Genomic DNA, 72,089 nt, shown 5'->3' with positions numbered 1-72,089 from the left:
CCTCTGATCCTTGAAATACAGGTTTTGATTACAAGACTTTGTTACTTTTATTTATTTTTATTTAATTTTTTCACTTTGGGTTAAGATGAAAGTGGTAGGAAAGATATCATTAAGAAAAACTTAAGCATCTCCATCATATATTATTTCAGAATCCAGTGGCCATGTAATTAGCCAAGACTTATTCTATTACCATCAAATTTACCACCTTTAACTTGTATTAATGCACCAATATATCAAGGATCTGTGATTTCTTAAAGGTGGGAATTCCCTCAACTTGTCTGTGAGTACAACCTATCTATAACACAATAGATAAGTCCCAGGCAATTTGTTGAGGCCAAAAAAGTAGCTTGTCCATAATTTTATGACAGTAATTGTCAGACCCCAAATTTGAATTGAGTTCTTTCTGGCTCCAAGTTTAGCATTCCATTTATACTTTTCATATCATTCATGGCATACCAAGTCTCTACTCTTGATAATAATGGGAAAAGCATGTGCAGAAAGAAAGGGACTGGTGATTCGTAGGATTTGGGAATGGCTAGATTGGGAGAAAATATGATAAAAGGTAGGAGAGAAAGACAGTTTCTATTCCAGAAGAAAGTAAGTATTTGTTACTGGTCTGAGGTGACTAGGGAATTATAGTTGCTAGTCAATAGTGCCATTTAGTTAGAGTACACAGTTCCACCAATATCCTACTTGAAAAAACCCTCACCTCTGACTCTTGGATGCTGATAATACAGACAACCAGGGTCACAAAGGTGAGCTTCACAGCTCCCCTTTATCTTTGCTGTAACATAAAGGGAGCCTCATCAAACTGATAAAAAGTATAAAAAATTGGTCAATCCCTGCTGCTGATGTGCCCAGTTAACCTGTACTCATTCTTTTTTCTACCTTGTACAACCTGGCTAAGACCTTCTAATAGTTGGGTACCATATCAATCCAACTGGAAGCAAGGTAAACTCAAATTGACTCAGATTTGATCCAGAATTTCTTTGATCATAACAGTTCCAGCTAGAATTGTGGCTGGCATACAACATTAAGGCTGAATGAATAATAAGTTCTTTTTTTAAAAAAATATTTATTTAAGGCAGTGGGATTAAGAGTGACTTGCCCAAGGTCACACAGCTAGGCAATTATTAGGAGTCTGAGGTTACATTTGAACTCAGGTCCTCCTGACTCCAGGACCAGTGCTCTATTCAATGCCCCACCTAATTGCCCCCAAATAGTGAGTTCTTAAGGCCACATATGAAATTTCTTCCTGACTTCAACACAAGCCTTCTATCATTCATATCACGTTGTCCCTCAGGAGTCAAAGAGCAAAAGTTATAGGAAGACAGATTTTAATTCAGTATAAATAAAAATTCTTAAAAATTCAGAGTTGTCCAAAAATAGGAGAAGCTGCTTTATGAGATGCTGAGTCCCCCTTTCTACAAGATGTTCAAGTAGGGATAGATACTCAACAGGAATAGTGTAGAGGGAGTTCATTCTTACCTTAGACCAAAATAAAAATAGACCTTTGAGATTAAATTCTAAAAACCCTGGCAGGTATGTGGTATAGTAGATAGCTATTGGATTTAGAAATAGGAATATGTAAAGACAAATCTTGCCTTCAACTCTTGGTAGTACCATGACTCTGGGCAAGTTACGTTAATCTCTTGGTTTCTCTTTCCTCCTCCTGCAAAACTGAAATAATAATAATAATAATAATAATAATAATAATAATAATATCTAACTTGATAACAGGAGGATCAAATGAAATGATACATGAAAGCACTTTCCAAATCTTAATGTGCTGTATAAATTTTAGCTGATATTATTATGTTTCTATGGACTAGACTAAATGAGTAGAATCTTTATTATTGCTAGAAGAAAACTATAGAGATTTTATTTTATTTTTTGTATTTACAGAGCATTATTAACAGCATATTTGTATTTACAAAGGTTAAATTACATGTTTAATTTAGACAAGTAAAGCTAAAAAGAGCATTTTTCATGAAAATTATTTACTGAAAATAGCTATTTGAAAAGCAGATAAAATTTCTCCACAGACAACCAGTAATAGTTATAAATTCAACTATATTATCTTAAGATACTATAAATTCTGAAGTAAGTTTATTCACAGCTCATTCCAACATAGCAAAATACTATTATAAAAAAATTTAAGAACAACATATTCTTAAGAATGAACATGGCATTTTAGGAAGCTAATGGACCTAAAAATGATGCTGTTCAAAACATGCATGAAAAAGAATCCTTTCTACCATATCTCTAACCTCTGCTTAAAGACTTTCAATGAGGGGAAATGCCCTACACACTTGAGGCATCTCATTCCATTTTGAAATAGATTTTTAAAATATGTACTCTTTGAAGGCAGAAACTTTTTTTCTTTTTTTGCATCCCTTTAGGCTTAATACCATTCTTAAAGCACAGTAGATATTTAATAAATGTTTGTTGACTTGATTTGGCCAATTATTAGGAAATTTTTCTTTATTATCAAGCCTAAATCTATTCATTATAATATTCGGCTATTGTCTCTATTTCTTCTCTATGGTAACTAGTAGAACAACCTCAGTCCCTCTCACTGTTTCTGTTAAACCTTCTCATATCCAAGCTAAACATATTCAATGCCCTCAATTGATTCTCCTGTGGTCATTTTCAGATTTTTGTTGTACTAGTTGCCCACTTCTGGGCATTTTCCAGATTGTCTATATCTGTCCTAAAGTATGAAGCTCTGACCTACTTCAATTATAAGCTTGACTAAGACAAATCACAGCACATCTAATACTTCTCACATTCTGGGCACTATGCCCAATTTAACACAGTCTAGGAGCATTAAAATATTTACTTTTATGGTAACTGTGTCAAAAGTAAGTACTTAACACCTAATAAAAATTCAACAAATGAAGATTATGAATCAACAAACTCTGAGGAGTGTTTTTTTTAATTTTTCCTACTGAAGACAAGGACAGATCTATAGGATGCCAAGAGTGGGCCCCTATAAGTTACTGAGTACTGAGACTCTAGAAATGGGGGGGAGGGGGAATTGGCAGAGTAGGTCATAGAGTCATACCCCTAACACTACCCTTGCCAATAAATCTCAGAAATTCCTTCTACCAGTTCAGATCAGCAGTTCCTCGAAATTTGTACTCTTAAAGGGTGGTGGTCTGGGGGCAACAAGAGATTGTAGCCAATCAGGAATTAGATAGTATTGTAGCAGAGGCATGGCTAGAACACAGGTCTTGTTGATTCTATGACTATTCCTCTATAATTTACTACTATCCCAAAAATAAGATCTTAAAATGATAATATTTGTGTTGATCAGTTGATGAGACCTGGATGTATATACAGATCCTATTTTGTTTCAAGAATCTAAACAATTATCTAAACAATTTAGTGAGACTAGGATTTTGTTGTCACTAATATTTTTTAAAACAAGTGGAAGAGTAGATGGAATTTAGACATCTTTGATTATATATAGGCACCTGAATTTCATTTGCTGAAACAGAATTTATATTATATTTAATTTTTCCTAAGCAATTAAATTGCTCCTTATCTAAGACCATATCAGATAACTCATTGTCAATTTTATACATTTTGAGAAATGACTTTAAAAAGTATGGGCTACTTTTGAAAATAAATTGCTGTTTTTCTATCAAAAATACTGATAAGAAATAAGTTTAGCTGAGAAAAGCCAAGAAAGTACAATATTGCTTTTAAAAATATTTAGGAAAGAAAAAAACAGTTTTTCATCTGCCAAAAATCTGCTGAACATGCTGAACAGATTTTAAAATATCTCTGTCTCCTTATATTACCCAAATAAATGTGGTACCCAATATGGGAAAAAGAAGAAATAGAATGAGAAATAAGGAAAATAAATTGAGGGAGAATGACAAGCTCATTAAAATGTACAGAAGGACCCTCCATTTCCCTAGAGGAAGCTGTTATCATGAAATAATCACCATGATGAACATGGAAAACAGCAGACTGTGGAAGCTGCCTCATGTGGCCCCCTAGTACTTGGCGATTATATCCTGGAAACCTGACCCTGTTAATGCATTGCTGCTTTGTTGCTTAATGGAGTTCACAGAAAAAACGCATCTCTCAAATGAGTTTCCTCCCCTATTAAATGTTCAGACTGGCAGTCTTTGACAGGGTATGCACAGGGCCATTTCTCCTAATAAAGGACGGCTGCGGAACCCCTGGGGGGTGGGGAGAGAAGCTGTAAGCAATCAAGCAAATCCTCAACTGAGGAACTATATTTATTCTCTTCCTCATTTTTGTCATTTAGTCAAGAAGGCAGGATAGGGGAAACTATGAGAATTTGGTAGCAATAAGAGATAAAAAGGAGGGCAGACTCATTTTTCTCAATAATCATTCCATTTGGATCACTGAGGCCAAGTGGAAAACTGGATTATTGCCTAGGGGCTCCTCCAATTAGAAATCTAGGCAACATGGGAGATCTTAAATAACATATCTTCTCAATGTTCAATTATGTCATTTTGGTTCAACTGACTTTAATATGTATCATTCATTCTGAGGAAATAAATATACATATATATATTATATATATATAAATAATATATATGTATATATATATATAAGACAAGTGTCTGGGATGATCAGATAATGATTTAGAGCTAGTAAGAATCTCAGAGGCTATCTAGTCCAACTACCTCATTTTGCAGATGAAGAAACTGAAACCCAGAGGATTAAATGACTGACCCTAAGTAGTGCATCTAGAAAAAAAGCAGTACTGGAATTCAAAGCCTCCTGGTCCTCTGAGGTCAAATATAGGAATCTTTCCAATGGACATAACCACCTCAATATATCTTTTCAAAGTGGGACATCACTAACCCATTTTACAGATAAGAAAACTAAGACCAAGAACAATTAAGTGATTTGCCCAAAATACAAGTCCAAACCAAGTGATTTGTTAAGATTTGAACCCATATTCCCTAAATGCAAATGCAGTGCTTTCTCTGCTACACTATTCTTCTACTGCAGTATTTGATTGAAAACATGTCTTTCCTTTATATTTTTGCTCTACACAACAAGCAGAAAATCAATAGACAAAGGAAAATAAAACAAAGCAAATGTCTTGCCTCTGAGAGTGACCTCTGGAAATCTCTCAGAGCAGAATTTTATAGAATATTAAAGCCTTAGCACCTTTCAGGGCTAATAATTACCAGATTCAATTCAACTCAAAACAATTTATTAAGCACCTAATGTATATAGAACATACTTAACTAGATATTAAGAATAATAAAAAACATTTAAATGACATGTAGTCTGCCCCTTCAGGGAAATGAGGTTCTAGTGATAATATAAAATACTATACTTTATATGTGCAACTAAGAGGTACAGTGAATAGAATATTATACTTGGAGTCAGGAAAGCCTGAGTTTAGTTCTGGACTCAGACACTTACCAGCTATGTGACTCTGGGAAAGTCACTTAATCCCTGTGTTCCTCAGTTTCCTTGTTTGTAAAAATGAAAATAATAAGGGTACCTCCCTCCCAAGAATCAAATGAGATAATATGGCAAGGCACTTTGCAGATCTTATATTACTCTCTGTGTCTCTCTGTCTCTCTCTCTCTCTCTCTGTCTCTCTCTCTCTCTGTCTCTCTCTCTCTCTCTCTCTCTGTCTGTCTGTCTCTCTCTCTGTCTCTCTCTCTTTGTCTCTCTCTCTATCTCTCTCTCCAGATAAATAGATAGATAGATAGATATAGAGATAAGTTATTTGTCATTTGAAATGAGCTTTAAAATTAATTGGGAATGCAATGAAGAAAGATGGGAATTAGAGACATTTCAAGGACAAGGAGCAATAAAACCTAAAGTTATAGAGACTGAAAATCTCAGAATACTTGAGGATAGTGAGGAGGTAGCTCCAGTTTTCCAGGAATGTAGACTATGTGAAATATCATAGTATCATATCAAGCTGGAAAATATAAAAAGGCATTATAAAATAGAGGGCAATGAATGTCAGTCAAAGAAATTTTAGCTTGACCCAAGCGACAAAGAACTGCTCAAAATTTTAAAGCACAGAAATACTATGACATCACTTTCATATTTCCCTTAGCTCCCCTCAAAATACTGAAGGAAAGTCAGTAAAGGCTTTCATATTGCTTGTAACTCTATTGTATAAAAATATTTTAATCCTCTCCCCAGCTAGAACACTAAATGAAAAGATTATATAACAGTGCTAATCATTTATATTATTAACAAAATAGAAGAGAAACCTTTGCAAAGTACAACTTCCATTAAAAGAACAGACTCCAAATTGAAAATCAGGAATCCTGACTTCAAATCCTAACTCTCACTCTAATCAGCCCTCTGACCATGAGCAGATCACTATCTTAATCTTAGTTCCTTCACACTTAAAATGAAGATAATAGCATTTGCACTACCTACGTGACAGCATTTTTTGGAAGGAAAGAATTTATTTGGTCATAGAATCATAGATCTAGACCTAAAAAGGACTTCATGGGCAACCTAGTTTACTGAGAACAGAAGAGATTAAATAATTTGTCCATGGTCACACAAGTATTTGAGCATCAATATCAGAATTTGAATCCAATTCCTCTGATTAAAGCATCAGTTGATTAAAGCATGGGTTCTTAACCTAGTGGCCATCCTTTCAAAAAAATTATATTGTACTTCAATGCAATTTCCTTTCTCTATAATCCTATGTATTTCATTTTATTCATTTAAAGACAGTATTCTGAGGGGGTCCATTGGCTTCACTCAACAGACAAAGGACTCCATGATAGAAAAATAGGTTAAGAACCTCTACTCCAGTAACAACTTTGTAATCTTTAAAGTGCTACATGGGTATAAATTATAATTTCCTAATATTAAAAATTCTTATTTTCTCACACTATAATGCACTGATTAATTTCCAGTCAGAATGTGTTGGTTGCTCCTTTTTGTGTAGATCTTGCTTGGGTTCTTAAATGTTCACCAAAAAAATAGATCTTAAATTTATATAAAATTGTAGTAGATCTTTTTAAATAGAACCACATTTTGTTTCTAGGCACGTCTTGGAACCTTAAAGACAACTCAGCATTTATCCTTCGGTTAGTCACTCAACCAAATCTCCCATGACAGTTGTTGGGTTGTTTTTGTCTTTGTTTTTTGCTTTTTGCAAGGCAATGGGGTTAAGTGACTTGCCCAAGGTCACACAGTAAGTAACTATGAAGTGGCTGCGGTCAGATTTGAACTCATGTCCACCTGACTCCAGGACCAGTGCTCTATCCTCTGTAATACCTAACTTCCCATAATACTTTCAAACTTGAAAGTTCCAAAATTCTCAAGCATTAGCAAATATTTTTGACTGTACTTTGAGCAATCTGACTAAAAAGAAGCCTAGTCTTCAACAAACACAAAAATATGTGATTTCTCACAAATTTCTGTTTGCTAAAAATAAACCTGCTTCCTTCCACTTTTGCTGCAGAGAGAGTATAGACAGATGAGTTTGGCAGAATAAGGCCAGGGATGCTGGTGAGAATAGCAAATGTCAAAAAATGTTTATATCAAAGCCACATCCTTCTAAATCATTTCTGCTATTTTTCTGTCCAGCTTTGGCCAGACAAGATCATTTCAAGTTACCTGAAGAATCTTGGCATGAGCTACAAATGGGCCCTAGAGTCTAAAATCCTTTTTTCTCATATCATTACACTAATCCAATATCTGACAATTATAAACTATCTTCCCATTTTGCATGCTTGGATGTTCACCCTTAAAGACAGCAATTATTCAAAAGAGCTAGTTGTAGAAACCTGTTTCTCAGCCCATCTGGATGACAGGACACCCCATTGACTCTGAAGAAGCCATCAGACAAAGCTTTTTATACTTCATGTTGAACAAATTATCTTTCATTAGTGGCAGATTGAGGACTCTCCCTGTCAATCCTCACTGTGGCAAAGTGCTATTTTCATTTCATTTCACACAACATCTTAAATGTCATGAGAGATAGTGTGCCTTACAAATCAAAAAGGGATAAAACCAAGAGGAAATAAATGGTTACTAAGTACATCACATCCAGTTCAAAGTCAGGACATGGTCCCCTAAAGCATTAAACAATAATTTGGACTTCATGTCTCAGAAATATGGATGGAAGGAGTTTTCTTTTTTGGTTTATGGGGTAATAAGGGTCAATATTTCAAGGACATTCAGTCATAGTCACCTCAGGTTAACTATAGAGTTAATGAATAGCATTCAAACCACTGACTAGACTATCCTATAAAACAGATAATAGATGTCCATGCCTTCTCCTCTTCCCCTGTCACCAACTTATTACCCCCCACCATTCCAAACCCCTACTTTATGCAAATCCATTCCACTTTCAGGAAAGTGAAATTGCACAAAAAAGTCCAAGTAACCTCCCAAGATTAGGCAACTGAATGGTCAGAGATGTACTTAGCTTGAGGAGAATCATATTGAAGTTAGAAAAGGTTGCTAAACAATCTGATCTAAAGTGAGCAAATTCTCAGTCATCTCTGAATTTTCTAACCCTGAATAAGTAAGATAAAGTTTCTACTTGAATGATAGAATTCTTTGGGAGTCAGAAATATTCATGAGTCATTTTAAATATCTCTATCTACAAGTCCCATCTTCCCTTCTGGGTGAACCTGATTAATCAAATTTTCTTGAATTAATTCACCAGGGAGAAAAAAAAAGAATTTTGCTAATATCAGGTCCAGATCATAAGAGTTCCCAGGATTTAACACTCAAAGAAACAATAAAGATTCCCTAACCTTCTTTTAAAAAATCAAGAAAGTCTCAGAGAGATTAACTTGCCTAAAGTCAGATGTATCTTGCCCCTTATAATCAAGAAAAATTTATATGTAATATATATATATATCTGAATATTCAACATAAACTCACTCCTTCTATAATCAACTATTCTCCCTTCAGCATGAATGACAATTCATTCTTTTTTTCTTTTTTTTTGACAATTCATTCTTGCTAGAAAGTTCTAATAGAGACTCATAATCTCTTTTTTGTAACTTTAATCCATTAAGTCTTATTTTGTCTTTTGGAATAACACAGAACCAGGAATTTCCACATGATAGTCAGTTATCATGTTTATTTTTTGAAGTCAGTTATCATGTTTACCTTTAAACAGCTCTTTTGTTAAAAACTTTAAAATATCTTTGTTCATTCAGTCTAGAGAAGTTGACTAGTTCCTGCAATAAGAAATTTTGTTAGCTCTCTCCTTGGGAAGTATTCACAGTCCCAGTGGTCAAGCCTCTGCACCTTCAACTATATCCTAGAATTCTTCACACACACACACACACACACACACACACACACACACACACACACACCCGGATGCGCACGCGTGTGTATATATTTGCTTGTTTGTCTTGATGCCACATGCCTTTAATATGTTCTCTTGAATGCAGTTTTCATTTATTCTAAAAACCAAAGAATAGTAGCATGGTTAATTTTAAATGTTTTTAATTAATGTCCTTTGTTTTTTCATCAACATAGTTTTCCCAATATTCTTCCCAGGGAGTCATCTCATATAAAAAATAGTACTTTTCAAGGTCAAGAAAAGGAATAAGAAAATGAAAAAATCAGTGCAATTAATCAGGTTGTTACATGGATAAATGAAAAGAACGTTGACCTAACCATCAGAATACTCAGTTAAAAAGTCATCACCAGTAATACTAACAGATGATCATGGAAACCAACCAACCTGAGAATTTACAGTTGGCGTTGTTTCCCTGACTTCCACCTCAGGTAGTAATGAGGATAATAAATAAATATTTAGCCTGGGGATAAGACACAAGGTAGAATATAGTAGTCTTCAAATATTTTAAGAGCTATCTCAAGGGAAAGATTTGAGACTTTTTCTGCTTGTCCCTGTGGACAGAACTAGGATCAGAGGACAGAAGCTGAAAAGAGGAAAATTTAGGCTTTATATAAGGCAAGAACTTCCTTAAAAAACTATAATTCAAAAGTGCAATATGATACTTTGGAAGGTAGTTGTTTTCTCCTTATTGGCAGTTTTCAAGAAATCTCAATGATCACATGTGAAATGTTGTATGAATATAGGACACAATTATTTATTTAGTGGTTATTATGTGCCAAGTGGTTTATAAATATCATCTCACTTGATTCTCACAACTCTGGGAGATAGGCACTATTATTATCCCCATTTTACAGTTGAGGAAACTGAAGCAAAGAGGTTAAATGACTTACCTAGAATCACACAACTAATAGGTCCAGAACTCTCTCCACACTGTGCCACCTTAACTGATGTTACCACCTTAACTGATGTAGAGGGGGATTCCTATTCAGGTGTATAAAATTAAATGCCTATGAAATCTCTTTTAAGTCTTAAATTCTGTAAAATACAGCATATTTCTGGTGGTGTCAAAGTGCTATTCTGTTAGGGTAAATGGGCACATCCATATCCCCTGAGACTAACAATTTAAGTACTGCCATCCATAGAGGAGGAGACAGGAATAAAAGATCACCTGCTTTCTGAGGGATCCATAGAGGTCATAAATTTTTTCTGGAGTTGGATAGGGTACTTAATTATCAAAGACTGAATGAGACTTTGCAGAGCCAAGAATTCTGAAGAATAGGATCAGGCTGGTGACTAGCTGTGCTATCTAATAGTTACCTCTATTTCTTTTCCTCACATTCTTTTTCTTAACTATTTGGATTATGGTCTCATCATTCAACTAAAACTTCAATCTACAAAGGTTCATGATCTCTTTTTTAAAAAAATATTTATGATATTTTTCCAACTACATGCACAGATAATCTTTTAGATTTAACTTTTTTTTTTACAAACTTTTGAGTTTCACATTTTTCTACTGCCCTTCCTTTCTCCTCTGCCCCAGTAGTGATCAGTCTAATATAGGTTATATGTGTACCATCTGGCTTAATATATTCCTATAATAATCATGTGGTGAAAGAAGAATCAGAACTAAGGGGGGGAATCAAGAAAAAATATAAAAAGTTTTAAAAATTGATATGTATGATAATTGATAATATGCTAAGCTCTGCATTCAGACTCCATAATTTTGTTTTGTTTGTTCTTTTTTCCTTTGGATGTGGATATCATTTTCCATAAAAGGTCTCTCAAAAGGATTGTCCTTGATCACTGAACTGTGGAGAGTTGTTTCTGTCATAGTTGATCATTTCACAGTTTCGCATTTCACATGTTGCTGTCACTGTGTATAATGTTCTGCTTCTTCTCATTTCACTCAGGACTGGTTCTTGGAAGTCTTTCCAGGCTTTTCTGAGGTCTCTCTACTCATGATTTCTTGCAGAAAAATAGTACTCCATCTCATTCATATACTATAATTTTTTCAACTTTCCCCACTTGATGGACATCTCCTCAATTTCCAGTTCTTTGCCACTACAAAAAAAGCTGCCATAAATACTTTTGAATTTGTGAGTCTTTTCCCCTTTTTTATGATTTCTTTGAGGTATAGACCTAGTAATAGTATTGCTGATTCAAAGGGTATGCACAGTGTTATAGCCCTTTTTGCAAAGCTACAGATTACGCTCAGAATGGTTGGATCAGTTCACCACTCCACCAACAGTGCATTAGTGTTCCAGTTTTCCTGCATCCTCTTCAATACTTACTTTTTAGTCATTTTAGCCAATCTGATAGGTATGAGGTAGTACCTCAGAGTTGTTTTAATTTGCTTTTCTCTAATCAATAATGATATGAAGCATTTTTATATGACTATAGAAAGTCTTAATTTCTCTATCCTTTTCATATCATCTCACCATTTATCACTTGGGGAATGACATATTATAAATTTGACTCAGCTCTATATATTTTATAAATTAATCCTCTACTAGAAACACTAGCTGAGTATATTGTTTCCCAGTTTTCTGCATTCCTTTTAATCTTGGTGGTGCAAACCCTTTTTAATTTAATGTAGTTGAAATTGTCCATTACATACCTAATCTATTCCACTGATCCATTTCTCTATTTTTTTTTTGCTTTGTTTTGTTTGTTTTGGGTTTTCTTTTTTTGCAAAGCAGTGGGGTTAAGGGACTTGCCCAAGGTCACATATCTAGGTAAGTATTAAGGGTCTGAGTCGTATTTGAACTCAGGTCCTGGATGCCACAGTCAGTGCTCTACTGCATCACCTAGCTGCCTCTACTTCTCTATTTCTTAGCCAGTATTAGATAGTTATGATGATGGCCGCTTTATAACATAGTTTTAGATCTGGTATAGCTAGACCACCTTCCTTTGACTACTTTTTCATTAATTCCTTTGATATTCTTGACATTTTATTACTTTTTTCTAGCTCTGTAAAATAATATTTTGGTAGTTTGATTGGTATGGAACTGAATAAGTAAATTATTTTAGTTAGTATTATCATTTTTAGTATATTAGCTCAGCCTACCCATGAGCAATTGACATTTTCCTAATTGTTTAGATCTGATTTTATGTGAAAAGTGTTTTGTAATTGTGTTCATAGAGTTTTTAGTTTTGTCTTGGGAGGGATTCCCAAGCCATTCATCTCTTAATTGTCAAATCAAGTAACTTTTTCTCAATCCTTATTCACTTTGACCTCCTTGCTGAACTTTGACATTGCCAATTACTCTCTTCTCCTTGATTGTCTCTTCTTTCTAGATTTTAGGGAAACTACCTTCTTCTTTTTCCCTCCTACATATCTAATCACTTCTTTTCAGTCTCCTTTGCTAAATATTGATCCAGGTGGTGCCTATTAAAGCTGAATATTCCATAGACATCTGTCCTGAGTTCTCTTCTCTTTTTTCCTTTATACTGTTTAAGTCTTTTGACCTAAGCAGTTTCCATGGATTCAGTTATCATCTCTTTAATGATCATTCTCAAATCTCATTCAACCCTAACTGCTGATCTTCAGTCTCACATCTCCAAAAGTCTACTAAACATCCTGAAGTGTCTTGTGGATATCTTAAACTCAGCATGTCTAAAACTAAATTCATTATATTTTCCCTCAAACACTTCCCTTTTCTAAACTTCCCTGCTACTGTCAAGGGCATGATCTTCCTCCTATCTCCACAAGCTCACAACCTCGATGTTATCCTTAACTCCTCACTATCTCTCATTCCTCTTACCTGATCTGTTGCCAACATGTCCATTTCACACATTTTCAGCATATCTTGCATATACCCTCTTCTCTCCTCATCTCCTTAAACCTGGACCATTTGCAATAATTTACTGCTTGGTCTTGTTGACAAAATTTCTCATTACTCCACCAGTCTCTCTGTCATCTAACTGCAAAAATGATTTTCCAAATATTCAGAGCCAGTGATCATTTACACACACACACACACACACACACACACAGAGAGAGAGAGAGAGAGAGAGAGAGAGAGAGAGAAATATACACACCTCCTATGGCTCATCTTCAAGATCAAATATAAAAATCCTTTATTTGGCATTCAAGTCCTTTATGATCCACTTATTTCTACTTTTCAGGTCTTCTTATATCTTACATTTCCTGAATGAAACTGTTCAATGACATTGGCCTCCTTGCTATTCCTTGAACAAGAAACTACATCTCCCAATTCTAGATAGTTTCACTAACTGTCCCTAAGATCTGAATGCTTTTTCCCCCTTCTCATCTCTGCCTCCTAAATTTCCTTCTTTCAAGTTCCTATTAAAATCTCACCTTCTATAGGAAGCCTTTCCTGATCTCTTTTAATTCAAGCCTTCTCTCTTTTGTTATTTCCCCTTTATCCTGTATTTCACTTGTCTGCGCATAGTTATTCACATGTTGATTCCCCTGAATTAAATTGTGGGATCCTTAAAGATGGGGATCATTTTTTTACTTTCTTTTTATACCCAGCACTTAGCATAGTGACTGGTACATAGTAGAGACTTAAAGTTAATGCTTGACTGACAATAAGTATAGCTGACCCTATCTGTATTCCTTTATCCTTTCACCCATTTCTAAAAGGCATAAATGCACTGAAAACCTAGCAATTAGTTATACTTGACTTTCTTAATCTTAATTTACCAATGGGTTGCTCTCCTTTAGATTTCTCCATTATGTCTATGTCCTCCTCCTCCTACACACACACACACACACACACACACACACACAGAGAGAGAGAGAGAGAGAGAGAGAGAGAGAGAGAGAGAGAGAGAGAAACACAAAATTCCATTTTGTATATTGCCTTCTTTCCTTGAAAGTTGAGGCTAACTTTTTGTGCATAGCACAGTGTCTGGCATATATTAGGTACTTAATAAATGCTTATTGATTGATAGTTATTGCAAATCTATTTAATATTGCAGAGTTCCTTAGGTAAGCATATTAATATTACATTTCCCCTTTGAGATAATGAGGACAAAATAGAAAACTGGAATAGATAGATTTGGGGAATTCCCAAAGAAACTCAGAAGTGCAAAACTGTAAATAAATTTATCTAGTTTACTTTCCCCTTCATAACTAGTTACCTATTCCCTCATGGAAGAAGAGGAATTGTCTTGGAGGTGGAGGGAGGGTAGCTGAGGAGAGGAGGTCTAAAGGAGGAGTATAAAGGAAAGAAAATTTTTGAGCATGGAAGAGGCTAGGAGAGTGAGGCAACTATTAGTAGTGGCTTCATATAGTTGGAGACCAAAAGCTTTGAAAGAGGGAAAGAGGGAATGATAGAGAATTCTTCTGATTTTTATATGGCAGTTCAGGAGAAAATAATTTTAAATAGTTTTAATAGAGTAACAACAGCAAATGAAATACCTAGGATTAATGAAATAATTTTCTGCAAATGAAAATGATGAGGGTTATTTTGATTTTTTTTAACTTTATTTAAGGTAATAGGGTTAAATGTCTTGCCCAAGATCCCAAGCTAGGGAATTATTAAGTGTCTGAAAATGAATTTGAACTCAAGTCCTCCTGACTCCAGGGCTGGTGCTCTAGTCACTATGCCACTTAGCTGCTCCAGTTATTTTCAATTTGATACATAACTTAATATACATTTTACATGACAATTTAGCACCTGTGCTCCTTTTTGTTTTAATTGATATTTTATTTTTCCAAATTCATGTTATGGAAGTTTTTTCATCTTTCATCCACATGTGTATTTTTAAGTTACAAAATTTCCTTCCACCCTCCCCTTCCATCCCCCTCCCCTCAGTGGTGAACAGTCAGGTTAACAATGTACATACATATTTTTGATAATTATGTTTACAGATTAGTCATTTTCAGTATGAGGAATTAGGATTAAGGGAAAGAGATATATAAGAGATCGCTTTTATAGTGTTCATCATATTCTGAAGGGTTTGGGATTATTTTTTTTCTTTTGTTTTGTTTTTCTTCCTCTGGATAGTGATAACTTTGTCCAGAGAGGACCTAAAATAGTTGGCCTAGTTCTTTGAATTGCTTCTTCCAGCAAACTTTGTCTCTTGCTTCTGCTCTCTTCACTCAGCATCAGATCCTGTAACTTATTCAATGCTTCTCTAGAGTACAACCATTTATGGTTTCTTACAGAACAATAATATATTTTGCAAGGCAAATGGGGTTAAGTGGCTTGCCCAAGGCCACACAGCTAGGTAATTATTAAGTATCTGAGGCTGGATTTGAACTCAGGTCCTCTTGACTCTAGGGCTTATGCTCTATCCACTGTGCCACCTAGCCTCCCCAATATTGAATAGTATTTACATACTGTAACTTGTTTAGCCATTCTCCAATTGATGGGCATCCTCTCAATTTCTAATTCTTTGCCACTACAAAAAAGAGTTACTATGAATATTTTGGAACATGAGGGATTTTTCCCATTTTTTATAATTTCTTCTAGATATAGACATAGAATTGCAATTGCTGGTTCAAACAGAATGAACAATTTTATTACTCTTTAGTCATAGTTCCATATTGCTCTGCAGAATGGTTGGACCTATTCACAATCTATCAATGTACCAGTTCTCCCACAACCTCTCCAACATTGATCATTTTCCCTTTTTCTCATCTTAGCCAATCTGATAGGTGTGAGGTGATACCTTGTTACTGTTTTAATTTGAATTGTTTTAATTTGAATTTCTCTAATCAATAATTATTTGAAGCATTTTTCATTTGATTATAAAAAGCTTTAATTTCTTCATTTGAAAACTGTCTATTCATATCCTTTGGCCATTTATCAATTGGGGAATGTGATGTAATTCTCTATATATTTTAGAAATGAGACATTTATCAGAACTCCTAGTTGTGAAAATTGTTTCCCAGCTTTCTGCTTTCCTTCTAATTTTGGCAGCTTTGATTTTTATTAGTGCAAAACCTTTTTAATTTAATGTAGTCAAAATCATTCATTTTGCAGTTTATAATGTACTCTAATTCTTGTTTGGTCATAAATTTGTTCCCTTTCCACAGATCTAATAGATATATTTCTTGGTCTATTAATTTAGCTATTGTGTCACCCTTTATGTCTAAATCCATTTCGACTTTATTTTGGTATTAGGATGTGGGATGTGGGCCCTAAACCTAGTTTTTGCCACACTATTTTTCAATTTTCCCAATAATTTTTGCCAATAGTGAGTTCTTTTCCCAGAAGATGATGCCTTTGGGTCTGTCAAACAGCAGATTTCTGTAGTCATTTACTGTGGTTTCATTTGAACCTGTCCTAATCTACTGATCCTTTCTTAACCAATACCAGGCAGTTTTGATGACTGCTGCTTTATAGTTTAGCTTTAGATCTGGTAAAACTAGGCCACCTTCCTTAACATTTTTTTCCATCAGTTCCCTGGCTATTCTTGATCTTTTGTTGCTCCAGATGAATTTTTTTTACTATTTTTTCTAGTTTAATAAAACAGTTATTTGGTAATTTGCTTGGTATGGTATTGTAATTTAATTTGAGTAGACTTGTCATTTTTATATAGTAGCTCAACCTATGAATAACTGACATTTTTCCAATTATTTAAATCTGACTTTATTTGGGGGAGAAGTATTTTATAATTGTGTTCACACAGTTTCTTGGTTTGTCTTGGGGTGGAGGGTTAGATTCCCAAGTATTTAAGGCTATTCATAGTTACTTTAAATGGGATTTCCCTTTCTTTCTCTTGTTCTTGGAGTTTGTTGTTCATATATAGAAATGCTGATGATTTATGCGGGTTTATTTTATATCCTGTTACTTTGCTGAATTTGTGAATTGTTTCAAGGAATTTTTTAGATGATTTTCTCAGGTTCTCTAAATATACCATTATATCACCTGCAAAGAGTGAAAGTTTTGCTTCCTCAGTGCCAATTCTGATTCCTTCAGTTTCTTTTTTTTCCTCTCTTATTGCTGATGCTAGCATTTCTAATACTATATTGAATAGTAATGGTGAGGAGTAGCTAGGTATGCAGTGGATTGAGCACCAGCCCTGGAGTCAGGAGTACCTGAGTTCAAATCTGTCCTCAGACACTTAATAATTACCTAGCTGTGTGGTTTTGGGCAAGCCACTTAACCCCATTTGCCTTGCAAAAACCTAAAAAAAATAGTAATAATGGTGATAATAAACATCCTTGTCTCATCTCTGATTTTATTGGAAGTGCTGTGTGTTTATCCCCATTACATATAATATTTGTTGATGATTTTAGATGATACTATTTATTATTTCAAAGAAAACTCCATTTATTCCTAAACTTTCTAGTGTTTTTAATAGGAATGATGTTGTATTTTATCAAAGGCTTTTTCAATCTCTATTGAGATAGTCATATGATTCTCTTATATGTTCAATTATGTTGAATGTTTTTCTAACAGTGAATGATGCCTGTCTACCTGGTATAAATCCTACCTGATCATGGTATATTATCCTAGTAATGCCATGTGGTAGACTCATTGCTAAAATTTTATTTAAGATTTTTGCACCAACATTCATTAGGGAGATTGGTCTATGATTTTCTTTGTCTAATTTGTTTCCTCCTGGTTTAGTTATCAACAGCATGTTGGTGTCATAAAAGGAGTTTGGCAGAACTCCTTCCTCTACTATTTTTTAAAATAGTTTATGTAGAATAGGAATTAATTGTTCCTTAAATGTTTGGTAGCATTCACTTGTAAATCCATCTGGACCTCCACCTGGAGAATTTTTCTTAGGGAGTTTATTGATGGTTTCTTCAATTTCTTTTTCTGAAATGGGGTTATTTAAGTAATGTATTTCCTCTTCTGTTAATCTGGGCAGTTTGTATTTTTGTAAATATTCATCCATTTGACTCAGGTTATATAATTTATGGCATACAGTTCAGGAAAGCACCTCCAAATTATCTCTGTAATTTGCTCCTCCTTGGTGGTTAGTTCATCCTTTTAATTTTTGATACTGGTAATTTACTCATCTTCTTTCTCTTTTTATATCAGATTAACCAAAGGTTTATCTATTTTATTGACTTTTTTCATAAAACCAACTGGTTTTCTTGCTTTCAGTTTTGCTAATCTCTTCCTTGATTTTCAGAATCTCTAATTTGGTATTTAATTGGGGATCTTTAAATTGTTCTTTTTTTTCTAGCTTTTTTAGTTGAATTCATTTTAGTTGCATCTATTTCATTCATTTGGCATTTAGAGATATAAAGTTTCCCCTCAAAATTTCCTTTGGCTACATTCCATGATTTATGATATCTCATTAATATCATTTTCTTGGATACAATTATTGATTATTTCTATTATTTGCTGTTTGATCCACCCATTATTTAAGATTAATTAATTTAATTTCCAATTAGTTTTTGGTTTATCTTTCCATGACCCTTTATTACATGTAGTTTTTATTGCTTCATGGTCCCAGAACTGTATATTTATTACTTCTGCCTTTTTGCATTTGATGATAAGATTTTTGTTCCCTAGTAAATGATAAGTTTTGGTATAGGTGCCATATACTTCCAACAAAAAGGTATATTATTTTATAAACCAATTAAGTTTTCTCCAGAATTCTAACATATCTAAGTTTTCTAAGACTTCATTCATTTTCTTAACTTCCTTTTTGTTTATTTTGTGGTTAGATTTATCTAATTCTGAGAAAGGGAAGTTGAGGCCCCCCATTATTAAAGTTTTGCTGTTTATGTCTCCTTGTAATTCACTCAGTTTTTACTCTAGAAATTTGGATTCTATACACTAGGTACATTTAGTAACAATGATACAGATTAATTACCAATGGTGCCTTTTAAGAAGATGTAGTTTCCTTTCTTATACCTTTTAATGAGATCAATTTTTGCTTTTACTTTATCTGAGATCAGGATCGCTTTCCCCTGATTTTTTTTACTTCAACTGAGGCATAAAATATTTTGTTCCATCCTTTCATCTTTACACTGTGGCTTTTGCTCTGTTTCAGATTATTTCTTTTAAAGAACATATTGTAGGATTCTGATTTTTAATCCATTCTGCTATCCACTTCCGTTTTATGGGACAGTTCATCCCACTCACATTTACAGTTCAGATTACTCATTCTGTATTTCTCTCCATGCTATCTTTCTCCATTTATATTTTTCTATTTCATTTCCTCTTATTCCCTCACCAAAATTTTACTCCCTTTCCCATTTAACTTTTCTTTTAAAAATTAACCTTCAGTTTATTTTCACTTATATCTTTGCCTTCCCTTTTATCAGTCCCTTTTTCCTTTATCTTTCCCTTTCCCCTCCCCCCCTTCCCTGTAGTTTAGGATAGATTTTTAAACCCAAGTGGGAATGTATCTTATTCCCTCTCTGGACCAAATCTATTGAATAGAACTTAACTCTGTGTTCACATTTTCCCTTCTTTCCATCTAAAATTATAAATCTTTGTACCTCTTCACCTGATGTTAGTTATTGCTCATGTACTATTAATCAGGTATCATCAATCACAGTTTGATTATTTGATTGCTTGATAAGCTCATATTGTTATCAAAGTATCATCAGAGATGGATTGCTTAATTGCTTGTTGAGCAGCATTGTCTCAAATTACATAAAATTATAATTATAATCATTTTTTTACATTAACCCTTTTTCAAGTACCCTCTAAGGACAATACTCCTCAGGAGCCAAAGTATCCAAAGTTAAATCATTTCTTGAACTATTTGCACCCCCTCCCCCAAATCTATTTTCTCTCACACTTCAATTAGCTACAAGAATCTTAAAGGGATCGAAGTACTAAAAGGTTCTGGAGGCCTCACTTGAGAACTTTACAAATGATTGTAAATTTTGAAACACAATGACCCAGTTTCTGATAGCTTCATCAGTCAAAGTGCTAAACCTTGTCAGCACAGCAGGATTAAAGTGGATCAAAGGATAATGAGAGACTTAAGTTCAAAGTTAACACCTCTGCTTTTCATCCAAGCTTTTTGTCTCAAACATAGTGTGTCATCTTGGAACTCTTCAATGGAGTGACAAGAACTATACCCAATTATACTCATATCCTTTAAATCCAATCTTTTCAATTATATTTGACCTTTAATTATCCTAAGAGAAATAAAGTTCTCAAGAATTAGAGGTGTTATATCTTCCCTTTTAGAGTTGTATGCAATTTGATGGTCTTGACCAACATTTGTTTTGCTTTGTTTTGTTTTGTTTTTCCTTTCCCTTTTCATTTACCTTCTTATGCAACTCTCCAGTCATTTATTTGATGATTGAATTCTCTGTTCAGTTCTGGTCTTTGTGTCAAGAAATTCTGAAAGTCCTCTTTTTTTGTCGAACATCGGTCTTTTTCCCTGACAATATATGCTGAATTGCATGGTAGTAAATTCTGGATTGTAATCCCAGGTCCTTTGCCCGCTGATATATGATATTTCAAGTCTGCCAGTACTTCAGTGTTGAGGCTGATAGGTCCTATGTGAATCTGATTTTTTCTTTTATATTTGATTTTTTTCTTTTTTGTTGCTTGCAGTATTTTCTCCTTTATTTGAGAGTTCTGGAATTTAGCTATAACAGCCTTTGGAGACTTTATTCTGGGGGGTATCTTTCTGGATAGGTTCTGTGTATTCTTTTGGTGTTTCTATTGTTTTCTTGTTCTAGCAGATTTGGACAGTGTTTCTAATAATTTCCTGCCTGGTAATAAATTACCAGGGTCGTTTTTACATCTAGGCTTCCTGGTTGCCTGATGATTCATAGATAATTCATAGATTTTGGATCTATTTTCCAGATCATTTATTTTCCCTAAAAGGTACTTTACATTTTCTTCAATTTTTTCAATCTTTTTTTTTTATTTGATGGAATAATATAGTCTCATAGATTCATTGGTTTCCATTTGTTCAATTCTAATTTTTAGGGTTTTATTTTCTTCAATTACCTTGTGTGTTTTCTTTTTAAAAGTGTTGAATTTCCTGGTCAATTTTTCATAATTTTCCTGCATGACTCTCATTTCTTTTTTCCATTTTTCTTCTTCCTCTCTTCTTTGGATTTTGAATTCTTTTTTAAGCTCTTTGATGAGCTTTTGGATTTGAGTTCAATTTATAAAATGTTTTGAGACTTCCCTGTAAGTAATTTTTCATTAATTTCTTCTTCAGTCATGGCATTATTGTCATTTGTCTGTAGTTTTCTAGTGAGCACTCTTTTAGATTTTTCGCTCATCTTTGTTGTTTTAGCTCTGCTCCTGGGGTAGGAAGTATAGATCCAAGCTATTTTTTGCTGGGACTGGGGTCTGATCCCTGGCTTGTCATTGTCCAAAATGTTGCCTATATAGTCTAGGCTTTGCCTTTGCAGAGGTTTGTTTCCTCCCTTATGTCCAGGTTCTGACTGAGTACTTATTTGTTCCCAACCCAGGCCTATCTTTTCTTTTATCCCAGTGTTCCCAGGGTTCAGAATTTGTTTGGACTTGGGACCCTCCCTGCTGTCTTGCTATCTAGCTCCTGGGACCTCTGCTGTTGTCAAGCTGTTAGGACCTATATTGCACTATGGCTAAAAGTCTCCCATTGACTTTCCTGCTCTCCTGCCTCCTGGGCTTTACTTCTTTTCTCCAAAAAAGACAGACCTTCACTGAAGATCCTCCATAATGTCTACCATTGAAAACTACTTTGAATATTCTTTTTCTTGGTGTGATCTGTGGCTTGAATGACAGAACAAAGGCTTCATTTACCTTTGGTAGGGAAAAGCTCCAAGAGCATGTTAGCTTCACACTGCCATCTTGGTTATACCTCCAGCACTGGGTTTCAATGCCTGTAACTGGGAGTAGGTATAAAAAAAACGGATATGATCAAGTCAGCTAAAATTGAATAGGAGAGTCATAGTTGAAGGAACTAAGATTCTACAAGGTTACCTAATTTTTCCAGGGGTTGCACAGGTTATAAGTGCCAGAACTATGATTTAAAGCTATATTCTTCTAAACCAACACTCTCCACTGTAAAAAGCCACCTCTCCTAGGAACTTGTTGCTGTAGAAAGGATTGCTGAGCAATAGTCAGGGTCCAATTGACATTATTCACAATAAATTTCTAATAGATTAAATTGGCTTGATTAATTGTTTTCAGCAGGGACTCTGAAAAGCAGAGAAAAGGATAGGATGAAAAAATGGAAAGTCAGAGAGAGCAGAACAGGAGAGTTAGGTTATGGATAGTGGTTATAGATAGTAAATCATCAAAGAGGCTACTCATAGGGTCAAGGATATGAATGTAAGCAAGTTAATCCAGTTAGGGGGAGATGGCCTGGGAGAATAGGAAGGGCCCAAGGTACTATAGTGATCAATAATGAAAGAAGTTTAATACTAAGAAAAGAAATGAGACAGGTAGAAGGAAAAGAAATTGTTCTGAGAAAGTGATCAAGTTCAGTATCATACAATCATAAAATAATCAGCTTAAAACTGGAAACAACTTTGAGGATTATGCCATTTAAACCTTTCATTTTACATATGAAAAACACTGAAGCCCAGTTAGAATGTAGATTGTGTCCTTACAATGACACAGAGTAAATAAATGTCAGAGGAAGCCATCAAATCTCTGACCCTACAACCAGTATTCTTTCCATTGCAATTCTGGATTTTGAAAGTGGCATCAAAATTCTAATTCCTTTACTTCCCCTCTTTTGTCCTCTACTTCCTGCTTTCTCCCTTCTTCTCCAATTCTCTTTTGTTCTTCCTGTATTCTCATTTCTCCACTATTGTTACCCCACCCAACTATCCTCCAAGCAATTGTACTAATCTCCTCAACTATACAAACACTGATTAAACTCAGAATAATGTGTTAGGCATTGAAAGGGAATACAAAATTGAGATTGTCATGAATTCAAATCTAGTAAAAGGACTGGGTTTAGATCTGTGATTTAATTGATATGGAGAAATCCAAGGTGAGGAAACTCTAAAACATATTGGCACCTTTCTATCTTTCAGTCTTAGAGGGTTACTTAGAAATAGGGGTATCAAACACCTTTAGAACCATATTAAACTGTAATTGGCAAATGATTAAGAAAACAAAAACACAATACAACATAGGAAATGTTAATTTATTGTTTTTTGAGTCAGCAGGGATCCACTTCTAACTGAAATTTCACACTTCTGGCTTAGAGTCTTGAGATGTCAAGTGACTTGGCTAGGATCACTGAGTCAGTATGTGTCAGCAGCAGGATGTGGTCCTAGGTTGTCCCAATTTGGAAGTCAACTCTGTCCACTCCCTAAAACTGTCTTTCATGAGGAGTTGAAGATTGACATATAGAAAACTCCTCTACATATCACTGTTTGACAAGTACAGTAGAAATGTATAAAACAAAGTAGTATGTGAGTTCTGGCAATGAAAGTCATCACCAATACGAAAAGTTATTGTCAGGAAAGGCTTCATGGAGTACACAGCATCTGAGTTTGTTTCTAAATAAAGAGAACAACTAATTGTGTCACTCTCAGTCTGGTAAATCCTTCTCAAAATATCATTTTTGAAGTAAAATAAAATATGTAGCACTTCACAAGAAACAAATTATTTTGTAATGGGAGTTTGGCAAATGCTTAGACTACCTGAGATGAGGGTCTTTCCATGTGCTGAAGCAGAAAGATGCTTCCAGAAAAAAATGAGGACTGAAATATACATGATCACTTTGTGTTGAACTGTCACATGGTTGGAGAAGCCTTTTTCCATTAGCTGCATAGCTAGAAATTTCAATGTGTTCAAAATGGCATAACAACACTTCAATGGAATAACAAACAAAACAGTAATTTTGTTTCATTCATGTCTGAGGGATGAAGGTGACTCCTGTCCAGGTCACATGGCCCCTGAGAAATGTACTCCAGTCTTTGACTTTTTCATTTGTTCTTTTTTGTCCTAGGTTCAAAGAAAGGAACCTCAACTGAGATCTAAGAATCTAGGAATCCAGTCCATGTATCACAGCCAGGATCCAGGGCTCTAGCCCAACAGAAGTCAGTAGTGATGCTGACTTTGAACTAGAACTTGGTAGAACCAGTTCTATTTAGGAAACAACTAAAATTGTAAATCTGATCCTATGCCCATCACTAGAGCCCAAGGTGGTAAAGGGTGGGAGAATTGTGACCCTAGGGTATTGTGGGGAAAACATTTGTATGTTCTTTGTATATCTATGAATTAAATATAGTTTTTATAAATTATCTGATATAAATTGGTTACATAAACTGGGTAGGGGGAAGTGGAAGGGGAGTGAACATTGAACCAATGGATGATAAAAAACAAAAATCCAAAATCCCTCAGTGACTGAGATCTGTAAGGGTAGGAGATGAAATATGCCTGGCCCTGAGAAAATGAAGTCAGGTTGAACAATCTACACATCTAAATATAGTTATCAAAATAGTTTAAAAACAAACAAGTTCAAAGATACTAGGTTCAATGTCTACAAGAATTTGCCAAGCAAAGAAGTTAAGGGGGAACATTCCAGGCATTGGCAACATCATGAGCAAAATGAAGCAAGAGTGAAAATGTGTCTTGCTCTATCAAAGATTTTCCATTGTAGCAAATCAAGGATTACCTAATCAGCTCTTTTTGGCATTTCCTAATCACCCTTTTCCAAAGTCTCTGACTTGCTGAGTTTTCATAGATAAGTGGTGCAGAGGGCAGGATCTAGAATCAGGAGGAAGTCAAACCTGAACCTGAAACCTTCCTAGTTGTATGAGCCTAGGCAAGTTCCTTAGCCTTGTTTTGCTTTAATTTCTTATCTGTAAAAATGAGCTGGAAAAGGAAGAGTCAGTTGGGGAATGAAATGATTCAACAATAAAATTCTACAACGATATGATATCTGTCTTTTTCTATACAAAATGTTAGTTAATTCTCACAGTATTTCAATTAAATATTCCTTGAACAACTTAATTCAACTAAGCATTACATCATAGATTTAGAGTTATAAGGGAACTCAGAGACCATCTGATAGTCCACAACCCTCATTTTATCAATAAGGAACCTAAGACCCAAGCAGGTTGGGTGACTTGTCAGGATTTCACAGATAATAAGCTCTAGAGGCAGAGTCTGAAACACAAATATCTGACACTAGAATGAGTGATCTTCCCACTGTGTCATATAACAACAGCCTGGACTTTTTAGCCTCCTAAGCAACTGATTCAGAGTTCCAGATGGTCAGTGGATGGACATGTAATTAATCAATACAATCAGAATATCTGAAGAATGCCTCAGAAGAATGAAGCATCAGCTTCCATTTGAAATCATTTTTGAAGTTCAATAGTATAATAATAAAATTAGATTTTAATAAAATATCTGTTTGGAGCAAATATGAAGCAAACTATAGAGCAAATGTGTCCACATTATGGCACACAGGCCACATGCAGCCCTCATAGCTCATTCATGTGGTATTAATACATTGTATTATAATACTCATTGGTAATATAGGTTACATTTTAATCATAAATAAATATTAAATACTATCAATGGTCCTGAACAAGTTTTTGTTGGAAAATGCACCCTGAAAAGCTAAAAGATTGTTATAAAGCTTTAGAAATCACTAAGGTGTACCTTTACAATAGGTTCTCAGGTAGAAAAATAAAATGTTTTAATAAATGTATCATTCTTCCACAAACTGAACAAAAAAATTTATCCTTAAACCAGCATGGAAGGGAAAAAACTTTTTTTTACATATTTGCATCAGTTATAACAGTGGAATTTTATTAAATAATAAGTTTAAGAAAATAGCTCCATTGTAAAAGCAATATTATTTCATCAATTCTCTGATTTCATTAATTTTTGCCACTGAATACATATTAACAAAACAAATGAAGTCTCAATTACATTGTTTTTCATCTGCATGTTTGTTCCATAAATTATTTTTATTGTTTAATAATTAACATAAATAAAAGTTATCAAGGTATAAGCTTAATTTGTAGTTCAATTCATTACATTGAAACATAATGGGAATCTAAATAAATTTCAAAAAAAACAGAATGTAGTCTCTTCTTCCTGAAAAAAAAATTAAAAATTAGATACTTTCTGTAATTTTTCTCTTTCTGGATCTCTTCAATCTTGTGGAGAATTTCCCTGAGATTTTTCATCTTAGAAATCTTTTGTCATTGCCTACCAGATTACAAAGTAAAAAATACCAACTCAAGCCCTTACTTTTACTGTGGCCATGAGTATGCCATTTAATTCTTAAGGTCATAGTTTCTTCATCTGCAAAATGAAGGTGTTCAACTAGATAGTTTCCAACATAGATAACTCAGCAAACTGAGTAATATGAATGTTTTATGTAATCTACCTAATTGTTTCAAGGCTCAAATTTCTTCACAGTCCAGTAAATTTGTTCCTCTGAGCTTAAGCTATTCCTAGATTGCAAGAGACAGGTTTAAAAAAGTGGACTAGCAGAGAATATGATAAGAAATTGAAAAGGTTGTTTTCCAAGAAATAATATAATCTTTAATGGAAAAAACTATGATAGATTTTTCTTATAGTGACAAAAAAGTTAATCTCAAAGGAAGTAAACCATACAATAAGAACACTTCTGAGATCCTTAAGTCAGTACTAAGACTAGACTTCCCTAGAATGACCTGACTCATAACCAGACCCTATCTCAGAGGGATCCTTTGGGTTTTTTGTTGATATTTTTTAATTTGATAGCTTATCTCTTATATTATTAAGAATCTGCTACATGTCAGGCAAGGGTTTTTTTGACCAACTTCTGAAAAACTGCCTTTTTTCCAAATCCTGAGTTGCCTTTTAGTCTTAACTGAAAATTAAAAAATTATGATTTCTATATTGTATCTACCTTTGAGAAATTCAAAATGCTCTATAATGTTCTTGAATTTTCATTGAAAAATTAAGTTCTACTGAGACAAAAAGGAAACACTTACTTTGATCTCCAAATCTCAGATTAAAGTAGAAAAAATCAGATGACTTGCTCAAGTTCTGTCCTTGACAGTCACTGGAACTATTATAAAGAATCTCTGATACCTGGTTGAACACTTTTTTCTGCCAGATTATTCTGTTTTCTTAAAGGTTTTCAATAAAAATTATATTTGCAGAGATGAGATTTTCCTTTTATTTCTTTTTATTTTATTTTTCCAATTACATGTTATGAAAGTTATCAACAATCATCCACCTGCATTTTTATAAGTTCCACAGTTTCCTTCTACCCACCCTTCCCACGCTCCTGCCCTCAGAAGCAACTAGTCTAGTGAACATTGCATATGTTCATTTGTGTTTAACATATTTACAGATTAGTCATTTTCTATATGAGGTATTAGGATTTCTATCCTATGAGATAGGACTGAAAAATAAGAAAAATTTTAAAAAGTGAACATAGTGTTCATTCAGATTCTGTAATATGTTTTTTGTTTTGTTTTGTTTCGTTTTTCTTCATTTGGATGAGGATAGCATTGTCTATAACAGGTCTCTAAGGGTTGCCCTAGCTCTCTAAACTACTAAGAGGAGCTGCATTCATGAAAGTTGATCAACTCACAATGCTATTGATAATGTGTACAATGGTCTCTTGGTTCTGCTCCCTTTGTTCAGCATCAGTTAGTTCCTTTAATTCATTCCAAGTTTCTCTAGAGTTTGGCCATTCATGGTTTCTTATTACACCATAATATTCATATACCATAACTTGCTCAGCCATTCCCCAATTGTTGGGCATTCCCTCAATTTCTAATTCTTTACCACTACAAAAAAGGTCTGCTATGAATATTTTGGAACATGTGGGACATTTCCCATTTTTTATGATTTTTTCTGGATGTATGCCTAGTATTGGTACTGTTCAGTCTAAGGGTATTATCAGGGTTATTGTTCTTTGGGCATAGTTCCATATTGCTCTTCGGAATGGTTGAATCAGTTCAGAATTCCATCAATTCCACCATCAATATCTCAATCCTCCCACAACCTCTCCAATGTTTTCCCTTTTTGACATCTTAGCCACTCAGATAGGTGTGAGGTGGTACCATGTATTTATTTTAATTTACATTTCTCTAATCAGTAATAATTTGGAGCATCTTTATGAATGATTATATAATGCTTTAATTTATTCATTTGAAAACTGTCTGTTCTTTTCCTTTGACCATTTATCAATTGGGGAATGACTCATAACCTGCTAAATGTGATTCAATTCTTCATATATTTTAGAAATGAGACCTTTATCAGAACCCTTAGCTGTGAAAATTGTTTCTCAGTTTTATATTTTCTTTCTAATGCTAGCAGCATTGGTTTTATTAATGCAAAATATTTTTAATTTAAAATATTAAAAAATCATCCATTTTGTAATTTCCTTTTTGTTCATATATTTCTCCCCTTTCCATAGATTCAACAGATAGAGTATTTCTTGATTTGATATCTCCCTTTATGTCTAAATTCTGTACCCATTTTGACCTTATTTTGGTATGGGATATGAAATGTGGGTCTATGACTAGTTTTTGTCATACTATTTTCCAATTTTCCCAACAATTTTTGTTGAACAGTGAGTTCTTATCCTAGAAGCTAATGTCTTTGGGTTTATCAAAAACTAGATTATTGTAGTCATTCACTACTGTTTCTTTTGTACCTATCCTAATCCACTGGTCCATTACTCTGTTTCTTAATCAATACCAGAAAGTTCATTGCTGTATATTACAGTTTTAAACCTGATAGAGCAAGGTTACCTTCCTTTAGTTTTTTTTATCTGTTCCCTTGATATTCTTGACCTTTTGTTGCCCCAGATGAATTTTGTTACTATTTTTTATAGCTCAGTAAAATAGTTATTTGTTGGTTTCTTGATATGAAACTGAATAAGTAATTTAATTTGGGTAGAAGTGCCATATTTATCAAATTAGCTTGACCTAACCATGAGCAATTAACATTTTTCCAGTTCTTTAAATCTGACTTTATATGGGTGAAAAGTGTTTTGTAATTTTGTCCATTATAGTTTCTGCATTTTTCTTGGGAGTTAGATTCCAAAGTGTTTAATGTTGTCTGCAGTTACTTTAAGTGGGATTTCTCTTTCTATCTCTTTGCTCTTGGGCTTTGTTGTTCATATATAGCAATGCTGATGATTTATGTGGGCTTATTTTATATCCTACTACTTTAAGAATTTGTAAATTGTTTCAAGTAGTTTTTTTTAAATGGTTTTCTTTGGTTCTCTAAGTATGTCATTATATCATCATCAAAAGTGAAAGTTTTGCTTCCTCGATGCCAATTCTTATTACTTCAATTTCTTTCTTCTCTCATTTCTAATACTGTACTATATTGAATAGTAATGATGATAATGAGCATCCTTGTTTCATCCCTGATCCTATTAGAAATAATCCTAGTTTATCCCCACTAAATATAATATTTGTTGATGTTTTAGATAGATACTTGTTATTATTTTAAGAAAACTCCATTTATTCCTATACTCTCCAGTGTTTTTAATAGGAATAGATGTTATATTTTTGTCAAAAGCTTTTTCAGCATCTATTGAGATAATCATATGATTTCTATTGGTTTTGTTGTTGATATGTTCAATTATGATGAGGGTTTTTCTAATTTTGAACCATCACTGCCTACCAGGTATAAATCTTACCTGATCATACTGTAGTACCCTAATACTACTATCCTAATAACTCACTGTTATCTCTTTGCTAAAATTTTATTCATTGGGGAGATTTTCATTGGGAATTTTCTTTGTTTTGACTCTTTCTGGTTTATATATCAGCACCATATTGGTTTCATAAAAGAAGTTTGGTAGAACTCTTTCTCCTATTTTTTAAATAGCTTATGTAGAATTGTAATTAATTGTTCCTTAAATATTTGACAGAATTAACTTGCAAATCCATCTGAACCTGGAGACATTTTTTAGAAAGTTTATCAGTGCTTTCTTCAATTTCTTTTTCTGAAATGAGGTTATTTAAATATTTCATTTCCTCTTCTCTTAATCTGGGTAGTTTGTATTTTTAAAAATATTCATCCATTTCACTCTGGTTATCAAATTTATTGGCATACAATTGGACAAAATAGCTCCACATCATCTCTTTCCTCACTGGTAGTGGGTTCACCCTTTTCATTTTTGATACCAGAAATTTTGTTTTCTTTTTTTTAAATAAGATTAAGCAAAGATTCATCTATTTTGTTCATAAAACAAACTCTTAGTTTTATTTATTAGATCAATGGTTTTCTTGCTTTCAATTTTATTAATCTCTCCATTGATTTTCAGAATTTTTAATTTGGTATTTAACTGGGTATCTTTAAATTGTTCTTTTTCTAGCTTCTTTAGTTGCATGCCAAATTCATTGATCTCCTTTTCTATGTTTTATTCATATAAGCATCTAGAGACATAAAATTTCCCCTAAAAACTTCTTTGGCTGTATCCCATAAATTTTGGTAAGATGTCTCATTTTTATCATTTTCTTAAATGAAATGATTGATTATTTTTATGATTTGCTATTTGATCCACTTGTTCTGTAAAATTAAGTAATTTAGTTTCCAATTAATTTTGGATGGCCCTTTATTACAGGTAATTTTTATTTTATTGATCTGGAAAGTTTGTATTTATTGTTTCTACCTTTCTGCATTTGATTGTAAGATTTTTATGCCCTAGTAAATGTCCATTTTGGTATAGGTACCAAGTATTGTAGAGAAAAAGGTTTATTCTTTTCTTTCCCTATTCAATTTTCTCCAGAAGTCTAAGATTTTTATTCACCTTAACTTCTTATTTATTTTGTGGTTAGATTTATCTAATTCTGAGAGAGGGAGGTTGAGATTCTGCACTATTGTAGTTTTGTCATCCTTGTAATTCATTCAGCTTCTCTTCTAAGAATGTGTACACTATACCACTAGGTGCATATATCTTTAATAATGATTTAATTTCATTGCTTCTAGTGACTTTTTAAGAAGATATAGTTTCCTTCCTTATCCCTTTTATTGAGATCTATTTTTGCTTTTGCTTTTTCTGAGATCAGGATTTCAATCCCTCATTTTTTTTTACTACTGCTGAATCAGAATATATTTTGTACTTTTACCCTATCTGTATCTCTCAATTTCAAATGTGTTTCTTGTAAACATCATATTGTAGGATTCTGGTTTTTAATTCATTCTGCTATCCACTTCTGTTTTATGGGAGAGTTCATCCTATTCATATTCACAGTTAAGATTATTAATTTTGTATTTCCCTCTATGCTATCTTTTCCCTAATAATATTTTTCTCTTTCCTTTCTTTTTATTGTTCTTCATTAATGTTTTACTCCCTTTCTTCTTTAACTTTTCTGTTAAATTTTAACTTTAAGGTTGTTTTCACTTTTATCAATCCTTTCTTCCCATTTCTTTCCCTTTACCCTTTTACTTCCCTGTAAGGTGAAACAGGTTTTTAAACCCAATTGACTCTCTTTGAGCTAAATCTATTGACTAGGATTTACTCAGTATTCACACCCTCCCTTCTTTCCCTCTACTATAATAAGTATTTGTGCTTCTTCACTGGTATCATTTATCCACTAATACCTAGTCTCCTAATATAGTTCTTCTTTACTTTTATTTGACTTGATAAAAATACTATTCTCAAAGATTGATTGGTTGATGAGTCGCATTGCCTCATAGTCATTAAGTACCATTCCTCTTCTGTCTCATTAGAAATACCCTTCTCAAGAGTCATAATCACATCAGACCCTCCTTGCTAACTTGCTATCTAGTTGACAGGAACTTTATATTATCTTGCTGTGGGGACAATGGGCTACACAATGGCTAAAAGCCTCCTGTTGGCTTTTCCACTCTCCACCCACCTAGGCTTAATTTCTCTTTTCCCCTGAAGAAATAGACTTTCACTGAGGATCCTCCATGATGTTGACAGTTGAAAACTTCTTTTGATCTCTTTTTTTGATTTTGGTAGGATCTGTAGCTCTAATGTTACATCAAAAAATTTAATGTAGAAGCTTCATTTAATGTTGTGTAGGAAAGAGCTCCAGGAGCATGCTAGCTTCACATTGCCATCTTGGCTCTGCCCCAGAAGTTCATAGAAGAACTGAGATTTTTCTGAGAAGAGAATTCTCAGTACAGCACCTTAGGTCATTAACTATTCAAATCTTGAATGGGGGTTGAAGAGGGCTGAGGATATTTGGCAGTATTACAATTGAATGCTGTGATCAGAGAATTTATATGCTAGAATATCCTGGGAACCTAACTTCCCATGAGGCACCCTGTTGGGAATGGGGAAGGGGGAAGGAGTCAGTGAAGCCTAGGATACCATTTATTTCTAGCAAATGCCTAACAAAATATGAAAATAAAATAGCTCTTTGCAATCTCTCTCACAAACTCCCTACCTTTAGCTGCAAAGAGAAAAGGTTGTATGTAGTATTTCAAGGTTGCAGTGAGGGTGTGCTGGGGACTTAGTATCTGCAAGGTTTTGAGTGAGATCTATTGAACACTGGAAAGGAGGAAAAGTGGGAAGCAATGCTAAGACTTCCAGGAGTCTTAGTGACCACCAAGAAAGAGACACTCACATGAAGCCCCTCAGCTGGCAGTGCTTCATCTGTTGACTCCCATGTCCCCTCACACATCTTCTATACTGATAGGTTGCCAAGTGCTCCTGCAGTGGGTAAAGGAGCTGCAGCCCCTCTTCTGGGTGATTTTGGTGGCAGTGGTTGTGGCATTACTTCTTCAATCTGGGGCAGGCTGACATAGGGTGTAGGTTGGTAGGGGAGAGATCTGAGCTCTCACTCCTGCTGCTCCAGTCCATGATGAATTCTCCTCATCTCAAAACCTGTCTCCTCTTGCCCCAACACTCACAAGTGTCTCCTGCAGCACCCTGAGTTGCATGAGTAGCTCAACCAAAAAGAAGCATAACAGGGCTACTTCTGGAAACCAAGGTAAGATGGGAACAGCTTTGAGGGTTGGGAGCTCCTTGAGGCAGTGCTTAAGGGAAGGGAATGACCACATAGCAGAAATCAATGGCTAGGGTGGCAAAAAGGATAAAAGGACAATCTGAACTATGATGTGCCCCTTTCTAGGTTGGAGTTCCACACCAGACCAGAGTATCTAAGGAAGTATAAAATGGAAGGTTAATAGATTTTACTTAAAAGACATAATAAGGCCAATGAAAGGGTATATGGTTTGGGTTATTAATTACACAAGATTTGTAAGGTGATTCTGGCAACCTGAATAACTTAAAAACATTCTGATCCTTGATTCTCTGCCTGCTTTGACTTTGAGATAAGATATTTTGATGAGCACACTTTGATAAAGGAAAGATATTGGCCCCCAAACTTCAACAAACCCCCTCTCTGATTTGGAACTTGAGTGGGCAATTTTAACTGACCAGGGGAAAAATTAATTCTCAACATCCTCAAGGAGTTTAAATAGAGATATATAGAATTTGTAGGTGCTCCTCCATCAGCCAGCACCATATCATCCAAATGTGGAACCATTGATAACTGCAAATGGAGAAGTTTTAAATACTGTGGATAGGTTCACTTACCTTGGCAGTATACTTTCCAGGGAGGTATACATTGATAATGAGGTTGACACACACATTTCCAGAGCTAGCTCAGTATTTGGGAGGAGGTTCTGAAAGAAAGTGTGGGAGAAAAGAGGTATCAGACCGACTATCAAACTGAAGGTCTACAAAGGTGTTATCTTGATCTCATTGCTGTCTTCCTATGAAACCAATGCCATGTAAGGAAACTGAATTACTTCCTTTTAAATTGTCCTTAGAAGGGGCAGCTGGGAGTCACAGTGGATAGAGCATGGGCCCTGAAGTCAGAAGGACCTGAGCTCAAAGCTGGTCTCAGAAACTTAATAATTACCTAGCTGTGTGACCTTAGGCAAGTCACTTAACCCCATTGCCTTAAATAAATAAAAAAAATTTACAAAGAGAAAAAAAATTGTCTTTAGAAGATTCTGAAGATCACCTGGCAGGAGAAGATACCAGACATTGAGGTCCTTTTTCAAGCTAAACTGCCAAGCATTCAAACATTGCTAAAGAGAGCACAACTACAATGGTCTGGTCACATTATTAGAATGGCAGTCATATGACTGTCAAAAAGACCATTTAGGTCAAGTGTTCACAAGGGGTTCAGAAGAAGCCATACAGGGACACCCTGAAGGTCTCTCTTAAGCACTTTGGAATTGATTGTACAGAATGGAAGACACTGGCACAAGCCCACCAACATGATGTACCTTGATTAGAGAGGGATGAGCAAGGCAGAATTGAAGAAGCTCAAAGGAAACATGAGATACATAAGTTTAGAATAACTACTACAGCTGATCATATAGACAATTTGGGCTGACCTGTGGTAGAGCATTCTGGGCTCATAATGGTATGATCAGCCACAGTCAGACACACTGTAACTCATCTTTAACACAATGATGTCATTTTGGTCTTCTTTGATAACAAAGGGCAATAACCAACAAACTATAAATAAGGAGTGGACATAAACAGAGGGTTTTTTTGTGAAATGTTAGTACTTGCCAAATATCTTTTTAAAGAAAATAATGGTTCTTTAATCATGAGAATTTTATGTTGGGTAGGGGAAATTATCTGTAAGTGGGAAAAGATTTCTCAAGCATCTCTATCTATACAAAGAATCACTTCAAGGAAATAATGTGCATGTTATTTTCATCTTTGTTTTCTGATGTTAAGGAGCAGAGAGGAATAGTTAGGTGGCACAGTGGATAGAGCACTGACCCTGGAGTTAGGAGGACCTGACCTCAGACACTTAATACTTACTTGTGTGACCTTGGCCAAATCACTTAACTCCACTGCCTTGAAAAAGACAAACAAAAACAAAATAAAAGGAGCAGAGAGTCAGCAGCAAAAGAAGATAGTCTGCAGTCAGATTCCTAAGCAAGTTATCTGGCCTTCTCTCTTGACAGCACTCAAATCTATCTTCTGGGAAGAGAACAGTTAGCTGAGAAGCAATTGGCCAGTATTGAATATTCATCTTAGAATGTCAGCAATAGCATTCTTTGCTCATATACTTTACCCAAATTTCTTAACCTAGGGTCTTTAAAACTTTTCTTAAAGTATTTTGATGGATAACTGTATTGCAGAATGATTTGTTTTCTTGCCATCTATATATTTATGTATTTTTAAAAATTCTCAGAAAAGGGTTGTAGTTTTCACCAGACTGTCAAAGGGATCCATGGCACAGAAAAGTTTGAAAATTACTGTCCTTGAACATCTACTTTTATGCATATTCACATTTTCCTCTGTAGGGAATACGGAAACAGAAAAAGCCATTAGTTTTTCTGAGTCACATTTTTTCTCATCTCTTCATATTGAAGAATAATGGTACATTATCTTTTTTTCTTTTCTTTTCTTTTTTCCCCCTTTATCAATTCAAGCACTGATTCTTTCTTTCTCACTTAACCCTAATTCTCTTAAACAAAGAAAAAAATGAGAAGAAAAATAAAATCTTTTGAATAGTTAAGAGAAACAAGTTTCTTAAGATCCAATGTTTCATTAGTTATTTTCAGTCCAGCATAATTCTGTTAAGTTTATACGTTTAATTAATCTTCAGTCCTTTGGTACAATTGTTTGATCAAAAAGAAAGTCTTCCAAAGCAGCTATTTCTCAATAATATTGATATCATATTAATTGTTCGCTTCTTGCTGCAATGATTCATAAAAGTCTACCCAATTTTCTTGAATAGTTTCTTCTCAACTACTTCTTCAAAACCATAATTCAAGCTACTTGAATGGATACTTTTTAGTTCTCATAAAGTATATACATTACTCTTTGATAGCTGTCAGGAATATTTTCATTAGTTTATGTATAGTACTTTAAGAAATTGTTTCAGCAACTTCGGAAATGCTTCTATAAATAAAATTCTGATTTATATCTTTTGAAGTCTATGTCACTTACATATTAATCACTTAGAGACAAGTTATCTACAGATTTCTCTTTTTTGCTTAGTAGTCTTTTCAAATCTCATATGATTAACAATGGCAGCAGATATTCAACTAGTAGTTCCAATTATCTCTGAGTGACTGGAATATACATTCTCTGGAACTTCATGGGACTGGGAAACATCTCTAATAATCAAATAATCAAGGTCTTTTCAATGCTAAGGGGTTTCATCTCATTAAACTTCTATTTCCTATTGTTGAAGAATCAGACATTTCACAACTGGCTTCTATTTTCAGTCTGTTCATTAGTTCTTGACATTCAGTAAACTTGGTCAAAGGTTCTGGAAGAACCTTTTCTAAAATTGCCATGTTGACTTAATCATGATTCAAAGTGTCCAGAGAACTTCGGAGATCATTTTTAGTAATTCTAACTGGTCTTTCTGGAATCAACTTTTTCCATTCCTAGCCAGAAAAATTGGAGACTGAAATTCCTTGTAACCTCAAATAGTAAGACTGTTATTAGCATTATTAGGCCAGAGACACCAACATGGAACTCCACTCAGCTGGTATACATGGCTCACCGGTGCCCAATGTGGTAAGGCCATCAATCAAAAACCCAATATAGTCCTCTGTTCAATTAATGATAAATAAAGGTTTGCCACTGACCTGAAGACTGACATGGATTCCAGCTATTATACCTTGGTGGCTATTTCTTACATAATCAGTGGTACCATTTATTTGTTGAGCAAAGAAAAGTCAATGAAGCAAATGAGTCTCAAGAGAAGGAGTGATCTGACAGGTGTCCAAATAATCATACTGAACACCATAACCTGTCTTTACAATACTGGCTTTCTGCAAGTCTTTGACAATTGTGATTAGCTGTCCTTGAACCTTAGATGGTAGTGTCATAGAAAGCCTTTGTGAACAGATGATACCTGAATCTAATCCAGAAGTGATTCCTACTAAACTTGATGTTTACGATTTGGAAACATAAAACTTTTGACTCAGTGGAAGGAGATTTAGTAGAATATCCTTTGACAGTTTCTTTCACATGAGTGTTAAGATTAGTGTTCTCATTAACAATTTCTTCCACTCTTAAATTAATATGTGCTAACTAAAAATGGTAACTGGTTTGGCCTAAGGCAGATTGCTTCTTTGAGAAAGCTGAATGATAAAATGGATTGTGAGACATTTGCTTTTTCAAAATGCTAAAATTAATAGAATCTTTGGCAATTCAAGGTGGAGTTCCTGTCTTCAACCTCCACAACAAAACCTAATTTCTCCAGAGACTGTGTCAAGCCAAAATATGAGCCTCCTAGATGATGTGTTAGATACATTCCCAATCCATTTAGAATCATTTCTCTCAGAAATGTTCTGATGGTTAGCACAAAACTGTCAGCATCCACTCTTCTTTCTTCTTCTAAAACAATACCACTAGCAAGATGTTTTCCAGTGTAGTCTGAGTTTGGTTCCATAAGATCATCCACAGCCACTCAAACATTTAAGAGAGTCATGGTCAAGATTTCCTCCTGAATCTTCTGCTTATAAAGTTTCCTATTGGGCAGAACCAAGAGAACATAGTACAGATTAATAGCATTGTGAATTGATCAACCTTAATGGATGCATCTCCTCTTACAGTGCCAAGAGCTAGAACAACCTTAGGAGACCTGCTATGAACAATGCTGTCCACATCTAGAGGAAGAAAAACAAAATAAAAGGAAAAAAATTTACAGAATTTGAATGAACACTACATTCACTTTTTTAAAATTTTCTCTTTCTCTTTGTTTTTCTTTCCTATCTCATGGTTTTCTTTCTTTTCCCTTAATCCTAATTCCTCATACAGAAAATGACTAATCTGTAAACATATTAAACACATATGTGTATGTACAACAACCACCAGACTATTCTGTACTGAGTGAAGGGTGGTGGGAAGGGAGGATGGAAGGAAACTATATAACTTAAAAATATGCATATGCATGTGGATGAATGTTGAAAAACGTTCATAAAATGTAATTGGAAAAATTAAATCTCAATTAGAAAATAAAATAAAAGTTTCCTATCAATCTGAGCTCAGAGACCCTATCCAGTGCGGCTTTTCTCTGGTTCAGTACTTTATAATGTATGCCAGACAGAGCACAGATCCAAAAACACAGACCATCCAGGGCATTCCCCTCCCTCATTAAATGTCCTTTCTCAACACCTCCAAAGGAGGGATTACACGACAATTTCATGACCAATAGTGTCTTGAGGTGTGTGAGCAGCAGAGTCCAGGAGCCACAGTGAGCCATGGTGGCCTCTTCCTCCATCTCCTCATGCCCTGTGTCATTGACCACCACATCATAGTGCGATACCAGACATGGCCTCCGCAAGAGTGGGACAGCGACAGGAGTGGTTTTCTGAGATGAGCCACCACTGGGGTGATCCCAGAAGCTGAGGGGAACATGGTGAGAGCCAAGCAAAGGTTAGCACTGCCAGGAACTGTGATTGGGAACCAATTACTCAGTCATTGGTGACCAGGTAGTAACTGGAGGTTGCAGGAGCTGCCATTTTTATTGATCTTAATTAAATGAATTTTTTTGAGATATGAGGGAAGTCACACCTTAAATTCTTTAAACTTTACATCAGAAAGATGTTATTTATATATTTCAGTAAAATATATTGAAGTATAATATTAAAACATTATCATTAAAAGATTGGCCATGAGGTAATATGGTTTTTGTCACAGTCACTCATACTGCTAAAGCATGGAAGAATTCTAGAATCATAGAATTAGAAATGATCTAGTCAAAACCCTTCACTTCACTGATGAGGAAACTGAGGACCTAAGAGATCAAAACTTAAATTCTTGTTCATCCTTCCTTTTCAAACAAGAACAATGAAATCACAGCATTATGTTTGACTTCTGAATTAAATTTATGAGGCAGAGTTGCCCAAAGTCATCAGCCTAACTCACTCTTTGAGGTATTGAAGTTCACTGGCAAGACAGAAGTCAAGATGATTTTCAACAATCTGAGGGAATCTGTACATTATTCAGGTAGACATTCCCCTAACTCAGCAAGGTAACTCACCCAGCAGATTTCAGGACTGAGAAAGTGAGACTGGTGACTTAGCACAGCACCACCTCACTCAAATCCAGTTCATGTTCTTATCATGGCATCACCTCCCTGATATCGTGGACTTCTTCAAAAATAAAGGACAAAAAACAAAAAACATTATTTAGCCCAACCAAGCTTTGGTCATTAAGCAAGAAATTACACTACCTGCCAAAGGTTAGCAGACAAAAAGTGGCAAAGTCCAGAATTGAATCTATGTTTTCTCACTGAAATTCAGCATTCTCTCTGCAGTTTGTATCACTGAATAAAGTACTCACACCAATGAAAACTTTCAACTCTGCCTTTGGGATGGATAGTATTATTTATCATAAGTCCTTCAGAGTTCTCTTGGGTCATAGCACTGCTGAGAAAAGGAAGGCCATTCAAAGTTTATTATCCTGTAATATTGCTATAACTTTGTATAGTGTACATTTTCCATTGCATCTGCTCCTGCAAGATTTTTTTTGTTTTTGCTTTTTTTTACCGAGCTTCCTATTCATCATTTCCCATAATAGAATAACATTTCATCTCAATCACACACCATGTTTAACCATTCCCCAATCACTGAGCACCACCCCCAATGTCCAGTTCCCCATCACCAGCAAAGAACTACTTTAAGTATCCCTATACATATAGATTCTTTTCTTCCCATATTTCATCTTCTCTGGAATATAGAAGAGATGTTAAATCAAAGGGTAGGCACTGCTAGAAAAAAGGCATGGTTCTATAGCCCTTTGGACATAGTTTCAGATTGCTCTACAGAATTGATGAATCATTTCACAACTCCTCCAAAAGTGCATCAATGTCTTATTTTCCCTTCCAGTTTTTGTCATTTGCTCCTGTCCTATTAGCCAATCCAATAGGTATAAAATAGTACCTCAGAATTGCTCCAATTTGCATTTCTCCCATCAATAGTGAGGTAGGACATTTTTAAAAATATATATTTAAACAGATTACATTGATAAGCTCATCTGAAAACTCTTCATATTTCTTGATCACCCATCAGTTGGGGAATGACTCTTTTTTACAAATTTGACTCATTACTCTATGTTTGAGAAATGAAGTCTTTATCAGAGAAGCTTTTTTCAATATTTTTTCCACAATCACTATTGCTAGCTGTATTTTTTTATTCTATTCCCCCACTTACATTTAGTTTATTCTATCTCTCCTTTCATCCTGTCTCTCCTCAAATGTATATTGCATCTGTCTACCCCCTCCCACAATCTTCCCTCCCTTCTATCACCTAACTCCCCTCACCCTCCTGTTCTCTTTCGCCCATCACTTTCTCCTATTTTCTTCTAGAGTAAAATAAATTGAATTGTGTACAATTGAATGTGTACATTATTTACTCTCTGATCCAGTTCTGATGAAAGTAAGGCTCATTTATTTCTGCTCACCTCCCCCCTCTTCCATTCCATTGCAAAGCTTTTTCTTGGCTCTTTTATGTGAAATAATTTAGCCCATTCTAGCTCTCCTTTCTCTTTCCCCCAGTACATTCCTTTCTTGTTCATTAATGCCATCTTTATAATATATTATACCTTCAAATTCAACTCCCTCCTGTATCTTGCTATATGTGTTCCTTCTAACTGCCCTTATAAATGAGAAGATTCATATGAGTTATCAGTATCATCTTCCCATCCATGAATTGCCCTTCCCTTTCACCCTCTCTATGCTTCACCTGTGTCCTTTATTTGAAGATCAAACTTTCTAGTCAGCTCTAGTCATTTCATCCACAAAATTTGGAAGTCCCCCTTTTTATTGAATGTCTATTTTTCCCTGTGAAAGAGAATGTTCACTTTTGCTGGGTAGTTGATTTTTGTTTGTAATCCAAGCTCTTTTGCCTTCTGGAATGTTTTATTCCAAGCCCTATGATGCCTTAATGTAGAAACTGCTAAATATTGTGTTATTCTGACTGTACATCCACAATATTTGAATTGTTTCCTTCTGATTGCTTGTAATATTTTCTCCTTGATTTGGGAGTTCTAGAATTGGCTATAACATTGCTGAAAGTTTCATTTTGGGATCTCTTTCAGGAGGTGATTTTGGTGTATTCTTTTGATTTCTATTTTAACCTCTGTTTCTAAGGTATCAGGGCAATTTTCCTGTATAATTTCTTGGAAAATGATGTCTAGGCTATTTCTTTGGTCATAACTTTCAGGTAGTTCACTAATCTCTCCTAGATCTTTTTTTCCAGGTCAATTGTTTTTCCAATGAGATATTTCATATATTCTTCTAGGTTTTATTCCTTTGGTTTTGTTTTATTGTTTTCTCACAAATTCATCAGCTTCCCTTAGCTCCATTATATATTTCAAGGAATTATTTTCTTCAGAGAGTTTGTGTATCTCCTTTTCCATTTGGTCAATTCTGCTTTTAAAGGCATTCATCTCTCATTGGCCTTTTGGACTGCTTTTTCCATTTGACCCAAACTAGATTTTAAAATATTTTCGTCAGTATTTTTGGTATTTCCTTCACCAAGCTGCTGACTTGGTTTTCATGATTTACCCACATTCCTCTCTTTTCTCTTTTCAATTTTTGCTCTGCCTCCTTTACTTGACTTTCAAAATCTTTTTGAGCTACCCACTAGCCTGAGACCAATTCATAATTTTCTTGGAAGTTTTGGATGCAGATGCATTGTCTTTGTTATCTTCTGAGTGTGAAGTTGATCCTCCATAGGATCAAAATAATTGTCTGTGGTTGGATTTTTTTCTTTTGTTGTTTGCTCATTTCCCCAGTCTATGACTTGATTTTAACTCTTTGCTAAAAGGGTGGGACTCTGTTTTCAGGATGGAGGACACACTCCCAAGGTTTTGAGTGTTTTTTCAGCTGTTTTCAGGGGATACCCACCAGGGACATGTAAGTTCTCAATTCCTTTAAGGTCTTATGAGAGACTATGACTGATCTCCTGGCCTGTGCTCTGGTCTGTAGATGACCACAAGCATTCCCCTCAACCCTGGAACTGTGAGGAGGGTCCCTGCTCTGGGACAGGCAGTAGATTCTGTTGTGTTTTTGCTCCTTTTCCTGAGACTGGAGTCCCAGACTATGACCTGGATCTGAGTATGGGTAAAGTAACAGAATCCTGCCTCAGGGATAACAAAGAGACTTCTGAAATCTCCCCCACCCCCCTTACTGTCTGTGAGCTGAGGACTCTGGAAGCAGCTGCTGGGTAGCTCCCTATTGCTCGCCAGGCCTGTTCCTGGACTGGGCTGAGGCCTGTGCTGGACTAGGCTCTCCTTTCACTCTGGTGCAGCAAAGATTACCTGCTGACCTTCCCAATTGTCCTTGGCAATCCCTGGACTGAGAGATCTGGAAACCACCACCATCACTATCATGGACCCAGGTGTCCCCAGGGTCATAGGTGTCCCTTAGACTGTTCATCGGTATCTGGAGCTTGTCCACTCTAGTGTGGCCCAGTCTGCACTGTGGCCATTTCTAACCCCATGAATTTTCCAACTTGTCAGACTAGAAAATCATTTTACTCAGTCTTTTTGTGGGTTCTGCCTCTAGAATTTGGTTAAAATCATTATTTAAAAACAAGGTTGCCCAAAATGCCACTAGCAGGCTGCATGCAATTGAAGGGTGATTTTATGTGGCCTGTTTGTGGTTTTACTAAATGCTTTAGCAAAAAAAAGCTGAGCTACCACAGAGCTCTCACTAAAATGACAAATCAAAATATTTTGTCTACTACTTCAATAAAATATTTTAAAAGTAAAGGTGAATCATCCTGATTTAAAGGTATTTCAGAGGCAGTTAGGTGACACAGAGAATAGAACACTGGAGTCAGGAGATCCTGAGTTCAAATTTGGTCTCAGAAACCTAATAATTACCTAACTGTGACTTTGGGCAAGTCACTTAACCCCATTCCCTGGTCTAAGAGCCAAAACCAAGGAAAAAAGTTATTTGCAATGGTTTGGAGGAGAGCTCAATGGAGTCCATGCCTTCACTCCACCACCTTGAATCTGCTCTCCCATCTATTAGTCTTTGCACTAACATGACTTGGATACAGAAGCTATTTAGCTAACTTCTGAAGGATGTTAGATCTATAGAATATTAATAAGTGAGTATAGGAACAATTGAATAGTTCCTATTGCCATTGTTTCACCTTTGGAGAAATTGTAGCTTTTAGATAAAAATGTAGTACCTATCTTAATTTAGCAATGATAAAACTAAAACCCAGAAATAGAGTCAATTTTCTCTAGTGGAAAGAGTCTTGGATTTACAGAAAAAGAACCTGGGTATTTATCTTATTCTTGCTGTTTCTAAACTTGTGACCTTGAACAAGTCACTTAATCTTTGTCTTCTAATCAATTAAATGAAAGGGTTGAAGTTTAAAAATACCCTACTGTTCTTCCCAACTCTTAATCCTATGATCCTATGATGTAGTCTGGTACTATTTCCATTACGCCATAATGGGTAGTATTAGAAATACTAAGTAAGACATGGATCCAAGAAATAGTGAGCAGATAGAATCTACAAGAACTAAGCACTATGTAAAGGATGAGGAAGATGGAATAATTAAATATAGGATGGAAATTTTGATCTTGAATAAGGAAAGAATGGGTGATATTAGTTATGAGAAACAGAGGGAAACTATTACTAATTGTGCCTCAGGTTATATTAAGATTGTAGTGGTTATAGGATAACTAGACGGCATGTGTCCATAATTATAAATTATTATCTGAATTTTCAGAAATAGGTTTGTCCCTGTTGACCAGAATAGTGGTAACAATTGAAGCCACAGGAGTAACTGAGATACAGGAAAAGAAAAGAGTCAAGGAAAAACTCTGAAGCATTTCAATAGTTAAGAAGCAAGGATGGCGTGGCTAGGTGGCATAGTGGATAAAGCACTGCCTTGGAGTCAGGAGTACCTGGGTTCAAATCTGGTCTCGGACACTTAATAATTACCTAGCTCTGTGGCCTTGGGCAAGCCACTTAACTCCATTTGCCTTGCAAAAACCTAAAAAAAAGAAGCAAGGAGATAGAAAAGAGAGTCTGCAAATGATACAGAAAAGAATATAGAGAAGTAGGAGGGAAAAAAACTGTCAGTATTCATATCTTGAAAATGAGTACAGGAAAGTATTTCAAGGAAATGCTAATCTCCAATATAAACACAGCAGAAAGGTCAAGGAGAATGAGGCAAGAGAAAATCTGTTATCTCTATCCTCTAAAATTTCAAAAACATCATCAAACATTTAAATGCTTTTGATGTGAAAGGCATTGTGCTGGTTATTGGAGATACCAAACCAAAAATGGGCATAGTTAGCTTCAGGTCTTATTTATGAAGAAATATAAACTACTAACTTGGTATTCTAAACTTTTCCAAGGTTTTTAATGATCAACCTATAATATTTATATTATTATAGTCACATAGTTTATCTTATGAACAAAACCTTTACAAATATGGAAGGCATAGTCCTCCCTTTGTCAGACAACATCTGGGGTATTCTGGTTCAGTTCTGGCCAACATATCAGTAAACTGGAGAGCACTGCACAGAGAACAACAAAGAAGGTAAAGGGTTTCAAAGTCATGCCACTACACTTGAGGATCCAGTGATAGATCTAAAGATATTTAACCTGCAGAAGAGAAGATGGGAGGTGAGTGGGATAATCATGGCCTTAAAGTATTTGAAGTGTTATTGTCATGGAGAGTTAGAATTTTCTGTTCCACTTCCCCTGAGAGGGCCAAACTAGTAATGGAAGGAGACTATAATGAGACAAATTTAGGACTGATGGCAGGAAAAAACTTCCTAACAATCACTGCTATACAAAAGTTGAATGAGTTTTCTACTGTGGAAATGAATTCTTACTCCCTGGACATTTTCAGGAAAAGACTGGTTCAGTATTTGTTACACATATTAAAGAAGGGATTCTTGTTCAGGTATGGCATGGGATAAATGTTCTCTAAGATTCCATAATATCCTGAAATTCTTCAGATTGCTTTCCTATCAAGATATATAAATCAAAATGAAATTTAAGATTCTGTACATGGTAATTCTTAATCTGTGTTTAGCTTTATTAACTGGAAAAAGAAACTTCTGACTAATTGGCTGGGACTTAGACCTATAGAATTATTTTTTGGTTTTTGTAAGGCAGTGGGGTTAACTGACTTTTCCAAGATCACACAGCTAGGTAATTATTAAGTGTCCAAGGCCAGATTTGAACTCAAGTCCTCCTGACTCCAGTGCTAATGCTCTATCCACTACATCATCTAGCTGCCCCAACATTTTTAAATACCAAAGAATCAATAAAGTTAATTTTATTTTTTCATTGACTTTGTTTACTTGTTAAGTGTATATTACAATTATGAACATTTCAATGATTCAGTAATCTCATCTATGTGGATAATTCAGCACAGTTTTTAATCACTTCTTGTCTTCTTAATCTATACAATTCTTAACCATGCTCTTTCATATATTCTCTGTTGAGAATCCACCCAACACCCTGTCAATTTTCTCTTGGTCTTGAATATTCTGTGCATACCATTGCACTCAAACTTCTGGCCTTCCATTCATTATCTGTTTATCTCAACTATATGATCCTTCTCCTGATTACTACAGTATACTTTCACCTATCATATGTCATTCCATGGCCTTTTAGGTCTACTACAATTTTTATGTCTGAGATTGTGGTGTCCTGTGATTTACATTCAAATGTCACCTGAAAAATTAATGTTATAGTGGTAAACTCTGATATTTGAAATTGGTATTATTTATAATGCAATAATTTCCCAAATATGGTACAATATCCTATAACTGTTTAATAATAGGATCAGCTCAGATTGCTTCTGTTGTACTTTTTAATGATCTTGTTGTTTGTCCTTCATTCTTGATGAGAACCATGACATCAGATAAACAATGCCATGCCATGCAAGTGAATTTGATTTAAATGAGGAAAAGGTTATGGAAAGTCAGCAGTCTCATTTTCTTCTCCAGAGTTATCCAGGTCCAGTAATCAGATATGGATCAGAAAGACTGGAAAAGACCCTGGTTGCAGTGGAAAACTGTGGCTTTTTGAGCTAGGGTCTTTAGCAGGTCTGAGGCAAAGTCCATTCAGTGATGAAGGCTTGGAAAGAAATCAGGCAATGAATGACCTCTTTTACATAACCAAAAAAAAATCAATCTGGATGGGGAAGATCCTAAAGGTTTCTGATCAAAATTGAAACAGTTGCTATAATTTTACATATTATATAAGAAATGTTATCAGAAAAGATAGGTGACAATATTAATCTCTTCTTTATAACCCTTTTTATATAAATACTGATTTTGATTTTTTCTTTTTGGACTTCTGTCCTTTTAAAAATAATTTTTATAGCTTTCCTACCTCCAAAATTGATTTTCACTGTGTGTATTTGAGTGCAGGTACAATCTAAGTAGGCAAAATTTGCCCTCCAAAGGAGAAAAGAAATGGAGAGTTTATAAACATTTATATAGTACTGATTAAATTCCAATCACTGTCCTTAGAGTTTTTTAAACAAATATTATCTCATTTGATCCTCATGATAACCCTGCAAGGGAGATGATATACTTATCTTAATTTTATAGTTGAGAAACAGAGGCAAACAGAACTAAAGTGACTTGCCCAGGGTCATAGATTATCTAAGGCTAAATTTGAAATCAGTTCTTTCTGACTCAAGGCCCAGTGGTCTATATATTATACCACCTACCTGCTTAAAAACATACCAATGGGAATACATCATATGGCTGTGTCATCATCTGGACCATACTCTATGAGTGATTGTGTGTATTTGGTTGCCTTTCTCATTTTCTTAAATGATATTTTCAGTTTTTCAAATGTGATCCAACAGTGGTGATTCCTCTGTCCATGATATAAGAATATATTATAATCTTAGTATATCTGTTCCATTTCTTTTACTTACTTTCTCTTCTATTACCTTTTGCTCTTTTGTGATGAAACACTCTTAATCCTCCATCATTTTTTATCATCCTATTAATGTTTTGCAAATGAAATTGTAATCTAATTCAGTAGTTAAAATGCTCCCATTATCAGCCAGTACCATACCATCCATGTGGAACCATCAGTTAAAGCAAATTTTGAATAGGGTGAATAAGTAGTATATTTTCCAGGGATATACACATTGATAATGAGGTTTACACACACACACACACACACACACACACACACACACACACACACACACACACACACACATTGCCAGAGCCAGCTCAGTGTTTGGAAGATTGAAAAAAAATCATGGATGAGAAGTATTAGATTACCTACCACACTGAAAGTCTATAGTCCTGTTGTGCTGAGCTCATTGTGGTATGCTGTGAAACCTGGACAGTATATCAGAGTCATGCCAGAAAACTGAATCATTTCTATTTAAATTGTCTTAGGAAGATTCTGAAGATCATCTGGCAAGATAAAGTACCAGACACTGAGGTCCTTTTTCAAGGTGAACTGCCAAGCACTCAAACTCTACTGTAAAGAACCCAATTTGTATGAACTGGATGCATTGTTTCAATGTCAAATATAGGCTTGCTTAAAAAATATTTTATGGAAAATTCACAAGACAAGCACTCCTTCAGAGGTCAGAAGAAGTGATACAAGGACACCCTCAAGGTCTCTATGAAGAATTTTGAAATCAATGTGAAACAAGAGAGACTTTTAGCACAGGACTGACCAGTTTAGTGCCTGCATCAAAAATGTCACTGTGTTGTATCTATGAGTAAAACAGAATTTCAGTAGTTCAAAAGAAATATGAGATATCAAATTTAGAGACATCTCCAATCCATATGACACTCACATGGACTATTTGTGCCCAATGTGTGGTAGAACCTTCCAAGTTTGTATTGGTCTGTTCAGTCACAATCAGACACACTGTCTCTAACCTCTGGTGACTTTGCATAGCATATCCTCACTCAAATCCAATTCATGTACATGTCATAGCATTGCCTCCCTGATATTCTGGTCTTCTTCAAGAATGAAGGACAGCAACAACATTTTGACTTCTACATAGAGATGCCATTTCAGTCCTCTCTTAGCACAAAGAGCACCAACCAACAACCATTTTTGCCATAAAATAAATAAATATTTTAAAATCTAAGTTCCTCTCAAAATATTCATTCACCCTTAATGTATATCTAAAGAAAATAGTTAGATGGATAGTTAAGTGTTCAAAAAAGAATGGGGGGGATAATTATATATATAGAGACAGTTGAATAACTGATGTTGTAGTTTATTAAAACTCCAAACTCCTGTTTAGACTAGTCTGTCTAGTCACACTTCCTTGAACTTGAGGAACTGATATTTCTAGCCATTGTAAGCCTTTTGAAAGACATTTATCCCTATTGAATTTAATTTTATCAAATTCAGTTCTACAGGAGAGTCCAAGAAATATAGGCATTATCCCTGTCCATGAGAATCTTACTACCTACCTAATAGAAAAGACAAAAAACACAGAGATGAAATTTTAAGCAACTGTCATATTAATAAGCATTGGACATATATATATATATATATATATATATATATATTTGGATAATTATACATACATACATATATATATACATTAAAAAACCATAGTAGGAAACGCATAAAATCTTAGGAAATCTTGGACAAAACATACATTTTAGAGATAAATGCATATTTCTAAATCCTCAGTGGAAAGCTCCTAATCTCTCTTAGTTACTAGGCCTGAAGCAGTTACTAGAACTCTGACATCATCCTACTATCAATCTAGTACCAATGAATATTTGTCCCCAAGGCATAGCTGAAACCCTTTGTTGCATAAATGAAGAATGAGGTGGAAGAAAAAATTAACCACCTTTATTCCTCTTCAATTTATTCTATGTACAGGGAATCTCAATTTATAATTTCATCAATTTTATACCATTAAGAGACACCAATTTAACTTTAAAAGGTGTAAAGTGATAGTCTAAGTATGAATCATTAAACTAAATGGCAGTTAAATGCCTTTATCACAGTGACAAATGTCTTTAAAAGGCCATTATGCTGTTTTTCTAAAAGATAGTGTGTTTTACAACATAAACTTTGATTTCAGATGACTGGACATTCCTTTGTGCCTATTTGTCTTTTTAGAGTATAAAAATTTTAAATACAATTTCAAGTCACAGGAAAAATAATCAAATTCCTAGTAAGTACTCAATATTTATATTACTAATTAGAGTCAGTATATTATAGAAGGAAGAACTTTGGATTTGAAATACAAAAACCTAAGTTTGATTCATGGATTTGATATTTACCTTATGCAAGTCATCTTACTAAAGCCTCAATTTCCTCACTTGTAAAATTGGGCACTTAAACTTGAATATTCTAAGGTTTCTTCTATTTTGAATGTGTAATTCTAAAATATATTGCTGTTTTTCTTATCATTTACAGAGTCATTAACCATATATTTATTAAACATCTTATGCATGTGCTTTGCAAAATAGCATGGGTAGAGGTAGGGAAAGAGTAGAATTGAAAAGGAAGTCATTTAATCCAAGAGTCTTCTCTACAATATGCATAACAATCTATCACTTACTTTTGCTTTCCTTGTTGAAAAAGGAAGGAAGGAAAAGGAAGGAAGGAAGGAAGGAAGGAAGGAAGGAAGGAAGGAAGGAAGGAAGGAAGGAAGGAAGGAAGGAAGGAAGGGGAAAGAAAACTCATTTCATTTAAGTGGCTATAAGCATGTGACAATTTTTTTTCCATGAAGCCTAATTTGACTCCTCCCAAATTTGACATATTGCTCCTAGTTCTGTCTCTTCATTTAAGCAGAAAATCTCTAATGTAAATAATCAAATATTTAAAGATAGGTATAATGCTCTTCTTTGGTAGATCTTTTTTCCAGGCTAAATATTCTCATTTCTATCTTCCAATCCTCCTGTTAAATGATCTCAAAATTTTTACCATCCTCTTTACCCTGATCTCAATATTCTCCAATTTATCAATCTTTCCTACAATGCGGTGTTCATAATTTAGCACTTCCAAATGTTGTTTAACTAGGATAATGTTGGCCCAGCAGAACCATGCCATTCCAAATCATAAACCCAATGTCTCTTTTCCTATAGCCTATCATCATCTTAACTTTTTTGAATGCCCTAACACATAGTTGAATAACTTATGTTGTAGTCTACTAAAATTCCAAGCTCCTGTTTAGACTAGTCTGTCTAATCACACTTCCTTCAACTTGAGGAACTGATATTTCTAGCCATTGTAAGCCTTTTATAAGACATTTATCCCTATTGAATTTCATTTTATCAAATTCAGCTCTACAGGAGTCAAAGAAATATAGGCATTATCCCTGTCCATGAGAATCTTACTAACTAATAGAAAAGACAAAAAACACAGAGATGAAATTTTAAGTAACTGGAATATTAATAAGCATTTATTATAGTACCTTAAACATGTAAAAGAGCTTTAAAATATTATCTTAATTGATATTCTTGACAAGTCTGGGATTTACATGATATTATCATCCCCATCTTACAGAGAGCTATAGAGATAATGTAAATTGCTAAAAGATCATAGGGCTGGTAAGTATCTGAAGCTGGATTGGAACTTAAATATACCTGACTCAAAGCCTTATGCTTTATCCACTGTGCTACCTTGAAGTCTCAGCAACATGAAGTAAAAAATGATTGACTGTCGAATGAGTGACAAAAAAAAGGCATTGTGAGAAATCACAAAGATGGAAAGGAGAGAGAAAATTTTGTGAAGAAGATAACATTTGAACTAGCTCTATATAGGCAAGTAGGATTTAGATAAGTGTAAAGTAAAAGGGAAAGCATTTTTGTGGGGAAGAACTATATCTAATTTATATTTTACTCTTTCCCTGGAAGAAGTACAGTATAATGTGTACATGGCATTTATTATCAGGTTTGTTGAATTATAAATGAATTCCTATAGACTATTCAAAGGTCAGTGAATAGATTTGCCCCCCTTTACATTATGGGATTACAGATTTGGAGTGAAGAAAGTGTGCCTCTCCATCCATCCAAAACTTCCTAAAGATAATGTTTAGTTTAAAAATCTAAGCTGGGGCAGCTAGGTGGCATAGTCCTTAAGAGTACCAGCCCTGGAGTCAGCCAGACTTGAGTTCAAATTCAGCATCAGACAATAATTATCTAGTTGTGTGACCCTAGTCAAGTTACTTAACTCCATTGCCTTGGAAAAAGTCTAAGCCAAAGATAACTTCATTTCATATTTCCATGTTAACATTTTTTTAAATTGATGGAAGTCAAAAATAATAAAATTATGATTAGTGGAAATTAAAACACAATTTTTAAAGCAAAGATAAGTCAAAAAAGTTTTTTTTCTTTAAAGGTTTAAAAGCAGAAAAATAATTTAATTTTAGCAGAAAGACCTTGACCTACTTTCTGGATTATGTTTTATTTGAATTATTCTTTATAGTTACTGATATATCCATTGTTGATGTTTAAATTGATCAATATGGTCATTTGTAATTAATTATTGAACCTGAAATTCATCAAAAAGAAACATCAAAAAACAATGGATGTTGTTAGAAATTTGGTTAGGGGGCAGCTAGGTGGCACAGTGAATATGGAACTGGCCCTGGAATCAGAAGTACCTGAGTTCAAATCTGGCCTCAGACACTTAATAATTACTTAACTGTGTGGTCACTTAATCCCATTTCTTTGTAAAAAAAATCTAAAAAAAAAAAAGAAATTTGGTTAGAAATAGAAGAATCCAAACCAATAATTTAGAAAACAATCAATGAACTAACTCTGTTTTCTTATGCTAAAAGTTTTGTATGCCATTACTTAAAAACAAGCAGACTATATATAGGATAGATATTGAGAGAGTTTCATAGATTTTGTTCACTACTGAATTGGCAGAACTACAACTTCTCTTAGACATGATAATAGGTGTGTGTTATTCCTTGAGATTTTTTGAAAAATACTTAAATTCTCAAATATATATATATATATATATATATATATATATATATATATATACATATATATGTTGAAGGACATGCAAATAGGAATATATGGGGACAACAGATTATATTTGATAATGTATTTTGATGATTCATATCTATTTATTACATTTTTGTCCTATTTCTTATTCAATTCCACAACAGTTTCCTCTTGAACCAGTCATTGGGAGACCTCCATAATTTCAAATAAGTCAATTTTTGACCTCACAGAATTACATTTTAGGAGAGAGGATATTTCTACAAACATTTATATTGGAGAATCAGAATCTACATTTGCAAAAAAGAAACAAAGAAAAATGAATATGAAAAATAAGGATGTTGCAATACTTTTTGTAAACTACTACTTAATTCAGATCTAAAATAATAATTACTTTAGCACTAGAATTCAATATTAAACACAAGATCTCTATTTTTTTCTTTCCATGCTAGTTTTAAAACTTTTCTTGAAAATACAGGATTTCTTCATGAGTGTTTGTACTTTAGAGAAGCATGAAAAGAATAACATGAACTGATGCTGAATTTAAAGAGCAGAACCAAGAGAATATTTTACATATAAACAATATTGTAAGATGATGAACTATGATGAATGTAGCTCCTCTCAGAAATTCTACAAGTTCTCCATTTATTAAACCAAATACAAGTGCTTAAATATCCTCCCCAGTCCCTAGTCTACTCCCACTCTCATGACACTCTACAATCAACCAGTAAAATAACACTCTGGTGCTAGAGGACACCAGGTGATAAAAGTTTACAGGATTCCCACACACAACAGTCCCTTACAAATCCCCCTTTTTGTTTTTTGTTTTGAAGCAAAATTTCTTAATTCAATTACATAATGGATGCCATATAAGTTGTAAAAGAAAGCTCAAAAATAGTATAAACAATTAAACAATAGTAAACAATAGTAAAAACAACTGAGCATGGGGTGGTTAGGTGGCACAGTGGATAGAGCACTGGCCTTGGAGTCAGGAGTACCTGAGTTCAAATCTGGCCTCAGATACTTAATATGATTGTTGTTGTTGTTGTTGTTGTTATTATTATTAATTATTATTATTCAAAGTGATCTTTGAATATTCCAAAGGAATTCATTTATAATTCAACAAACCCTGATAACAAATGCTATGTACACAGTATACTGTTCTTCTTCCAGGGGAAAAAGTAAAATATAAATTAGATATAGTTCTTCCCCACAAAAATGCCTTCCCTTTTCCTTTACACATATCCAAATCCTGCTTGCCTATATAGAGCTAGTTCAAATATTACCTTCTACACAAAATTTTCTCTCTCCTTTCCATCTTTGTGATATCTCACAATGCCTATACTTTTTTTGCCACTCATATGATAGTCAGTTATTTTTTACTTCACATTGCTGAGACTTCAAGGTAGCACAATTAAGCACCTAGCTGTGTGGCCTTGGGCAAGCCACTTAACCCCATTGCCTTGCGAAAACTAAAAAAAAAAAAAACCCTGAGCATCCAAGTTAATTAACATGAGTTATTAAATGTTACAAAATAATATTTTCATCATTATAATATGCATGAATCCACAGATTTATCCCAGAAGGGGGTCATGATTTGTGATATTTCTTTTACCATTAACTTGTGATGATAGATGAGACAAAGAATATATAACTTAAGTTTGACAGTTATAGCAATTTAATATTAAAGCAGACCAGATAGTACAAATATCTCTTCCCCAAAAGAAATCATTAAATTATATGATTCAGTATTCCCAAATTCCTAGAAATACAATTTATCCTACTATAACTTCCTTCTGAATTACAGAGAGAGAGAGAGAGATTGAGAGAGAGAGAGAGAGAGAGAGATTGAGAGAGAGAGAGAGAGAGAGAGAGAGAGAGAGAGAGAGAAACAGGCACAAACAACAGAAACAACTCTCTTGAAACACATTTACCAAGCTGAGATGGATACCTTGGCCAGTACCAGATCTCAGAATATAGAAACATTTTCCCACCTCTCCAGGCCAGTAGAGAGAAGTGAAAAAGTCCTATTGATGATTAAATGCACATTATACACACATAATACACCAAAATATTAGCCATAAGCACAGGATTCATTCAAAAGATGAAATCTGAATTTCCCAGTCCCAGAAAATGTCTTCTTCCCCTTTTGTCTTAAGTAATTGACCACAAAGCTTCCCAATCAATAGTCTAAGAAAAACATAGTCATTGCCCAATACCCCCCCCTTACCAAACCAGGAAGAAGGCATGAGGGTCCCTTGATTTCTAAAATAAGCTTTTTGAGACATAGGTTTGAGTTTCAAAGTTCTAAAAAAGGAAGATTTCCCTTCTCCTTTCCCCTCCCTCTGCAGAGGGTGGGGTGGCAGAGGATGAGAGAGAGCATTTGAAATTAGTTGAGTTGTTAACAGCAGTTCAATTTGGAGTTGCTGCATTTTCTGAAGAGCAGCCAGCACCATTACAAACTGTCCAATAGCATGGGACATTTTTACTCTCAGCACAGGAAGTACAGTTAGTGTGTACTTTACAGCTTTCTGGTGCCGGAGTAAGGGTTGTGGTGTGCTTGGTTGTGGGATGGACATTGTGGCTTCAGGAGTGGAATTCATCACAGGTGTCAGGGTCCACATCACCATCGGTGGCACCAACAAGGAGTCTCTAAAGTTGGCCATGAGTTTCAGGATCTGGGTGGCACTTAGCATGCATAGTGTGGCCAGGTAAGCCAAAAGGAATAGCCAGCTAGTCCCCCACATCTCCTTCATGGCACTGGTGCTCAGGCTATGGACTGCTGCTGAGGAAGAAGCTCCATCCTCCTGCAGTGCAGCTGGCTCCTCAATGCTGAATAGTTATTTATTTCTTCTAACTTTCACTGGCTCTCAATGCTGAATACTTATTTTGTTTGTAGATAACAATTGACTTGTTACCTTCTCCAAAGTCTTTTTCTCTGGGATGTCACCTGGAATTTTTCCTTGCTTGTATCTGCTGGTCCTTATCCCAGACACCTGATCAGATTTCATGTCCCTGTTAAGACACCACGTGTTATGTTCCTGTGGGTTACCTTATCCTTTACCCAGGTGAAAGTGGAAGAGGCAGGAGACAAGGATGGCAAGTTCTCCAAGTTAACCATTCATTAAACCAAATACAAGTGCTTAAATATCCTCCCCAATCTCTAGTCCACTCTCACTCCCACGGCACTCTACAATCAACTAGAGGACAGCAGGTGATAAAAGTTTACTGTACTCCCACACACAACAGTCCCTTACAGTTTTCTTTTTTAGTTCCAATTCCTCAAAAACAGAATGACTAATGTGTAAAGATGTTAAACACAAATGTATATGTATAACTTTTACCAGAATATTCACTACCACAGGGAGGGAGGATGTAAGGGAGGGCTGGTAGAAAAATGTGTAATTCATAAATTTGTAAATGATTGATTGTTGAAAAACTACTATAGCATGGAATTAGAAAATAAAATAAAACTTCAATTAAAAAGAAAATACAAGATTTTTAGATACTTTCATTTCATATTGGTTTTAATATTTTAAATGCCACTTCTAGATGTTCTATACTTCTGTTTGAAAAGGAAATGTGTATTAAGTTTCTAATGTGTACAATATATTTTGAGATAATTTTGATGAGTGTGAGTAAAAGAGGGTATTGTTGAGAGTACAAACTATTTTATTTATATTTATGTTTCTCCTAGGGAAAATTCACTAATGTGACTGGAAAATTTGGCAGAACACAGAAATAGACAAGAAATAATGAAATATTCAAGTTAGAGGAATTTTGGGAGATCATCTAATTCAATTTCTTCTACAAACATAATTCTCTCTATGATATTCCCCAAAAGGATGAACTTCTCCAGTGTCAAAGAAATCATTGCATCATAAGGCAGCTCAATTTGATTTTTAGATAGTGGTGAATGTTATAACATTTCTGTAAGTAAAAAATAATATGAATATGACACTACAAAAACTAGTACCTTTGATTCAATGTACTTAAGCATCTATAGTGTATGAAGGACTGTTATAACACTGGGATACAGAGTCCAAAAACATTTTTTTTTGCTACAAATGGATTCTAATATTTAACTATATGACTTTTTATATGTTAATGAATTGCCAAAGACTCTTGGACGTAAATAAGTTAGATTTATGGTTAAGATTTATGAGAAACTTTCATGTTATATCATTTGGTCCTGACATCTATATTGTGAGGTAGATTAATCCCATTTTACAGATGAAAAACACCTGGCATTTACAATGCTTAAGTGAATTGCCAAAATTAATGAAGCTAATACTTGGTATAATCAGGTCTTCAATGGAAAAAGTCTTCTGATTTTTTTGTTCAGCACTTTCCCCCCATGGTTTATTACACCATAACTCTTCTAGAAGAAATAAGCAAAACAACTCATATATCATTTTCTCCAAAACTCTGTGAAGAAGTTAACTGTTAATATAATTCCCATCTTAAAGATGAAGAAGTTGAGGCTCATAAAAGGTTTAAAAACAACAATCTAAATCATACAACTAGGGTACAAAGGAGTTTGAATTTGAACTCCAGTTGCTTCTAAGTTAGTATTTTCCCTTACACTCAGTTAACTGTTAGCCCGTCTTCTCAACTAGAAAATGGGGAATAATAGATTTTTCAAGTGGAGTTAAAATGAAGATAATAATGAGATACAATCTATGAAGATTATGATAAATAGAAGTAGAGGATCTTACTATTTCTAATTCTGTATTCTTGTTCAGAACCTTGGAGAGCACCATTAAAAGAATCTATGCATCTTTATAGTTAGAAGACCTCTTCTACAGCTTCAAAAATTATTCTATTTATCTTTTTCCAAACAGTGAATCTAATTTCTTAGCACTTTAAGCCCATTAAAACTGTATCTACCTATCTTTCACTGACCAAGATAATTTCTTTCCTGTCTGAATCATTAAAGGTTTTACATAGCAGCAAAATTCTCTTGCCCTCAAGGAATAATGATTGAAATGGACAAATAAATACCCCTGACCTAGAAAAAGGAGAAGGGAATATCATTTTATGTTTGCCTGGTATTCTAATGCATTTTTCAAATGAGTTCAGATAACATTAACATGACCACATCTTTCCATCCCTCAGATTCACACATATAGTCTGGCTCATTTTTGTGATATATATTTATATAAACCATTTATATGGCTTCTCTTCCTCTCAGAATAGTCAGATAAGCTAGAAGCTGTGTGTCAGACTGCATCAGTGTTCACTGATCAAGCAGAAGGAAACTACAATTTTAGCGTTAGCATTGTGTTTAGAACAAAGGGGCAGCTCCAGCTGCAGAGAAGTCAATGTAGATTTTGAGTCTCATCTCAGAGAACAACTCCATCCCTTTTATCTTGTGATCCATTTAAACTTACTTCTCAGTCCCTCAGCTCCAGGACTCCAGGAGTTTTTCCTGGACTGTCTATTGCATGGACCAGTATTCTCTGGTCATTTCTCCTTCATAATAGGTAAGTTGTTTTTTGAGGGTAAGAAGAATTTGTTTTTCTTATGTGAGGGCATGTGTGTGTGTGTGTGTGTGTGTGTGTGTGTGTGTGTGCGTGTGCATGTTGGCAGAAAATTGGTTATAGAAAGGTTGAAAATAATGCTAGTAAGATTTCTTTTTATATATTGAACTGATTTACTAGACAATCCAAGGTAAAGAGCTGGAACTAATAAGTTTCTAAATCAAAATTCAAATAAGAAGTAATCTGTCTTGCTTGGTTTATGTTAACTGCAGAAAAATTAGAAATCACATGTTGCAAAAATAACTTCTTTGTTTCAATTTTAGGGGCAGGGAATGGAATTGAAAGGGGGAGGGAAGGAAGGGAGAAAGGGAAAGAAACTAATGGAATACAGGGTTTTTTCACCTAACCAAGCAATGGGTATAAAAATCTCTAATATGATTGATAAGGAGAAAATTATCGAATATAGTAGAATGTAAACTTGCCTATACCTGATAACTCAATAGCTATATATTTCATATTGTTTCCATTCTATAATGACTACATCATTATATACTAAAGCTGTAACTTGAAGTTAATAATCTTAGCTCAGAAGTATCATTTTATTAAGCTATTTTGCAACAAATTATTTCATTTTATGTTATAGAAGTAGGACTTGTAATCTGAGAGATTTTTAATGAGATTTGAATGTCTAATTGGTAGGGAAGTAAAAAATCAAAAACATTACTAAGTCATCTAATGTGTTCATTTTTCAAAACAAAATGCTATGAATGTAACAGCATTTATTAAAGTGTGATGGAGACTGTTTTGGGAAATTTTACATTAAGCATACATTGAAAATAGTATAGTTGACTTTGTTACTTAACTTCTTTCTTTAGAGACCCCGTAAGGTAGTCTTCTGTTTAGTCAAGCTACTCTAGTGCTCACACAAGTACAGATTCCTGAGAACTTTGCTATTTGTTGTCACAGATATATGACATGGAGAATTGCAACACCTGTGATGTAACTGATTCTTCCATGCTCCATTCATACCATACTCCAAGTCATACCCTACTCAAGATCATGGGCACTCAAGCCTATTTAAGAAAGAAAATGGGACTTCAAAATACAACCACCAGCAAAAGTCATTAGATCACCAAAAGTGCTGCTGAATCAACCCATTTCTTGTAACATGCTTAGCATATAGTGATCTACCTACTTATATTAAATTTATTTTGAATTATCTAATATTTATTTTCCCTTTCCATATACTCTGGAGGCAAGAGGAAGGCTGTTCATAATAATCCACATAGTCCTTATATGTTCAACGATTTGAAAGGACAGGAAATTCAGAGTGTAAGAAAGTGATAGATTTAGTATTACAGAAATTGAGTTCAAATTCTGATTCTGCGATTTATAACCTGTGGAACTGTGAGTAATCTGTCTCAGCCTAATTTTCAACTGTTCCTCCTCTTTTGAAAGTCCAAAGACCATTCTAACCAAAGCTCCCTGGAAGAAGCCTGCTTTTTGGTAGGATCGATCCAAACTGTGGTGCTGGGATTGACAGATTATTCTAGCTTGGAGGTGTTAGTTTCTGTCTTGGTGGAGGATGGTGGTAAAAATGCCATGCTAATACAATTGCCTTGTTGAACCTGCTTCTTCTTCTGTGTTCCTTTTGATGTTTCCATTTAAGCCATGTGACCTACCTTTAAATATGTGAAGTAAAAAAAATGGGATCTTGCTTTCATCATTGATTAACTTGTCTGATTCTTTTGAAAAGTTCCCTTTAATCCTAGCATCAATGTTATATTTCCCTTATAGTATGTAAAGATCAGAGATTGTTCTGTGTAGGATTTTTTTATCTTAAATACCAGTACAGTGTCTTCCTTGCATGTAGTAGGTACTTAAAAGTTTACAAAATTGAATTGAATTGAAGGGGTTTTACTCTAAGGTTACTTTCATGTTTGAGTTTATGATTCTAAGTATCTTATTGAAATTAGTGAGGAAAGGTATGTGTGATAACTTGTACATGATCACTTCTAAGTAAATATGGGAAAAGGAAAAAAGCAAAGGTAGTAAGTTACTGTGCTGGTGTTGTGATCAGAGAATCCTCTTCTGCTTGTGAAATTTACTATAATTACTTGTCCCCAGATCAAAGTGGCATCAGTCAGATTTCAGAGAGATTCTATGTATCTTTAAAGAGATTTTTTCTTATTTTCTTTCATCTTATTATTTTTAACATTATTAAGGCAAGTGAGTTGCTCAGTAGATAGAGTACTGGTGAAATCAGAAACATCTGAATTCAACTCCAACCTCACATACAAGTTTGTGACCTTGGAAAGACATTTAGCAAGTCTACCTCAGTTTCCTCATCTGTAAAATGATCATAATGATAGTACCTATCTTCCATAATTGTTGTGAGGATAAAGTAACATAATGCTTGTAAACTTTTTTACAAAACTTTAAATGCTATATTAACACAAATGGTAGCCATTATAATTACTAGCAGGGGTTAGGGAGGAATTAATAATGTTTGTCCTTCATTTTCAAAGAAGACCACAACATCAGGGAGGTGATGCCATGACAAGCACATGAATTGTATTAGAGAAAAAGAGATGTTATGCTAAGTCACCAGCCTTACTTTCTCTTCCAGGGCCATCTGGGTCCAGTTGTCAGATATGAATCAGGATGACTGGAGACAGCAATCAGGGTTAAATGACTTGCCCAAGGTCACACAGCTAGTAAGTGTCTGAAGCTAGATCTGAACTCCCGTCTACCTGAATCCAAGGCCAGTGCTCTATCCACTGCAACAACTAGCTTCCCAAGTAGGGGAGGAATTAGAATTCTTTGGATTATGGTGATCCCTTTTTGTTTTTGTTTTGATTGAGTTCAAACAAGCTTTGCATATGCCTCTACAAACTGAAACCATTTTGTTTATATAAAAAGTATGTAAAACAATGAAATTATAGGAATTCAAAGTAATTATAGGATTCTACCTAAGATATAATTTAGAGTTTAAGGAATTTGATCTAAAATAATTAAGGAAAAATGGTTAAAATATTTTCTTTTGTCAATTTTGGTCTATTATGCATTACAGAAAGCATCACAAAACAAATTATCCTGTTTTTTTCATGCTTTCAAGATTCAAAGAAAAGAAGACTTTATTCATTTCAGGGAGTTATAGGAAAGATTTGCTTTGGCAGGACCATAAGCAAGTACATTGATCATTTAATCTTGGTGATTTCATAGTGATAAGAGCCATTTAGAGTTTTCTTGAGATGTTCATTTGCTTAATCACTTTTGTCCAATAAATGTATCTTTCTCAGTTTTCTTTTACAGATATTACATATTTATATCCCAGTAGCTAAATCATTGACCAACCTAAAAACCTAAACACTCAAGTATAATCTAGAGGTCCACTCATGTGACCCTTTCAGGGGGTCTACATAGTCAAAATTATTTTCATAATAATATTAAGATAATTTCATTTCTAGTCCACTATATATTGGTGGATATAACTTATAAACCAAAATTTAGAGCTCTCAACAAATTTTAAAGAAGTCCCAAGACCAAAAGCTATTTATGTGCCAGTAACTACCACATTGATATGTTTTACTATTTTTGATCATGTGGATAATTTCAGCGTCTATTGGGTCATGTATTTGCAGTATTATTTAAGTGTATCATTTAAGGATAGGGACTGGGCCTGTAATTTCATTGCTGTAAGGAACACCCAATGAGGAAACTCTCTTACAAATTAATGGAAGGTTGGAACCTTCTCTATAACTTAAAGTTTTATAAAGTTGTTTAAAGTACGAGAGATCTAGTGGCTTGTCAAGCATTTAGAATATATCAGAGGTAGGATCTGAACACTAGTTTTCTTGACTTCAAGGCCAACTTTACTGTTCACTGTGCAATGCTATTTATTATTAGAAACTATATTTTAAAATAGTCATTTAGTCATATAACCCAGGTTTTCAGATCTCACAGCATAGATATGAATTATATTGTCAATCTAACCATTTCTAAGAACTCACTGTGGTACATAAAAATTTTGTATTGCATGACCTCGGAAATGTCTTGCAATTCTTAATTATAATTCTCAGGTTATCATTTTGTTTTCATTTCGATGACAAATTTGAATAACTTCCAATTTATGTTTTGTGAATACAATCTATATGCAGTTTTGAAATATGACTGACATACAGCTATTTATTTAGAAACAATAGATCCCAAATTCAGTCCATCAATGACTTCTGATTAAAGTAACTACTACCTTCAAATTAACTTTTATTAGTATATTCATACTGAAGGTGAATACAATAGTACTCCATCACATTCATTCACCAAAATTTGTTCAGCCATTCCCTATTTGATGGTCATCCTTTCAATTTCCAATTCCTTGCTACTACAAAAAGAGTTTTTGTACATTTGCGTCTTTTGCCCTTTTTTGTTATTTCTTTGGGGTATAGACTTATTAGTGGTATTGCTGAAACAAAGGAGAGTTTTATTTTCCTTTGCCTATAGCTCCAAATTGCTATCTAGAAAGTATATATCAGTTCACAAATCCACCAACAATGAATTAATGTCCCAGTTTTCCCATATCCCCTCCAATGTGGTTCATTTTCCTTTTTTGTCATATTGGCCAATCTTATAGGTATGAGGGAGTAAATCAGAGTAGTTTTAATTTACTTTTCTCTCATCAATAACGATTTAGGGCATTTTTTCATAGTTTTAATTTCTTCATTGGATAACTGCCTATTCATATCCTTTGACCATTTATCATTGGGGAATGACATATTCTTGTAAAGAACTCAGTTCTCTATATATTTAGAAATGATTCCTATATCAAAAATACTAGCTGTAAAAATTGTTTCCCAACTTGCTGCATTCTATTTAAACTTGGTTACATTGGTTTTATTTGTGTAAGAACTTTTCAATTTATGTAATCAAAATTATCGATATTGCATTTCATAATGTTCTCTATCACTTCTTTGGTTGTATGCTTCTCCCCTTTCCATAGATCTGCCTGATAACCTATTCCTTGTTCTCCTAATTTCTTTGTGGTATCACCTCTTGTATCTAAATACTGTACCCATTTCAACCTTATCTTGGTATACAATGTGAAATATTGGTCTATGCCTAGTTTCTACCACACTGTCTTCCAGTTTTCCCAGCAGTTTTTATCAAAGAGTGACTTCTTATCCCTAAATCTAGAATCCTTGGGTTTATCAAACAGTAGATTACTATAGTCATTTACTACTGATTCTTTTACATTTAGTTGATTCCACTGATCCACCACTCTATTTCTTAGCCATTACCAGTTTTGATGACTGATGCTTTGTTATAAAATTTTAGATCTCATATGGCTACACCTTCCTTTAAATTTTTTTTCATTAACTCTCTTGACAGTCTTGACCTTTCTTTCTCCATATGAATTTTATTACTATTTACCCTAGCTTAATAAGGCAACTTTTTCATAATTTTATTTGCATGAAACTTAAAAAGCAATTTAATTTAGGTATAGTTATCATTTTTATATTAATGTGACCTACCCGTGAGCAACTGATATTTTCCAAATTATTTGGATCTTATTTCATTTATGTGAAAAATGTTTTATAATTGTTTTCATATAGTTTTTGAGTTTGTATTGGCAGGGAGATTCCCAAGTATTTTATATTGTCTACAGTTACTTTAAATGGAATTTCTCTTCCTATCTCTTGTTGCTGGACTTTGTTATTCATATATATTTTATGTTTTTTATCTTACAACTTCACTAAAGTTGCTAATTTTTTCAAGTAGTCTTTTTAGTTGATTTTTCTAGGATTTCTAGTATACCATCATATCATCTGTAAAGAGTGATAGTTCTGTTTCTTTGTTGCCTATTCTAATTGGTTCGATTTCTTTTATACCTCTTGTTACTAATCTAATATTTCTAATTCAATACTGAAAAATAGTGGTGATAATAGGTATCCTTGTTCCATCCCTAATCTTACTGGGAATGCTTCCAGTTTAATCCCCACTACATATGATGTTTGTTGATGGTTTTAGATAGATCCAGCTTATTGTTTTAAGGAAAACTCCATTTATTCCTGTGCTCTCTAGTGTTTTTAATAGGAATGAGTTTTAGATTTTACCAAAAACTTTTTCAACATCTATTGATATAATCATATGATTTCTATTGCTGCTGTTATTTATATAGTCAATTATGCTGATATTTTTCTTAATATTGAACCAATCCTGTAGTCCTGGTATAAATCCTACCTGATCATAATGTATTATCAAGGTTAACACCTACTTCTAGGATAACTTTAGTCAGTTTAGTTTTTCTTTTTTTAATTTCTAAATGCAAAATAACTGAACAAATTAGACCATTCAGAACAATTGCTATTAGAGTGAGGAGGAGAGATAGGCTTTTCATTCAAAATTCTCCGTGTTTTCTACATAGTCCAAATTCTGAAGATAATTGGTTTCTGATTATGTATAGTCATTTTTGAAGTTGAAAAATAGTTAACCGACTTATTGATTGAAATGAATGTAAGGCACATGTTCCTGACCTACGTATTATTTATTATTTATTTTCTAAGTCCTCCCTGAGAAAGTTCTTTCTTGCAACTACAAGAGTAAATGAAGATGATGTGAATAGAATTTCACAAAATAAACCTAACTGAATGATAATTTTTGACTTCTATTTCTGAGAAAATATTGCTAAAATACAAAGAACAAGAATGAGCTTGATTATTGTTTTCAATGAGAATGTTTTGTTCAAAATGCAAGAATGAAATTAATTTCCATGGAACTAAAGGCCCATGGGAACACTATTGATTGTAAAAAGAAATCTGATGGAGTATATTTGCCAACTTCATCAGCTTCCCTCTTTGCCCCTTTGCAAGAGATCCTCTGAGGTTTAGGCTAAGTGCACTTCTCAGAGTATACATCTAAGAGAATGCTATATATTCCCTCAAACTCTAATGATATTAATAATAAATGAAGCTCATGAAATATGCACTCAGGAAGCTCTGGGGTTTTATCTATTTTTCTTTCTTTCTTTGCTTTAATACTATTCTGAAAGAACCACACCTAGGATTAGAAAAAAACACAAGAAAAAATAGGATCAAGATAATGGCAAGTCTAATGTAATTGATTAATTGTAATTTTCTCCAGAATACTGTGGTGCTAAAATTGTAAAGCAAAATAACTAAATCTTGATTAATGGTCATTCATATAACTCAGGATAAGTGAATTGATGAAAGGAGTTGCCTCTCTAAAGAAACTCACGGGCAGTTCTTCCAGAATCTATTCTTTTCTTTATTTCTCAGCATCCCTTTTCTTTTCATTCCATGTCATTGTAATGGTTTTGGAGTTTATTTTTTTGTTATGTTTATATATGTGTATATATAATTTTAGAGAAATAGATTCAAGGTAGTAGAGGTTCTCAACCTTTTTGTGTTATGGATCTTTCAGTAGTCTTTAAAACAGGCTCAGATTTCTTCTCAGAATATTTTATTTTGTTTTGTTTTAGTCTGTAATTGAAGGAAATGCTAGATTTCAGTACAAGACTATTGAAAATAAAGTTTCTGTTGCTGTTTTTTCCCTATCCAAGTTCATAGGTACTCAAATCCATTCTTAGGTCCCTTGGGAGGGTCTAACTCCAGGTTGTAAAACTCTGCGTTGTAAGATGGAAGGGAAAGATAGAACATGTGCTAGTGAACAGAAATTCTAATAGACATACAGAAAGTCACTTTTGTAAATGGTGGACTTTTTTATTAAATTGCTTACTAAACTAAGTTAAAAGTTGTTCATCTTAATAGGTGAACAGAGCCACTCAAGGAATTTCCTATTATGAAATTGCAAATCAAGATACTAAACAAACACTATTACAGGATGAAATATATTCATATTCAAAGGTAAATGGAGGGGCAGTTAGGTGGCACAGTGGATAGAGCACTGGCCCTGGAGTCAGGATGACTTGAGATCAAATCCAGCCTCAGCCACTAAATTACCTAGTTGTGTGACCTTGGGCAAGTCATTTAACCCCTTTGCCTAGTGAAATTGAAATCCATTCACCTTTTTGCACTTTATCTTAATTTACTAAAACTCTATAGAAATTTTAAAATGTCATTGACAATCTAAAATAAGTTTTATTAAATAATCAAAACAATCTTGTTATAGAGGAGTTTTTTAAGTTATCTCAACTAGGCATGGGCAGAGTTTGTCCTATTTAAAATAAAAACTTATTTATATTGATAGACTGAAATATATATTCAGTAGTGGCTCAGGCCAGCACAAAACTGAAAGAGAATCATGTAATCTTAGAGCTAAGAGACATTAGAGATCTTTACCTTCTCAAGGGAGGCTACAGGTTGCAGTTTTGTACATTGTCAAAACGATGTATCATTCGTTTTTTTTTTCATTAACTTTTAGGGGGGAAAGTCCTTTCAATGCACTTGTGTATGTACATATGCAAAGTGATAAGTTTTTACAAAAAAAAAATTCTCTGTCCTTCTGGAAATGCAAGCCACGCCCACTCTTATTGGGAATATTTGTAAAGTACATTGAAGATCAACCTTTAAGGCAAGGGTGTTAATCTTCAACTGGCCACCAGAGGGTGGTGGGAAACAAATCAATAGTAAACTAATCACTTGTGCCAAATCAAGTTTCGTTAAAATTGTCACTTTCCATTTACTCTCATTATCCCATTTATGAGTTCATCTGCTGTTATTTTCAAAAAAAAGCTTGAGAAAATAGGTATGTTATCAGCTTTTTTAACTAGTCATCGTAGCTTCAATTGACCATATTTAAAAGAAAGAAGATGCTAATTTTAGATGTGGATTATGGTGGTTTTGTCGTTGTTGTTTCTGTTGAAAGATGATCTGAAGGGGTGGCTAGGTGGCACAGTGGATAAAGCACCAGTCCTGGAGTCATGAGTACCTGGATTCAAATCCGGTCTCAGACACTTAAAATTACTTAGCTTGTGTGGCCTTGGGCAAGCCACTTAACCCCATTTGCCTTGCAAAAACCTGAAAAAAAAACTTAAAAAAAAAAAGATGATCTGATGGCAATGGAACTTATGAGGGACAATTTTTGACAAGTCCCAATACAAGTACTAATACTTTTTGGAAAGTGTTACCCACAATGGACTGGAGACTCTATTGTAGTTTATTTTCTTTATATGCAATAATTAGATTGCATGTAATTGAGACCTTTCATTACATTCTTATTTTGGTTTAGCATGGGAAGGAACTATTTTTTTTTAATTTTGTATTACCCCGGACATGAACAGTGTCTGTATTTAAGTACTTTATAAAAACTTCTTGGATTGGATATAGTATGATATATATCTGTGGTTTGAAAATACTTGTTTGTTGTTCAGTCAATAGACTGTGGTTTTTATTTTTATTTTTAGCAAAGATATTGTAGCTGTTTTCAAACACCTTCTCCAGTGATTTAAGGCAAACAAATGTTAAGTGACTTGCGAGATCTGAATGCACATTTTCCTCACTATTCACTGAGTCACCTAACTGGTTAAACTGAAAATACTATCCCAAGTGTAATTAAATGACACATCTCCTTTAACCATAATTTAATGGGCTGAAATGTGACAGTTGAGTTTGATAGGTCCTGGAGATTCTCAGTCAGTCATAATTGACATATATTTTGCTTTAAATTTTATAGAGCATTTTACATTAATTATCTACTATGACTGTTGCAAGTACTAAAGGGTTTGATGGTTTGTTTACTGCTACTCAGTGGCATATGTGTAGGGAATTTCTGGTATGACTTCATTCTTAAGAAGAAACTTAAAATGTATAATAGTAAATGCTAAATAGAGGGGTTATGTTATCTACCTATGGTTACCCAACTAATATGTGTCAGAAGCAGATCTTGTATCCAGAATTTCTGACTTCAAGGCTGTCCTTATCCACTCTGCTTCTGTCTTCACTAATATAATGACAAAAGTGTCACCATTCTCATTTTGCAGATGAGTAAATAGTCTCTGAGAGCATTAGTGGCCACCATGGTCACCTACTATCAAATATCAGAGACTAAATCTGAGGTCTCTTCAGATTCAAAGGCCATCACTCTGTCCAGTCCATCCTGTTTCTCTAAAGCAAAAAATGTTATTCTCATTACTAATGTCAAAATCAACAAACATATCAATGTGTAGAGAATATAAATGATTACCAGAAACTGAAATTGTTATAAATAGTTTTTCAAACTTTTAACATTTTCAAATATTTAACAAGGTAGAAACTAAAATTCTATCTTTGTTCTCCATTCTGGAATTATTTTGTTTTCTTCAGTTTGTTTTTAAATGTTTTCTTTGATGTTCTTTTCATTTATATCATTTTCCATTAAAAAATCACCACTGCTCTACTGAATCCCTCCTGAATAATAAAAATCAACAAATTGACCAATTCTGAAATTGCATATATTATTTTGCACTGTTATTTGGCCTTAATATGTTTATTAATAAGTGACATGGTCTAAAAATCACAATTTGTCACTGCTTTGAGGAAAGAAATGAAGTCTTTCAAAGATGCTTAAGCTTTATTGTTGTCAGTGTGTTCTCCTAATGTTACTAGTTTCACTCTCCAATCGTTCATAAAAACCTTTCTGTTTTTGACTATGAAACTTTCATAGTCATTATTTCTTATGAAACAATAATTTTCCACTGTATTTCTTAACCATTTTCCTAGCTGATGGCCAACCATTTTGCTTCCTAGTCTTTCATTGCTAAAACAACAGAAATGTTACAAATATCCAGGGAAGTCATAAACAGTTGGGAAATGAAAGTATGGAGTTTAAAAGGAAGAATCAACATCTCTCAGTGGTGTTGTACTGATTTGTACCAATAGGCTAAGACTTTTAGATGTATTCCACATTTGTATAACCAAATTCATAGAGTCAAATTTGATTATACAGCTTCAATGTAAGAATAGGATATTTAAGATGACAATAAAAACTTCAAACAAAAAATTCAAAAACAACAATAAAAAATACATTTTCTTATCAACCTTTTGGGTCTATGTCCATATTGATCAAATCAATCTTTATTCCAAAGCACAGAATTTTCCTTGACTCACCTTCAGTTAGTCTACAAACTTGTTTCATTTGCCAATTAAAGAATTTACCTTATTCAGTACTGAAAAGCCTCAAAGGAATGCATTTAATTTTTAGCAAGATGTGACTGTTTATAGGCTCTTAATGTTTATAGATGTAAAAATGAGGGACAGCAGGCTTTTGTTTTTAAGGAATCAATTCATTCTAAAAATGGAAAATGAGAAAATTTACTTGCATTTTATATTAGCAAATTTAAGAGGTATTTATATAAAGCCTTCAGGATATGAGTGTTATTATCAAAAACTTGAGAAATGTGAAGATATAATAGTGGCAGATGTAGGAATAACTTTGAATATTTTAAACAGAATTTTTGATTCTGTGGAGACAAATATACAATTATAAATGAGCTAGCATATCCATTATGCCTTTATTACATTGTGAGGAGCTCATTGAACTTCCTGAACTTATGAAAAACTGAAGAACGAGGTAATATTCACTAATCAGTTGATATAGTAAAAATGCAACTTTTTACTATTATCCTATGAATATATCTTATCTTTCTATTTTAAGTTCAATAAAATGTATTTGGCAAAACTTATGGGTCTTACCTCCATAATATTGAAGATTTAAATACTTTGGGTGCCAAGTTATTTGTAAATACCTAGTCAAACTATTCCTAGAACTTTTTAGGGGGGTTTTTTGCAAGGCAATGGGGTTAAGTGACTTGCCCAAGACCACACAGCTAGGTAATTATTAAGTGTCTGAGGTCAGATTTGAACTCAGGTACTCCTGACTCCAAGGCCAGTGCTCTATCTACTGTACCACCTAGTTGTCCCAAACTCTTTCTAGTTTTATATTATTCCCCAAAATATTAATATTTATAAACTCTTCCAATTTGATTTCAATCATTTTGATTACCAAAGTAGCATTTTATAATCATGAGAAGTAACTTACATAATTGTGCAAAAAAAATAGTTGATAAATATTATGGTACATAATACCTCTTAAGCTTATAACTTCCTTTTCTCCAAAATCTCCAGTAGTTGTCTATTGTTGTTGTTTATCTTTTAGTCTCGAAGAGGACCATGTCATCAGGGATGTGATGCCATGACATGCAAGTGAATTGGGAGGGAAAACTGCACACAGTCACCAGCTTGACTTTCTCCTCCAGAACCATCGGGGTCCAGTGATCAGATATGAAACAGAGCAACTGGATATGGCCTTGGATGCAGTGGGAGACACTGGTCTTTAAAAGCGAAGGAAGGAAGGAAGGAAGGAAGGAAGGAAGGAAGGAAGGAAGGAAGGAAGGAAGGAAGGAGGGAAGGAGGGAAGGAGGGAAGGAGGAAAGGAAAGGAAAGGAAAGGAAAGGAAAGGAAAGGAAAGGAAAGGAAAGGAAAGGAAAGGAAAGGAAAGGAAAGGAAAGGAAAGGAAAGGAAAGGAAAGGAAAGGAAAGGAAAGGAAAGGAAAGGAAAGGAAAGGAAAGGAAAGGAAAGGAAAGGAAAGGAAAGGAAAGGAAAGGAAAGGAAAGGAAAGGAAAGGAAAGGAAAGGAAAGGAAAGGAAAGGAAAGGAAAGGAAAGGAAAGGGGAGGAGGGAAGGAAGGAAGGAAGGAAGGAAGGAAGGAAGGAAGGAAGGAAGGAAGGAAGGAAGGAACTGACAGGATAGTCCTTAACTCATTAAATTTGATCTTCAAGGTTCTCTATAATATGGACTCAATGTACTTTTTCATCCTTATCTCCTAATATTCCCTCACACTCCTGCATTAAAATTTGTCTATTCATTATTCACAAAAATATACATTCCTTTTTTTTACTCTGTATTTTTACTTTTACCATATCCATGTGTGGATTCCCAGGTGGAAACTTCCTCCATGATGGAGTAACTTTGTCTTAGAGAACTGCCTGGATGTGGAGAGTTTAACTTACATGTGATCATAAAGTAAAATATGCCAGAGGCAGAATTTGATCTCACTCCAAGGTGTGTCCTCTATATCTTATAATAGTGGTGTCAAACTCAAATAGAAGTGGCATCTCTGTTGGTTGCATTTTTACTTAGAAAATCACAAAATAATATTATCCATCTTGGAATATATTTTTTATTTAGGGAAGCTAGGTGGTGCAGTGGATAGAGCACTGGCCTTGGCTTCAAGAGGATGGGAGTTTGAATCCAGCCTCAGACACTTACTAACTTACTAACTTACCACTCACTAACTGTGTGATCCTGGGCAAGTCACTTAACCCTGATGTGTCTCACATCCAGGGCCATATCCAGTTGTCCTGATTCATATCTGACTGTGGACCCAGATGACTCTGGAAGAGAGAGTGAGGCTGGTGACTTAGCACAGCACCCCCTCGCTCAAATCCAATTCATGTGCTTGTCATGGCATCACCTCCCTGATGTCATGGTCTTCTTTGAAAATAAAGAACAAAGATATATAGATATAGATATACATATATGTATATGTATATATATATATTAAGTATTTCCCAATTACATTTTAATCTGGTTTGAAATGTAATAGGAAATTTGCCAGCAATATGCAGACTATAAACTGTGAGAATGATACCTCTACAAATCTTATCCATCCTTGAAGACCCAGCTCAAAATCCATCATCTCTGTAAAACTATTCCTTGTCACCTCAGTCTGAAATGATCTCTTCTAATTTCCTACAGAACTTAAATCTATTATGATTCTCTACTCTACCATACCATACCATCACACCATGCCATATTAATTGTCAATACTTAATGATATATTTTTCAATGAAAAGAATGCTAGATTTGGAATCTGAAGGCTATTATCACCTATTTATTATTCACACATCCCTAACAAGTCACATCTCTAGCTTTCAGTTTCCTCATCTGTAAAATGAGGGCTGGACTAGATTCCCTCCAAGATCTCTTCCTACCCTAAATCTATTATCCTATATCTCCTCTTTATATAACTGATATTTATAGAGGATTTTCAGGTTTATGAAGTGCATTACATATGTTAACCTATATTATCTTTGCATCCAAATAGATTGTAAGCTCCTAGGAAAAGGAAGCATCCTTTATCCCTATTTATATCTCTCATAATGTCTAGCATAATTCTTTGTTCAAGCTAGGCTTTTAATGAATATTTACTGATTTGATATATGAAATGAAAACACCTGTGTTCCTCCTGGTAATGACAATTGCAATAATCATTAGTATGCACAGCTGAACTGTTGGCCTTTCCTGCACATAATACCTCCACTTCAAACACTAATTAACTGCGCTGGGAGAGGGGTCAACAACCTCTTCCACATTGAGAAACACCAACAGAAAGACTAAGTAAAGTCAGTTAGAACCACTGGCTGCCAGTCCTGGAAGAAGAGAAAACTTAAGATAAGAAAATAAAACTGTGGAAGAGCACAGAGGAAAGAGAAATGACTTTGGAATTGGAGAACCTAGAATAAAATTCTTATCTTAGAATTCTCTATCTATGTGACTGGGAGAAAATCACTAACTTTCTCTGGGCTTTAGTTTCCTGATCTGTAAAATGATT

At 34.3% G+C, this 72,089-nt stretch overlaps 1 pseudogene; it reads right to left on the bottom strand.

The window, feature by feature from the left end:
- Positions 1-36,019: 36,019 nt before the first annotated feature.
- LOC141499352 (5-taurinomethyluridine-[tRNA] synthase subunit MTO1, mitochondrial pseudogene) lies at positions 36,020-38,494 on the bottom strand (annotated as a pseudogene).
- Positions 38,495-72,089: the final 33,595 nt, after the last annotated feature.

This window comes from Macrotis lagotis, chromosome X, assembly GCF_037893015.1.
Source record: "Macrotis lagotis isolate mMagLag1 chromosome X, bilby.v1.9.chrom.fasta, whole genome shotgun sequence".
Lineage (NCBI taxonomy): Eukaryota > Metazoa > Chordata > Mammalia > Peramelemorphia > Peramelidae > Macrotis > Macrotis lagotis.
Note: the sequence above shows the minus strand (reverse complement) of the source record. Positions and strands in the feature narration are given on the sequence as shown.